The sequence below is a fragment of the Quercus robur genome, chromosome 4 (assembly GCF_932294415.1).
Source record: "Quercus robur chromosome 4, dhQueRobu3.1, whole genome shotgun sequence".
NCBI classification, from domain to species: domain Eukaryota; kingdom Viridiplantae; phylum Streptophyta; class Magnoliopsida; order Fagales; family Fagaceae; genus Quercus; species Quercus robur.
Window position 1 is genome coordinate 52,400,510 of NC_065537.1, and position 55,618 is coordinate 52,456,127.

Below are 55,618 nucleotides of genomic sequence, written 5' to 3' on the forward strand. Positions count from 1 at the left end.
GAATCCTAGTTCCTGGAAATTTTTGGAACCAAGAATTTGTAGCCATGCAACGATCCAATCTTATTCTTATGGAATGCCCATCAACAAAATGTTTTGCCCACGTGAACTTCGGACCCACATAACCCAAATCCATAAAACTACATTCATCGATCACATCTCGAAATAATTGCATTTGATTATGGTCTCTAGGAGCTCCACCCCACTTTTCCTCTTGTCGAACAATTTCATTAAAATCTCCACCACAAATCCATGGAATGCTTAATCTAGAATTTAAGCTACTCAATTTACTCCACGCTTCACTCCTCCGGTGTGTTTTGGGCTCTCCATAAAAACCAGTAAAACGCCATGCATCCTCAGTGTTCCCATTGATGATCGTATCAATAAAATACCTATGTGAATCAACAACCTCAATATTAATAGAATTTTTCCAAAATAATACTAACCCACCGCCACGATTCAATCTTGGAACCACCCACTTCTGATCAAAATTAATCTTGCTCAAAATTCGATCTAGCCTTGCTTCGTCTGTCCATGTTTCGACTATAAACACGACAGAGGGATCTTTTGCCTGTATCAATCTAACAAGCTCATTCTCTGTACGTGGGTTCCCAAGCCCACGACAGTTCCATAATAAGAGACTCATTGCTTCTGGCAGGGCTGATAACCAGCCTCTACCAATATCTTATTTTTTGTTGCACCTCCATGAGAAACCCTTCTCTTTTTTGGTAACTCAGATAGGTTTGTTGTGTTTTCTGCACTTCTCTTTCCACCCACTATTTCGGCCATACTCACATCAGTTGCTGCACCTATTCTATAGAACCTTTTCCAAGTACCTTCAGCATGCATGTGACTTACAAGGGAGCTTGGAATCTCAGCAAGTGGCATGCCTGTTGATGGAGACATTTGAGCCGCCTGGACTGCTGGGTCTAGCACATTAGCTGGATGGGTTATTGGGCACGGCACCTGTTGCTCATAAATGCAAGGTTGACCAAAAGCATTTTCCTTTTCTATGCTAACTTCAGGTCCGGGTGGCACTATAAAGTTTCTATCATATTTCTTTATTCCTCTATCAATCTCCCTTATTTCCTCCTCAAAACCTTCATCTGACACCTTTTGCTTTATTGGTTCAAGTTGGTGAAGCATCACATCTTCCTTTGACTCCTTTTGCTTTATTGTTTCACGTTGGTGTAACATCCCATCTTCCTTGATTCCCTCATCCAAAGTCATCCTTGTCTTTTGTGAATTAACATCAATAAGGACCGGTTCCATGCTGCCTTCTACGTGAGTTTCTAAATTTTCCTTTTCAGTCCTAACAAGTGTGGTGTCATTTTCTATTGGACGAAATTTAGTTATTAACTTGGTTATAGCCTGATAAAGAATATTTTTAACTCTTAGAAATTTTCACCAACACCCTTAATTGTTTGGCCTAGTATTAGCCTTCGGCCTTTAAAGCACCATCGGTCACTAAGATCTCTTTGGGATTGTGTCGTGTTGACACAGTCAGGCTCTGCTTGTGTCATTTGGGTTATCAGCATCATCGAATACCCATGGGGTCTTTAGAGCATCCACAGCATTGGAGCTAAAAATATAGTAATTTAACTTCACCAAAAGTTACTTTATCTATTTTACCTACACACATACTACAGCAGTGGATCTATTTTAGCTTTCTATACAATAAAATAATATAAACATCACAATAAAATAATATAGCCACTACAATAAAATAATATATTCTATTACCCAAAAAATTTTCACAACACCAACCACAACCACTTCTACCATCAGCCACAGCCACAACCACTGCCGCCACCACCACCACCACTAGTCCACAGCAGAAAGAAAAAAAAAATCGATATCTCCAATCTTTTTCCTCTACCAGACCAAACAAATTCACCGATCACAAATAAAATAAAAAATCACAAATCACAAACAAGCAGCACGTCGGCGAGCTCCATGGGTTTCAGACCGGCGGCTTGATGAGCAAACGATCGGCGGCGTGAGATGAGGCGATCGGCGACACAACGTCGGCGACCTTCGATGAGCTTCAGACCGGCGACTTGATGAGCGAGCGTTCGGCGACGATCAGCGGCGTGAGGCGTGAGGCGGCGTGAGGAGATCGGCGGTGGAAGAGAAGTTTACTTGAGAGAGAGAGAGATGAGAGAGTGACTGGGGAGATATTCAGCAAAAAAAAAAAAAAAAAAACTAGGGAGATGAGAGATTGACTGAGAGAGAGACAGAGAAACATGAGTGAATTTTTTATTAACCGGCCGAATAAAAAATTCTTTTTTTTTTTTTTTGCTATCTGCTACAGTGCACATCTATATATAGATGTGCACTGTAGCGGAACATCTAAATTTTTGGCTTATACCTCCACTGCTGCAACGTGTCTTTTGAGTATGTGGAGCTAAATTTTAGCAATATAGCAATATGCTTCCACTGCTGTGAATGCTCTTATGTCCCCATACCATGAGATCCGCATTAAATAGGACTCACGGTGACACCCCATGTCATGACGAACATCTCTATATCGACTACGAATTGTACCTGGTCCTACGCCACTTATGTGTACTCTACACTTGCATCCCCATATGGAAAGAACTTTTGCACCACACCCAAAAATTCTTCTACACATTTGTATTTTCAAAATATGGGAAATTAAGTCCGAAGATCTTGAAACATTAACTCTGTGTCTTCCCCACAAGGGAAGATCCTACATTTATGAGATCTTGGTTAACTCTATGCCACTATATAAGCATCAAGCCTCCTCTTCTCCAAAGCATGTGCAATTTCCTAACTCTCACACTTTTAGAGTTATTGGAGATTCTTCTTTCACTAACTTAACCTTCGAAGGATCTTTGGTTGGCACCCCATCAGTGCTCTCTTCAGGTACCTTTAAGTGTCACGCGTGTGGATAATCAACTCACTGATGATTTTGTGCATCATTAGTTGGAGCCGTTTGTGGGAACATGACTAGCCATATCACCGCTCCTAAGACAAAGATTTGCATGGTCCAAACATGATCAATGACTACCACCAAACTTGAAACTGGGAATCCCTCCAACACTTTGGAGAGGCAAGTGCAAACCCTTGTTGTTGTTGTCGACTCACCCAACAAAACTAGGAGCTCAAGCGACAGGTGAACCTAATGCATGAGCACCATGCTCAAACCGATGACCAGCACGACGACAGCCACCTCCCGACAGGTGACCGAAACAAGAAGGAAGACTAAGAAGACAACAATGTTGCTAGTAGGTGCAATATAAGGGAAGATGTTGATTGTCAATCAAAGTTAGAGAGTAGTGCACTTCGCATGGCGCAAGACAAGCAGACGATGAAGGACAAGATGGACATGATGATGAACGCCATGAGATGGAGAGTGGCTACCAATTTGGACAGTCTAGTCCATCACACTGACTCTCCCTTTACGACTTAGGTTACATCTTGTCCCCTTCCACCCAAATTTCGGATGCCACAAGTAGAGACTTATGATGGGTTGAAGGATTCGCTTGACCACCTAGAGTCCTTCACAACTCTTTTGCACCTTTAGGGTGTGCCAAATGAGATAATGTGCATAACTTTTCCAACCACACTCAAGGGACCAGCTAGGGCATGGTTCAACAAGTTCGCTCCAAACTTTGTCTCAACCTTCAAGGAATTGAGTGGTCATTTCATCACACACTTCATTGGTGGGCAGAGATACAAGCGATCCTCAGCAAGTTTGAAAGTTTGGAGTGTATAGTAATTAAAATTTTTTTTTTCTAAGTGAAATTATGGTTTTCTAGATTAATTACTACATTTTAAAATAAATAGATTAATAACCAACATATTGCTATACACTTTCCAATAGATAGTTAGACACTGTGTTATAGCATATTTAAAAATTATTTACTAAATATGGTTGTATTTTTCTCTTTCATCTTTCTCTCCTGTAATTTAAAAAAACTTTCTTACCCTGTCATTTTTTTGAAATTTAGATTTGCAGTTCACTGTCAAGTACGAAACTTGGGTAATTTGCAAGAAAGAGTTGCTAGAACAAATTGATAGGTTAGGAAAGCCTAATTTTTCCTTTGTTTATCTCTTACTTTGTAATAGATTCTATCCATTATGTATTTGTGTTTGAATTGCCTCCGTTTTTGTATATTTTAGATAGCTTTTTCTACAAAGAAAAAAAAAATGCATTCAATGAATTATTTTTCAACTAACTTGTAAAACCGTTATGTTTTTTTTTTTTTTTTTTTTTTTTTCCCTTTGGTGTTATGCTTTGTGATCAACTTCCTTACAATGATTACTTCAGCTTCTTTTTGTAATCTCTCTTTCACATTTTTCCATATATATTATTTTTTAAATATATTTGTCTGTCATTTTGTTTAGACAGATTTATAACATTCACCAGGTGTTTTGCAAGAAATGTTGCTAGATAAAATTGGCAGGTTAGGATGGCCTCACTAACCCTCTATTTATCTCATATTTTGGATTACATTTTTTCAATTGATGTATTTGGGTTAGTTCTTAGCAAAATTAGATTTTTAGAGTTCTCTTTGGTTTAATTTTTTTAAAATAAAACTACCTTTTTAGGCTTTACATGTTAGTCTACCTCAAAGATTACATTTTCTTGATTCTAAGGGATTTCAGTTGCAATTTGTGATGATTCTATTAATGAAACTTTCAATTTCAAATAGAGCTCCTATATATGGTTTGTGATCTCTAGCATTTTTTCCCCACCTGTGTTTGTAAGATTTGAGTTGCGATAGTAGTAGATTATTAATTACAAGTTTGGGTATCTTATATTAGAATCTATTATTTTGTTAGTCTCTATCTTTCATACCGTACTTTGTTTTGTTGAATTGTTTTGGAACTTTATGCATCCATCTTGATCTATCTTTCATACCGTACTTTGTTTTTCCTATTAAATAAGTAGTGTTGTACTCAAAGTTGTTGGTTTGTAAGTGAACGGTTTGATTCAGGTGCTAATTTGAAAATTTTGTTGATTAAGATAAATCAAGATGTTTTTTCATATTTAGGTGTGGGTAGACTCATTACATGAATTTGAGTGTCCATGTGCTGAATTAGCAACATGTGTGCACCTTGAGGCAATATCTTTACACGAGATAATATTGGAGAAGAAGACTAGGACTTGGTGACATTTTCTGGTTGAATTAATAGTGAGGATTTTATATATTTATATTTTAAATGTGTTTGAACAATGGTAATTTGCACCAACTGTTTAGTGCACTTTTTTTTTTTTTTTTTTTTTTTTTTTTTTTTTTTTTTATAACTTTTGATTTTTATTTTATTTTATTTCTTACATGCTTGCTTTTCATTTCCTTTAAAAGGTAGGGTGGAATGCCATGTTGTCTTTGGCAAGATGCCGTATGGGATAGATGTTGTCTACACGAGTGAAGCAAAAGGATATGTTCCATTATTGTTTTTGAATGTTATTCTATTTGGTCAAATATTTATAAATTTTACCATTTATCTAGAGATGCTGTATTTTGGAAAAGTCTTCAAAAATATCATCCAAAGTCCATCTGTTTCTAAGTAATTTTTTTAGAACAATGCTTACTCCTAAATCCATGTATATTTATTCTTTATTCTTGATATGAAAAGTATTAACAAATTTAATATTTTTTAAATGGATAACATTAGAAATACATTTTGAACTAGTTTAGTCTTGGTGTCCTATGAGCATTCAATGGTTCTATGGGATCAATCTTGCACATTTTTTCAATTTAAATCAGATTAAAACTTCTTTTTATTTTCTGTAATTTTTGAAACTTTCTTCTCTCATCCTTTAGTTGAAGCACAAATTTACAAAGTTCTCTTTCAGATAAGACATTTGGGTGTTTTCCAAGAAGAGTTAATGATACTTCTACTTTTGATTTCAAAATTGATTTCAAAAGTTTGTTCCTAGGACATTTGTCAAATTGATTTTTGGGTGAAAACCTAGTATGTGATACTTCTACTTTTGGAGATGTCCAACACTTGTGCTAGAAAGGAAGTCTGACAAATTGAAATCAAAAGACAGAAAAATGTGTGTTTATGTTGGGTATCCAAAAGGAATTGCAGAAGATTACTTTGGTAGTCATAAAGAAGACAAGATGTTTGTAAAGTACAAATACAAAATTTCTTGATAATGATTATGTGAATAATCTTAAAGCTTCTCGTAGAATTGTTCTAGAAGAAAAATGTCAGAATTTGTAGGACAACTATAAAATACATTAAGAAATGAGATGATAGTATTAGATACATCACAAGGCGTTTTTTTTAGTGGTGTTTGTCAAAAACACCACTATAAGTACCCTATAGTGGCGTTTGTCAAATGCCACTATAGACACTTTTTATTTTAGTTTTTTTTTTTCCCTTTTTTCGGTTGGGTTTTTTTTATTAAAAAAAAAAAAAAAAAAAACTATAGTGGTGTTTGACAAATGCCACTGTAGGTCCTTGACTTATAGTGGCATTTGATCGATTGGGTTTTTTTTTTATAAAAAAAAAAGAGCTGGAGGAGAAAAAAAGAACTATAGTGGTGTTTGACAAACGCCACTGTAGGCCCTTGACTTATAGTGGCGTTTGACCGATTGGGTTTTTTTTTTTTTTTTTAAAAAGCTGGAGGAGAAAAAAAGAACTATAGTGGTGTTTGACAAATGCCACTGTAGGCCCTTGACTTATAGTGACGTTTGTCAAACGCCATTGATGGGAGTGACGAGATTACGTCCCCTTGACGAAGTCAACACTCACGACGAGGTCATCCCTAATGACGAGGAAACCAGTCATCACTGACGAGGATAAAAAAATCATTCAATATAGCTAGCCAATGGCTTGGGTAGTTAACGAAACCAACTAAGCAAATCGTTGGGAGCCTATTAAAAGCCCCATTATTGGGCAGGAGGTGTTACTAAGAAAGACATTAACACCACAACAGCTAGCAACCAAAACCACATATATAAAACCCTCACATTGTTAACAAAAGGTACACATATGCACACTCTAAGAAACACCTATTGTTATCTTATTCATCCATTTTCATTTTGCAAAGTGCTTTTCTGTTCTAACTTTGGCATCGGAAGCGTTGTGGCAGACACCACACTAGTAACCATTATAGAGGATACATTCACACTGACAGGAGGCCAATTCCATCTACCCATCTCGACTGACGAATTCACATTTCATCAGCCACTATAGGCACTTTTTATTTTAGTTTTTATTTTTTATTTTTATTTTTTAAGAGTTAGAGAAGAAGAAAGACTTATAGTGGCGTTTTCGAAACACCACTATAGCCCACCACCCCAAAAAACAAAAAAAACCAGATGTGTTCAAGCCTACGGGATTGAGATACCGTGCAATACCTAGGGTATTGCACGGTGTGCAATTGCACAAATCCCAGCCATCCATTTAATCCAATGGCTCCTTATTTTGACACCTCACCAGGACACGCTGGCAATCCGTGTGCTCACTCAACTTTTCATTTTAGCTTCACTTCTCAGTAAAAACACACACTCTCTCTCTCTCTCTCTCTCTCTTTCCCACTTCAACCGGTTTCTCTCTCGCCTCCACCACTCTCACAGCCTCCACGCTTCCCTCAACCTCATCGTCACTGCTACCAGCATACCCAACTCAGACCCATCAGCAAAATCGAAGCCAAAACATCAACTCACCATTTGAAGCCACCTCTTCTCGAATATTCTTCTCTTTCCTAGAAATTTCAGCAACTCTCTCTCTCTCTAAGCTTTGCTCTTAAAAACCCCTCCTTTTCACTTCAACTTTCTCAGCCTCTAGTAGACGAACCTAAAAGAGAGGGAGAGAAAAATGGCGTCGTTTTCTGAATCTCCACCTGGCGATCCAAAGGTCGGAGAGAAGATCTTCAAAACCAAGTGCGCTCAGTGCCACACCGTTGACAAAGGCGCTGGTCACAGGCAAGGTATTCACTTTTTTCTGATTTTTTATTTATTTTTATTGATTTTTATATGTATTCGATTTGGTTGCGGCGTGTTTGGATCTGAGTGATAATTCAAAGTTTGTGACTTTAGCTCATGTGTATTGGATTTTTGTTCTGTGATTTTGATCTGTTGAGATCTATTTGGGTTGAATGAACTGTTTTTTGTTAATTATGAGGATGTAGTTGAAATGAAATTTGCTTAAGATCTGACTGGTTTTGATTCGAGTGATCTGTTTGGCTACTTAGAAAGTTGAAGAAAAATAAATAAAAAAGAAGAAATTTTTATTTCTGTAATTGTCAAGCAATCTTAAAAATATAATTTTGAAAGAGTTGGAGAAATAAAAATATAATTTTGAAAAAAAAAAAAAAGTAAGATTGATTTTTTGTAACATGAGAAAGGATTATTGTGTATATTATGAAGACCCAACAAAAATAGGTAGCCTTGGTCTGACATGGAAGAATATATTGTGTATATTTTTTCGTGGTGAATTTCTTTTTGTTTTTCTGGTTTTTTTTTTTTTAATCTGAAAAGTTGTTTAACTTTTATTTTGCACATTGTTGCAGGAAGATGTACCTGAAGAATTTGCTACTCTGGTACTGAATTTTATCTCTCGCAACCATATAGGACCTCATGGAGTTGAGGTTGGTATCCCATATTCTATTCCTTAATATGATATCTAGGAAAGGGATTCTGGACCTCTGGTATTATGTAGGAATTAGTTTTTTGTTTAATTTCTTCAAAACCTGAGTTGTGCATTCCACCTTAGAGATCATTGACTTCAAGGTTTCATGTGTAGAAGTGCCAATGAGCCTACCTCCTCCACCTAAAAGTTCTAGGTGAAGTTCTAGTTGAAGTGTGAGGTTGTGGGTTCAAGACGCATTGGGTGTGTGCGCAACTTACCAATAAAAAATTAATTTTTGGTAATCAAATATTTTTTTTGGTGGTTTTTTTGGCTATAGTGCCGTTTGTAGAGTCTATAGTGGCGTTAGTCTCTAGGTGTCAGTCTCTCTCTCATTCGTCTCTGGTTGTGGGTTTTTGGTTGTGGTGTCTGGTTTTGAGTTTCAGCAGAAGGGGTGGGGAGATTGGCGTTGGGGTGGGTCACCTGGTTTTGAGTTTCAGCAGAAGGGGTGGGGAGATTGGCGTTGGGGTGGGTCACTTGGCTAGCAGTTGGGCAGCGAGTCGGCGGGGTGGGTCTATGGCGGTTGGGCAGCGAATCAGCTTGGTGGAGAAGAGAAAAAATGAGGAAGAGTGAGTCTGAGGAGAGAGTGGCGAAAATAATGGGAAGGAAGAGAAAATAAAATAAAATAAATTATTTAAATATTACTACATAAATAAATATAAATATATATATATGTATTTTACATTTGAGCGCTGAGAAGGTTTTTTTTCTATTTTTTTGGGCTTTGACTTTGGCTCCACATTGCCGTCCTAGTTTTATGCGTTTTAATATCATTTTATTCATAAAGTTATTTTTTATGCATAATTTTAAAATTTTGCAAATTTAAAATTTTGCAAGTATAAAGGATAACAAGAAAAAAAAAATGTAATCTTACGGTAAATTTTTTATAAGTCATATTTAACAAAAAATATATTAAGTGATATAATATTATTTAAATTTATATCAGGTATAAATTGAACCGATCACAACCATAAATCTTCTTTTACATCACTTTACACTTTCTTTAGTACAATATCTATAATTATACTTGCAATCTGGACGTGATCATGTGATTGGTGTGAATTTAAGCAAATAACCTCTTCCTTTTTATATATTTTTATTTTTATGAATGTAGGAATAGACTTCTCCTGGATTTGGTTGGGTTCTTAAATGCTGTAACATACCAATGGAACTAAGATCCTCTCTGGACGATATGAGCTACCTCATAGAAAAAAAAAACAAAGGAAATCCAACGGAAGTCACTTTTCCAAAAGTCCCATGATGGTTGTGAAAATCCAAGGGAAGCGAGGACTACTTTGATCCTGCAGTTATTTCTTTTGGTCCTTATCATCAAGGCAAAAGAGAACTCCGGGAAATAGACACGATCAAAAATGAGGTCATGCTCAAGTTTATTAAAGAATTTGGCAAATCATTTTCAGAATTTTACCATAAGGTACGTAACATGAATCACCTCATTAGAGTTTGTTACGTTGATTGTTTGGAAGAATAGTATTGTGATGATATGTTTGCATTGATTATGTTCCGAGACGGTTGTTTCATTTCATATTTATTGGACATCGTGGTAGATCAAAAGTGGGACAAGCTATCAGAGTTATTTGATAATCGTGGAATATAATTGGGATTTGGTTTTGTAGTTAGGGACATGGTTTTGTTGGAGAAACAAATTTCATTGGCAGTTTTGGAACTTTCGGGGAGCCTTAGGTATAATAATAAAAAAGTAGTACCAAAAACGATCAAGCAATTTATTTATTTTGTATATTTGGGCATACTACTTTGAGCATAGCTCTTTTGCATCGTGAGGATTGGCAATGAGTGTATTTAAAAAACAGAAGTAAGATGAAAGAACAGCTTTTGTAACAAAATTGATAGCCTTTGAATGGAGTCCTGCATGTAATACAAAAGCTGTTTTTTCATCTTAATTCTGTTTCCTAAATGCACTCATTGCCAATCTTGACGATGTGAAAAAGCTGCTCTCAAAGCGGTATGCCCAAATATACAAAATAAAAATAAATGAATTGCTTGATCATTTTTTGTACTACTTTTTTATTATTGTATCTAAGGCTCCCCAAAAGTTTCAAAATTGCAAATGGAATTTGGTTCTCCAACAAAACCATGTACCTAATTACAAAACCAAATCCCAATAATCTTTCACTATTATCAAATACCTCTCTGATAGATTGTCCCATTTCTGATCTATCATGATGTCCAATAAATATGAAATGAAACAACCGTCTCGGAGCATAATCAATGCAAACGTATCATCATAATACTTTTCTTTTGAAAAATCAACGTAACAAGCTCTAGTGAGGTGATTCATGTTACATACCTTATGGTAAAATTTCGGAAACGATTTGCCAGATTTTTTAATAAACTTGAGCATGGTCTCATCTTTGATCGTGTCTATTTCCTGGAGTTCTCTTTTCCCATAATGAGAAGGACCAAAAGAAATAACCACGGGATCAAAGTAGTCCTCACTTCCCTTGGATTTTCACAGCCATAATGGGACTTTTGGAAAAGTGACTTTCGTTGGATTTCCGTCGTTTTTTTCTATGGGGTAGCCCATATCATCTAGAGAGGATCTTAGTTCCATTGGTATGTTACAGTGTTTGAGAACCTAATCAGATCCGAGAGAAGTCCATTCCTACATTCATATAAATAAAAAGGAGGAGGTTATTTGCATAAATTCACCCAAATCACATGATCACATTCAGATTTCGAGTATAATTGTGGATATTGTACTAAAGAGTGTGTAAAGTGATGTAAAAGAAAAATTATGGCTGAGATCTGTTCAATTTATACCCAATATAAATTTAAATAATATTATATTACTTAATATATTATTCATTAGATATGAATTTTAAAAAATTTACTGTAAGGTTACATTTTTTTTTCTGTTATCATTTATGCCTACAAAATTTTAAATTTTTATAGTTTAAAATTTTGCATAAAAAAATAACTTTATGAATCAAATTATATTAAAATGCACAAAACTAGGACTGCAATGTGGATCCAAAGCCAAAGCCCCCAAAAAAGAAAAAACTTCTCAGCTTATGTAGTAATATTTAAATAATTTTTTTTCTTTTTTTTTTCTCTTCCTTATCATTATTTCCGTTGTCCACTCTCTCCTCAGACTCACTCGGTCTCTCTTCCTCATTTTTTCTCTTCTCCACCAAGCTGATTCGTTGCCCAGTTGCCATAGACCCACCTTGCTGCCCAACTGCTGGCCAAGCTCGGACCCACTCCAATGCCAATCTCCCCACCCCGTCTGTCGAAACTCAAAACTAGACACCACAACCAAAGACGAATGAGAGAGAGAGACTGACACCCAGAATCAACAGAAAATCAAGATTAGCACCGCCACCAAAACTCAAGATCGACCGCAAACTCAACACCCAAAACCAACCAAAACTCAAGATTGGCACCGTCACCAAAAACCCATGGTCACCGAAACTCAAGATAGGAACCGCCACCAAAAACCCGATGCCAGAGAGGGCAGAGAGAGGAGTCTAAGTGGGACAAAGGAGAGAAAGACCGGATGTAGAAAAGAGGGAGTGAGCTGAGAGAGAACGAAAGAAATTGTTGAGAAATGGACTCCTTGTCTTTATTGTTGCATGTGTAAACCGAAAGAAATGAAAAAAAAATGGTGCAAACTGCAAACTTGGAAGTTGCAATGAGAAAACAAATGAAAGGAAAATGAGTTGAAGAAGAAGAAAAAGACGGGAAGAAGTACATGTATAGATTTTTTAAGAATATGTGTAGATTTAACTTGGGAAAGGAGAGTCTTGGGGAAATAAATTTTTTTTTTTTAATCTTATATAATAAAATGTAGATGTTTGGTTCAAATCTATTGTTATTTTATTTAATATTTTCTATCTTTTAATCAATGTGATTGCTTTTTTTTTTTTTTTGGCAAAAAAAAAATGATTTCTTTTTTCTTTTTTATAGACTTTTTATCTTTTAAGTTAAGTTAAAATATTAATTTGACTTAAATGTAAAACTAATTACGTTTAATATTGAAAAATAAAAAAAATAAAAAAAGAAGACATGACCATCTCCACAACCATTCAATTAAAAATTGTAATTACCATCCAAGTGGTGGTGGCAGTGGTGGTTGCGGTGACAGTTGCAGTGGTAGTGATTGTGATGTTTGTTTATTGTAATTAATATGTTATTTTATAGTGTTGTATATATTATTTTATTATATTAAAAGCTAAAATAAAGCTACTAATGTTGGGTGTTTTGTAAAGTAAGAAAATAAAATAGATAAAATAGCTTTTTATGATGCCAAATAGCTAAATTTATGACTCTACCAATATGGACGCTCTTAGCACAAAATTTGACATAAATGTTAAAAACATATAGTATATGTAATCTAACAATAAGATTTTCAAAACAAAAAATTAGTATAAGGTTATTTAGTTGTGTAACATTGCTTAAATTTATACCTGCTGATGCCCCTTTTTTGACAAAAATGCCTAACCGCAGAAGAAGCCCAACAATAAGAAAATGTGAAAAAAAAAAGGGAGTGAAAGAGGTAAAAGTAAAACAAATAAGCCAAGGAAACCCAAGAAAAGAAAAGAGGTAATAAACCTAATGGGCCAGTGTGGCAAGAATGGCAGCCAGCAGGCCCACGGGCTCATTAAGAGGAAAAAGTAAAACAAATGGACCGAAAAAACTCAAGAAAAGAGGTAAAGCAAAACAAACAGGGGAAGCACGAGGAAAGAGGTAACAAACCCAGTGGGTCCACATGGTTGGAATGGCAACCAGTAGACCTATGGACACAGTAAGAGGTAAAGGCAAAGCAAAATGGCTTGGAGAAGCGGAAGGAAAGAGATAACTAGCCTAGTGGGCCTACATGGCAAGAATGGTAGTTAGCAAGCCCATGGGCACATTAAGAGGTAAAAGCAAAGCAAAATGGGCAGGGAAGCCCAAGGAAAAATGTAACAAACCTAGTGGGCCCACATGACAGGAATGGCTACCAGTAGGCCCATAGGCATATTAAGAGGTAAAAGTAAAGCCAAATGGGCTGAGAATGTCCAAAGAAAGGGGTTATAAACCCAATAGGCTAGCATGGTAGGAGTGGCAACCAACAGGCCCACAGACATGGCTAAGAAAAGAAACAACAGGGGCAGAAGCCTAGCGAATTGCATGGACAGGGACTTCTACCAACACATTGTCCGAGCCCATGAAGGAATAAAGGGAAATGATGAAGCCCAAGAGCCTACATCCTTCATGCTATGGGTCAAAATGTCAATTGTAGAGTAGGGTGTAATCTGATAATTTTGTCCAATTTAGGTTGTAAATTACAAGTTCTTAAATTTTTTAGTGAAAAGTGAAAACCCTTCCTATAATTTAAAGTGGATTTTGCAATTACCCCCCAAGAACCTACCTAAAAATGATACTTCCCGTTAAGGTTTGTATATATATGTGTAAGGGTCATATTTCTTATGTATTGACATATCTGAGCACTCTACATGTATATATTTGAGTCTTAGATTGTGTTTGTTTAGAGCGTGAAAAGAATATGAAAAATATTTTACACCATGAGAAGTGTTTGGGTTGGCTAGAAAACTCAGTCAAATAGAAAAACAATTTCCGTTGACTGTAAAATTTCAAGGCTTGAAGTGTAAAATAGTTTACACTTCTATTTCTCCTTCAAACCACTTACACCTATTTTCAGCTTCTACCCAAACACAGAGAGAGAGAGAGAGAGAGAGAGAGAGGAAAAAAAGAAAGAAAGAAAAGATGTCAGTGCTGAACTCAAATTATATAACTAATAATAACCTGCTACATAAAATTTGTGATAATATAGTGAAAATGTTGTGATATATTATTACTCTTAAATACAAAATATATTTAAAATAAAAATAGTGAGAAACAATTTAAGAGCCGATTTTTATAGTTTAATTAGTATAATACACTTCTACGAAAAAATTTAGTATATTACATTGGCAATATATATGACATTTTTTTTTTTTTTGATACAGCAATATACATGACATTAAAATGCACATGTTAATTAAATTAAAGAAAATTTAATCAATATAATGAAAATTGAACCATAAAAATGACAAGAAAAGACAAAATTTACTCAATTTACTACTATGTCACAACTTTTACTTACATCCTTTGTTGTTTTTGCTTTCATCCTTTGTCGGAAGAGACTGCTTCATTGAAATAATGTGCGCCATTACGACAATGACACAGACTTTGTGCCCGTCTGGTTCGACCTTAAGGGGCCAAAAGTGCGTTTTCCAGCTCAAGGGAATCCTGAGAGAGAGAGAGAGAGACACACACCTATTTGTGTGGAGGAAAGTAAAATTGTTCATTCCCATCATTCACAGCAACAAAGTAACTGCTGCACCAATGAGAGAGGCCGAATGGGGAAGAAATCAAGAGGAACAAAGTCATTTTCTCTTTATTTTGCAAAACCGGTTCAACCATACCGTTTTCAGGTTTTATAGTTGAACCGGTCGGTTTTTTATTATTTCTGGTTTTTTGTTATAACCGGACCGGATTGTAGGCTAGTTCCCGGTTGAACCAGTCGGACCGGCCGATCTAATCAGGTTTTTAAAACCATGGTAATAGTTGGAAGAAGTAACCAAAGTGGGGTGGGTTTTATTTATTTATTTATTTATTCATTATCTCTTTTCCTTTTTCGGTGGAGCTTAGAAAGTCTTGTAGCTATATGTGCATCTTTTAAAGTTTAAACCATATTTGTGAACAAATATAGTAAGTTACCTTTAATATTTAATGATATTTATTATATAAGTTGTGAAAAATTATTAACATTATAAAAATAAAATATATTCATCATTATTTATTTATATAATTTAAAAAATTATTAATTAAATTATTTATGATGTCACTTGTTTGACCATCGATCGAACCTCGGTCGGACCAAAAAATTGATAATCAGTCTCTTTTCCGGCTCTTTTACCGTATTGGTTTTTAAAACCATGGTTACAAGTGATAAATAAACTAAAAACAACTGAATAGGAGGGCCAAAACTAAATGCTCAAGATCTCCCCCTTAGTTAGGATTTGGCTCTTTCACACCAATTGTGATGCCCCAGATTGATTAAATATGGATTGAATGTGAGTGTGTTTCAAGTCCCACATTGGGTATATAGTGGATAGATTTGGCTTTTATTAACAACTCTAATGAGCCTCAATTGCGACTAGACCATTGCCTTTGAGTTATTGCGCAGATGTGGCTAGCGATTTTTCTTGAGTCATTACAAAATTGTATCAAATACAACTGGTAACTTCATGTGTGCCCAACAACACTGCCCCACAATATGGGACCTAACGTTGATGTTAGGGATTTAATTACGGTAGATTGTGACGCCCCAAAAATTTGATTGGATTGAATATTGATTAAGTGTGTGTGTGTGTGTTGAGTCTCACCATGTTGGTTATGTTCAAATCGGTTTTGTTCATGTATTCTTCTCAACCATTGCAAGCTTAGCTCATAAAATTAAAGGTTGAAAGCTGTAAAAATTTCAAGGTGGAAAAGCCAGTTGCACTTTAGATAAGAGAAGGGAAGAAAGTAGTAACATTGAGTTAAATTGGAAAGTTGAATAGATGGGAAATCGTTAAATGTTGCTAAGAAAAAGAAATGTGAGAATGATTCTTGGTTGAATTCAATCAGCAAATTTTAATTTCCGAGAGAGGAAAAGACCAAAAAAATTAAAGAAATAGACTAGGAAAATGGCCAAATTACTAGTGATTTGAATTTAATGTGGAAACGTTAGGCAATTGTGTTGTTGAGCAGCTTTCATTGAAGGGGATAAAAGAGAACGGAATGGACTAAATTGAACCGAACTGGATCAAAGTGACTCAACAAGAGCGTAATAACAAAAAATGTTATGCTACAACTTTTAGATATTATATGGGTCCAATTAACCATCCATTTTTAAAACTGTTTATAGAAATTCGAAAAAGCTCAAAAAAATTTATAACTTTTTGATTTTTTCCATAAAAAATTTCCTTAAATAGTTTTTCTAAACAGTTTTCTAATGTATGCCCTAAGGGACATACATTAGTAAAATTCTTATTTTATATATATATAAAATTAGAACTCATGATCATTTTTTTTACTTCAATTTTTTAATATATAATATAATTAGCTCTTTGAAAATGGACAGTTAGAAAAAAGTTTATACCTAAAAAAAATAAAAAATAAAAAAAGAGTTTTGAAAAAGCGTACTTTGAAAAATTGCGATTTCAAAATGGGCATGGGAAACGGCGAAGTTTTACAGTTCCACCTGATATCTACAAGCTTAAAATGTTCAAGAAAACCCAAAAAAAAAAAAACTAAATGAAGCCTACGAAATGAAATGGACCACTCCAATATCCACATTCATTACAACTACATGCACAAAATTAGTTTGCAATTGCAACACTGTATCTGGGTTCTTCCCTTTGCCATCCACATTCCTCTTGCTTGTTTCCAACCCGGTCATAGTGCCTCAGGAAAACGCAAATCCGCAGGGCCTGGACCCAGAATCCCTTTCTGGTCGTTAATCTTGGGGAGTACAAGAGGTGGCTCTGTATGTCCATCTTTTTCATCATCTCTCCAGCCAGGCGCTGGCCAATCTCTCTATAACATCAAGAGATAAATAAATGAACTACTAAAGAAAATAGAGAATATTATGTGCGTCAAGCAGAGAAAATGATCATTTCTTCTTGAGAAAAGAAAAAACTATATAGAGGGACCATCATGGAAAGAAGCATTACCAGTCCATCACCACAATCAGATTGAAGTAACCTCAACATTTACTTCTTATTTTTAAAAAAAGTTATTATCGCCTTATAATTGATTATGCCTTATAAATGATGCTCTTATTATCGTTTTTGCTAATGTTAGAAATACTTGCCTCATCATGAGTGTAACTTGTGTCCTGCAATATAGGGGTCATTATTGGGGGAGCAATATCTGGGTCTGGTTTTTGAAATATAAATGTGGTGTAAAGACCTGTGAAAGGAAAATGCTAAAGAACCTATTAGTAAACTGCTGAACTGGGCAAGTTGCAACTGATAAATGGTAGAAAGAATAGGTTTCAAAGCAGGCAATGAAATGTAAATGAATCACCTAACACATCATACGATCGAGGAAGAAGTCTCCCTCTGGGATCAACAAGGTTTGGAACAGAATTCGTTATCATGCCTGCAAATTGGGCTCTTTTGGCAACACCAAATATGGAGAATGAATTATCAGCCTCACTAAATCAAACAATGTTAATCACAAGCAAATACATCACATAAAATCAAAACTTTGTTAAGGCATTAATAATTAATTCATTTCAGAACTTTGTTAAGGCATTAAAGAAGAAAGCATAAATTCACAAACCTGTTATCATCATAAAATTCAGTTAAGTTTTGAATCTCGACATACTCAAGACCAGCTTCCCTTGCCAACCTGAGTCACATCAGAGAAGTTAATTGTTACAACATTCCAAAGCCAATGTCTAAGCTAGAGAGCACTTTAAAACTATAAAACCATTCCATTACTACCAACCCAAAAAAATATGAGAATGCCAAACAAAAGAACTAAACTTGAGGTCATTGAACCAAAAACATAGTGTGATACATTGGCAATCCAGTGTGGGCCATAATTAGCACTCTGTGCAATTTTAAACATTATCATTTCTATTCCAACCGCAGTTAAAAACTTTAATTCTCGCTAATCTGCCATCACTTTGGAGGCAGAATGGATTTATGGCAGTTTATAGGATTGAACAAAGTCTAGAACCAAAATATAAGATAGAATATAAATGAACCTGATGAAACTTGGGAAATGAACCAGGCAATGGGTTTCAGCAGATGGATCACTAGCAAATTTCAGCTGATATTTCTTTCCAAATAATGGGAACCTGGAAATATACACTTTATTCAATTGAATTAGAATGAAAATATAGAACAAGGAAACACGCTTCTTATTGAAAATTCATACATACTTTTCTTCCTCAACTTCAAACGTGATCATGTAGCTTTCTGATCGAATGCAATTGGGAACAATGTTTGGCTTCATGCTGCTGCCTTTGTTGTGGTATGCTTCAACATTCTTTTGGTACTTTGCCCTGTATGGCCAAAATGTTAATATCTATAGTATGGCACTCCCTTTCTGAGAAGAAAGATCTCATGCAGCATTGATCACAAAGATCAAAGATCAAGCAACGTCATGAATAGAAGAAAATATCATTGAAACCTGGGCTGAAAGCTAGAAGAGAGCTGGAGAAAACAAACAATGTAAATGATGGAATTAACACCCAGACAGAGATGCTATTAACAACTGCAAAGAAAGCTTTGTTTTCATTCAAAGAAGTATATGGTTGACATTCTTAGACTTGAGTTGCTTGACCTTAACACTGCCTCTATACCTGATATGTTAAATAATATGGAAGCACAACCATTGGTAATCTAAAATGACTTTTTAATTCAAATTTAACATGACTGTCACTCAAGGGAAACTGAAATCAACTTAAGTTCTCCATGTTTTTGTTAAAGCATCAACCTTGGCCCTATGGAAACTAGCAGGGACAAAGAATCACTAAGAAATATTAATACTTGATGGTGGAAGGTGGGAGGTGAATTATAACCCAGAGTAATCTAAAGAATTTAGAACCTGATCACAATTCAAGATCTTTCTATTATATCAAGCAGGGCAAAAGGATAAAAGTCTACCAAATCAACTGAGAGAGATGGGGAGCAGCATATGGATGAGGGCCCTGTTATCTTAGTTTTAGTACCCAAAAAAACCACCAATATGGATCAACAATTAATTAAATCACCAAATTGCAATCAAATACTGAAAGCACTAATTAGCTCAAAATTTTGAACTGATTTCTTTAAATACATACAAACAAAACAAGTATACAAAGTAAATCCAATGCAATCAACTAAGCAACTCCATAAACAACAGGTCTTAACAATCACTATTTCATACCATATTGTAGATGAGTCAGGAGTAATACCGAAAAAATAACCCCCCGGTTTCAGCAAACATGACACATTTTGTAGAAGTTTCCTTGCTCTCTCCTCGGTTTCAAAGCACAACTGCAAGTAGAAATGCTTTTCAGATTTGGAACCTGATACTCTGAAGGGAGACACAGGACTGTTTGTGTGTGTGTGTGTGTGTGTGTGCAAGCATGCATGTGTGCAGATGAGAGAGAGGGGAAAACATATATGAAACCTGTAAATGCTGCAAGCAGCATACTATATCAGCCTGATTGGTCTTCTCCTTTAAATGCGTCTCCATATTTTCCTATCAAGGCATACACTGTCAGATAAGGAGGAGAATGTAAAACAAAGACTATCTGGAACCAACTTTTGTTCCAATATATATATATATATATATAATGACATTTTATACAAATGATTGATGGATCCAATGCGACAAAGAAAACTTTAAGTTCTGTTTTCTTTGTTGTTGTTAGTTGTTTTTTCTTGTGTTCACCATCATGAACACCTTGTATTTTCATTCTATATTTTTCTTCATCTTGATTAATATTATTCTTATTACCTATCAAAAAAAATGACCACATAAGAAGAAACTATAAAAAATTCTTAGAAAAAAGGATCTTTTATCCCCATATGAGGTTGAATTAAGTAAAAACATAAGTCACTAAATAATACAGAAACTTGTCACAAACTGCAAGATCCCAATTAAGGCCAAAGTCAGAGGGTATTTTTAAATCAAATGTGACGAGTTTTCAGGACAGGTAGAAAAGGAGGCAAAAAAAGAAATGATTCTGAACCCCTTTAAAAGCAATGTATAAAGTCTTCTGGAACAGATGGAAAGTCCTTTAAAAAATAAGGTTCAACACTGTCAAAATGACTTCAACCTATACAATGGGTTAAGCTCATTAGTTAATCTCCTAGGCAATTGCAAGGCCAACTTAACTGCATTTATACTTCTGAAATCATCACATGGTACACCTATTTAAAATCTTTGCATAGTGACAATTAAGGTACCAGAAGATGTCTCACTCACTACCATTATTCTAGAGGCAAACTCAAAAGTAACCCCCCCCCCCCCCTTTCCCATTTATTTATTTAAAAAAAATTACACTCTCAAGAGTAGCAAAAAGAACAATTTGTATTAATATCATCTCAATTATATTAGTAGATTAAGTGAATAATATTTCTTTTCTTTTTTTTTTGGGTGGGGGGGGGGGGGGGGGGGGGGGGTGTTTAAAGCAACTCATGCACCCAAGCAAAATTGAACCTGAGACCACTCAGAACCACTAGAGTGGTATAGCCCAACTGGTGGATTAAGCGTATAATCATTACTATAATTTTAGCTAGCAAATGGCACAGCATAAATTGCACATAGGCAGACAGCTGAAATCCATAAGGTAACGATTTTCAAGGTATGAGGATCATTATCCCAAGTCTTGTGACAGAACTCTGTCACTGAAATAATTGTCTTAGCCTTTTACGTATGTACAAAAGCACTCAAAAGCTGGAGTGAGTAGGTTTTAAGGTCAACCCTTTTTCCTTAAAGATCTACTTTGCATTGCTAACTAAAAACATAGACTATATGTAAATGTTCTTCAATGGCCCCAAAACACTTCAACAATCCCCCAACCAGGAAGTAACACAGAAATTGGCAAGGTACAAACTAAAATATTGGCAGGTTCTACCGATTAGGTACAAAATTCCTAATGCATAACAACACCTATCAAGATAACTAGACACCCACCTGGATCAAAATTTGAGAAGTATAGTCAAGGCACCTGCATTGAGGGACTAGAATCACATACAACATTTAATTTTAAATCTGGTGATCGATAATTTGACATTGAAAAATCAGCTTTTAAGCCATGTGAATCATAGGCATAGAAATGTGCTTTGGTGTTCAACATGAATGCGAGTTACTGTATACACGAAACCAGAAAACTAAATTGCACTGAAGCACAGATGGCAGACTGAAGACAACAAGGTTTATGAATCATACATTAGTATCTATATCAAAACTGGTCAGTTTTCAACCAAAAAAAAAAACCTGTGACCCTTGTTAGCCTATGTTGTTCCATTTCATGAAATACAATAAAGTACAAAACTTGTCACAACAAGATATCTGACCATCTTAGTCAATAGTCATATTATCCTCCAAAACCCACAAGCCAAAATCCAAACTTGAACAGACCCAGAAATTGTATACTCAATAAACAAAGCTCCCACTATGCAAAACACTGACTTTATGAAAAATAAATAAGCTTTGCAAAGCCAACACAAACACTAAAACCCAATAACCAAAACTAATAGCAAAAGAGAAAGAGAAAGAGAGAGAGAAGAAGAAGAAGACAGACCAAGCAAGGGTCAAAGTGAAAGAAGTCAGAAGGGTAAGGCTTCTTCTGACTCAGGCTCTCCCAGGCTTCTCGTAATTGGGCTATTCCAGTCGAAGATACATCGATTCCGATGTAGTGACCAATTTGGGCATCGTTGTCGAAGCCAAGTCCTCCTCCTCCACAGCAATACAAGTCACACACAGTCGCATATGGGTGCGCGAATATCTTCATCAGCGCCATTTTTGCGAACTCGTACAGCTTTTGGTGACTCGACTCGCTCCGATTTGGGAGCCCCACTACTTGGGAACTCATCTCTGATTCTGAGTTTGTTAGCTCACTGGCGGTGAAACTGGAATAAGTATAGTTTGCAATTGCATTGCATTAGAATGAACTGGTGTTGGGCCTAGGCCTAGGCCTCTAAATGGGTTAAACACTTAAACTAGTGTCCCATTACTTGTAAATTTTCCCCCCAAAAAAATGTATGGGCAAAGGTTGTATCAGGAAAAATTCTAAGAGCATATAAAATAATATAACTTATATCACAATTATTTACATGTTAAATTATAAATAATAGAGAAAAAGTGGTGGATTTATATGAAAGCAACAGAAAATTGTTGCAGTAGAACTACTCTCGATACTAAATCCAATGCTCCAATACACTAAATCTGTTAGATCATGATATGCGTCACCATTTCAATAAGCCAAATTCAAGATGATCAAGAGACTTGGTGGTACACTCATGGTCGCTCCAGAAGCTTATAAACCATGAGTGGGAGGGTTACTTAGGCAATGTGGGACCCGGGTGAGCCTAGGTGTCAATCACCTCAGGGCAAAAATCCTTAGCTCCCACCCCTTCATGACAAAACCGTGAGGGACTGGCTCCTCAAAGCGGACAAACACCGATTGATGGGGGCAGGTACCCACACAAGATCTATACAAAATTTATATGGGCTCATTGCCTTTTGTTTTTAAGATGGATTATATATTTTTAAGTTGAGTTTTTTAATACACTGAAACCAAACGCTGAAATAAATAGTAAGGGTGGTTATGTTTGACACATCCATTGATCACCACCCTTTTTTGGGGATTAGTAGGGGTGTCCAACAAGCCATGAAACTTGACCAAACTAATCAACCCAAAACCCTCAACCTCATGATTGATTTTCTCAATTCCTTCGATTGACAACGAGTTTCATGTCTTAAAACCCAACCTTTTTCAATTGAATAGCAAGTGGAGTTGGTGGGTAATCGAATATCAACTGATCGCTTAAACGTATTGATTCTTTGTTGGAGATCTATTATCACCAACTACCTCCTTAGCAAGAAGTACCAGATCTGGCCATGAGAGGCTGTACTCTTAAAGAAAAAACCATATTTAGTTGTGAAATGTTGAGATCATCCTCGAAAAATAGTCTAGATATGGCCTTCAGAGGCTAAGATCTTCACCTCTCTCCCTGACCCTTGCCATCAAGTTCTTGTCTTTGTCTTCAACAAACCACACAGATGAAATCGACCATATCCGACTGATTATTAAAGGAGTACTAGCAGTCAAATAACCCTTTTTTTTTTGGGTGAATAGCAGTCAAATAACTTAGACTTAGATCATTTCCATCAACACTTTTAAAAAATTTAGCATTTATAATCTCAAAAACTAATTATAATATATAACACATCATTTTACAATATTCCTTCTATCAAAATTTTTATTTTTTTAACACTCCATTTAAATATTCTTTCTTTATTATTTTTTATTCATTTTTTATTTTTCCTCTCTCTCTCTCTCTCCTTTGTCTCTCTCTTTCTCTTCTCCATCTCTATCTTTATTAAACAAATAATTTTTTTTACAATCTTGCTACAGTGGGTTGTTATCTCTAGGAGGGCTGTTATCTCTAGCAGCCCACTGTAGCTAGATTGCAAAATGAATAGGATTTAAGAGCTTTGATGGAGTATGCTTTTTGATCTTTTGATGCTAAAATTTAGCATTTATAACATTTGAGAGTGTTGATGAGAATGCTCTTAGTGCTCAATGGTGGTTTCTAGATTATCCCACCTAAACAAGGTAGGTCGAGTGACGAGTGGAGTATAAACCCAACCAATGGGCACCACTAAGAATTAGTGTTTAGTGTAAATAATTTGGTGTTAAAACAAGTTGACCTAATTTGACACAATTAATAGTTGGATCAATTCAATGCTAATCTACTTAACCCATAATAAACTCGAAATGGCCCTATGCATATAAATAGAGATTATTTTTTATGTAACATAAATTTTGAATGTCATATATATAGAACTAAGAAATGGAAAGAATTTTTTGTTATACTACAAAATCTTCAATTTGGAGCATTTTTTTTTTTTGTTTGTTTATAATTCGATAATTACAACAAGCAAATGGAAACTTAAATCATATATGTCTTTATTAGATACACCTTGAGGTGCTAACTACCAACCAATTTGGAACACTTTCAAATTAATCATCTCCCCTCAAAAGCCTTATAACTCAATTTACGTCCAAAGTTTAAATCCTCAAAAAGAAAAAGAAAAAGGAGTAATAGGACATCTTAACACAAATTATCAATCTGTTACTGCTAAATTATTAGAAAATGGCATTTCGTTTTTAAAAGTTGTAAGGCTGAAAGCTCATCATTTTGGAGGTGTTTGGTGATTGCACTAAAAAATATGTGTTTTATTGTTTGAAAATATGTGTGAGTAAAAAAATAAGTAAAAATATGTGTAATATTAAAATAAATAAAAAATAAAAAGTAAAAATTGTTGTTTGAAACGGTCCCCCTTGTTTTTGGAATCTATTACTAGAGAAGGAAAAAAGAGAGCAAACAGAAAAGCAAAACATGAGCCCACAGCAGCAAGATGGTGAGGAGACCTTAGTGGAAGCAGCATTACGAGTGCTGAAAACAGGCGACCCATACGAGAAGGCTCGACTCGGTGACTCTGTGGCATCCCAATGGCTACAAGGGACAATCACTCAGCCCTACGACTCTTCCCTGGACCTGCCCGTGCCAGACCGCCCCGCCAGGCTCGCCAACGTACATTTTCTTAAAATTCAGTGCCCATTTGCTACTTTGCATTCCAACCGTTCGATGAAATGCCTCAATGAAAATTTTTTGTGTTTGTATTTTTTGGGTGCAGGTTAAGCTGGTGTCGCCGAGTCTAATGCCGAAACTGGGAAAAGCAGGTAGCTTGCAGAGTAGACAGGCAATTGTGCATAGCCTGGTGCACACTGAGAGCTGGGCTATTGACTTGTCTTGGGTACTATTTTGATGCAGAAAATAGGAACAAATTCCAAAAACCAATGTGGGACTGAACAGTAACTGAATGAATGAATGAATAGGGAAACACAGAGAATGGGTTCCACTTTAAAGGGTCACTTAAAAAAAAAAGACTAGTTTATGAAACTTCTTGTACTTTTCAGTTGGTTGAATGATAAATTTTCTTATTAAATTAATGAATAAACTAATGATGAGAAGGACAAGGGTGATATCTATATTGTTTTTCAACCCCCCCCCCCCCCCATTTTGTTTTGTTTTTTATTTAAATAATGTTTGTTTTTAGTCACACAATATTGATTGGCTCTATTTTACCATTTTTGTGGTACTAATTTAGACCATCTAATATGAAATAAAGCATATAGACATTGATAACCTTTTACCAGTTTTTCCATTCATTAATTTTAGAATTTTGAGGGACTATCGCATGATATATGTTGTGTAAATCATTCATTAGAAGAACCATTTCCATACTTGTACTTAATTATAGTGGATATGGAGCTAAGCTCTAGCTCAACTAGCATCTGACTTTATAAGTTCTAAGAGGAGGGTGGAGTCACGAGTTGAAGACTTATTGATACACGTGTAACTTACCAATCATATATATATATATATATATATATGTGGTGTGTGTGTGCATGCATGTATGTATGTATGTGTTGTAGTAGATAAGGATGCTTGTATTCATTCTTTGTTGGGTGCCTCATGGACCATCAGATTTGTTTATGATTTCAATGATTGGAAACTAGAGTTAGTTGACTGTATGTTGGACATCTTGTATTCCAACATCCTGATGACAGAGGGTTTAGATTGCTTGAAGTGGAGATTGAAGAGTAATGGCAAGTTTGATTTGTTCTTATTAAAAGACTCTAGGAGGATACAGTGATGCCGGTTTCCCAAAGGAAGAGTATCTGGTGTAATAAGGTATTGGAAAAGGCTGGATTTTTTTGTGTGCGCACAGCAGCATGGGGAAAAACTTATTGGTAGACTAGTGTTGTATGTGCAGAGTTAGTGAGAAAAATGTGATTCATTTCTTACTGATCCACTATGTGGTTGCCTATGAATTGTGGTTTCTTTTTTTCTTTTTCTTTTTTTGTCTTTTCTTTGTCTGGGATTCATTAGGCAATGCCAAAGAGTGTAGTGGATCTGGTTTTTGAATGGAGAAATTGGTTTGAGAAACAAATATCTTCAGTGTAAAATATTGTTCCCCTATGCACAATGTGGGTCATATGGATGGAGTGGAACAATTGTTATGATGTGGAGGGATCAGTTTTGGAGCTGAAAAATAAGTTTGTGAGATTGTTGTTTCGATGGTCTAGAATCCTTGGAGATATTGATATGCATTTTATTATAGACTTAGACTTCTTGTAATTCTTTGTTGGGACATTGTTTTGTACTCATCCTATGTACATGATATATCTCCTCATCTCAATAAAATTTTATTGAAAAAAAATTTCTAGAAGTTTAGGTTATGTTTGGTAACAGTTTTTGTTTTCTATTTTTAAAAACTTGTTTATGGGAATATAAAGAAAAAACAATTTTCTTGCATTTTTGAAATCAAAAACATGTTTGTTTAGTTAAAATTTAAAAAAAAAAAGTTTTTTTGAAAAAAATAAAAAATAAAAAATACTAAAATATGTTGTTATTAAGATTTGAACTCTAATGCTAACTCATTAAATGAGACAGATTCATTAAATCAAATGCGTGTTTTCTTTGACTTTTGAAAACTAGAAACTTAAATCAATCATTTGCATGTTTTCAATTTCCTTCACAAACTGAGTTTTGAGAACAGTTTTTGTTTTTTTTTTTTTTTGTCCATTTTGAGTTGCCAAGTAAGTTTTTTAGTTTCAAAAATAAAAATAAAAAATGTTTTTGAAAACAGAAAATAAGGGAAAAAAGTAGTTACCAAACATACCCTTAAAGATCTTATGTATGTATTTTATTAGGAATTCGTTTTTGATAGGTATATTTTATTAGGGATTCTTTCATGTAACACTTCTTGTATTAATTGTTTTTGTAATAATCCAGAAGATCATTACTGCAGAATATTATATTTAGAAGAAGCGTTCTGAACTTAGTTTCTTAAAATAGATTATAATAGCTTCTTCTTTTCTTTTCTCTTTTCTTTTTTCTCTTTTGCATTGTTTTTTATTTCGTACTTTCAAAAAAGAACTGATTCCAAATGTGAAGCAAGCATGTCTTAGTTATTCATTTACTTGTTCACGAGCTTGATCTATTCTTTTTTGGATGTATTAATTTCTTGTTCTATGCATCTCATGTATGGCCTTACATCTATCTATCATGTACTTTTGGATTATTGTAGGATATAATTGCACGTTTTGGTAAGCAAGAGGCAATGCCAAGGGAGTTCTTCACTGATTTTGTCAAGGTGGCTCAAGATGAGTGCCGGCACTTCACTCTCCTTGCAGCACGGCTAGAGGAGATAGGTTCTTCTTATGGAGCATTACCAGCTCATGATGGCCTTTGGGACTCCGCCATTGCTACTTCAAATGATCTCCTTGCACGTCTTGCAGTTGAGCATTGTGTCCATGAGGTGCTTTTTCAGTTTTTCCTTAAAAACTTTCTTGTTTTGAATGGATTCATTTGGACCAACACGAACCATGGAGTCATTAAATAATTGATTATGAATTTCAAATGGACACTTTTCAATAAATTAATTAAAATATAGTATGTATATTTCTGCGATTGTGACCTGGTGGGGTCTAGCAGTGTCTTTCATTGGAATAATCTAGTGTTCTCAGGTTTGATCAAAAACAAAAATCTAGTTTTCTCAGGTTGGTAGGTTTGGGGGCAGGAATTGATTTTATATATATAGGTAAGTAGATCATCACAAATTTAGGGCATGTTTGATAAACTGTAATGGTGATTACTTGGGAAGATGAGGAGGAATCAAAACTTACTAGGAATACAAGAAGTTGGGATGCAATATTTATTCTGTTCAACTGTTTGGTAATGACACTGGAATATATCAAGAATTATTATTGTTTTAGCAAACTTATAGGTTCTCTTTCAGAGTTTCCATCTACCATATTTAATGAAGATGCAAAGACCTGGACTTAAGAGTTATGTTATTCTTTCGCAAAAAAAAAAAAAAAAAAAAGGCTTTGTCACTGACCATATATAAAGGGTTATATAATTATTTTACTGGGAAAAGAAAAAGAAAAGAAGCTATGAGTCTATGACTTCATCACTGATCAGGGATCACATATAATTAATAAAAGACAATATATACCACTAACATACTGAAAAGAAAAGAAAAACTAAAAAACAACCATTATTTTAATTTTTGGCATCTTGCTAGGGAAGAAATATGGATACTACATCACATAGGTGTAAAAGATCATAAAAAGACCTACAATGAGTATTCATATGTGCTTTTAAACCCATAGAAAACCTAAACTGGTCAGTATAGAACTTTCCTCCTACTTTGATTTTAATTTGACTAAAGAGTGTTCACAATCCAATGTGTTACATTCTCCTCTAATGATGGATATCTTGGGACCTAAATTTCCACGGAGCAGAAATGGAGCCAGGAGGATACGATACTGATTAACTATCAAGATGAGATTCCTCTATGCTGCCAAATTATTAGTGACAGATTTTAGATGGTGCCACTTTGTTGCCTAAATGTCAATTCTAACACACACCCACACAAATGAAGCCATGAGGATATGATACTAATTAACTATCAAGGTTGGATTCCATTATGCTGCCAAATTATTAGAGTAATATATTTTAGATAGTGCCACCTTCTAGATAGCAATAGATCTGAGGAGAGTGGCAGCTAATAGTGGTTTTTTGGGATCTTTATTTTTTAGAACTATTATGTAAGTTAAGAAATAGCAGTTAACCTTTTGGGAAACAATAGTTATTCTAATAGCTGTTCCTTAGTTTGAGTGAAATATAGCTATTCTATTACAAGATCTATTCTTTTATACCAAACTTGCCCTTAATTTCTAATGAAGCCAGCTATTAGACTTGCTATTTGAAATAAATGGAAATTGATTTTCTTCATACATATTGTAATAGCATCTGCTGGTAAAAATCCATCTAGATTGCAGGAATTGAAGAGAATGGAACCATAGTTCAAATCATGCAAATGATGGGCATCCTTCTTTTGAGATGAATTGAGTCCTATCATTTGTGAAGATGGCTCCATTTTCTTGAATTTCTGCAAATGATATGTATTCTTTTATACAGTTTGCATGTAGAGAGGGCTCATTTTTTTGATACACCCTTTCAGTATGGTGTCCAAACATTCCATCAGTGAATGATGTTTCCATAATCATAACCCTTTTGAGTTTGAACACAGGCCAGAGGACTTGATGTGCTGCCCACAACCATTTCTCGTTTTCGCAATGGAGGTGATAATGAGACAGCAGAATTACTGGAGAGAGTGGTTTACCCAGAGGAGATTACGCATTGTGCTGCAGGGGTTAAATGGTTTAAATATATTTGCCTGAGGTCTAGTAATCCTGCTCAGGATCAGGACAGCTTGACACCTCAAGGTGGGGCAGGAGAAAATGGAACAATGGAGGTTGAAAATGAAGTAATTCAGAAGTTTCACTCAATAGTGAGAACACACTTCAGGGGACCATTGAAACCACCTTTTAATGAGGAGGCAAGGAAAGCGGCTGGGTTTGGTCCTAGGTGGTATGAACCACTTGCTGTCAAAGAGGCCACTCCTTAATGATGACAGTTTTTTATATAGCAAGAATACTCTGATAATTTTTGGTTGGGAATTGATAATTTTCCCCCCTTATTTAAAATGAGCCAGCTTACACTTTGGATCATAGAAATCTTAAGAACTAGTATTTCAAGTGGCATATCTCTTCATCTGTTTTTGTATCATGGAACTTCTAAGTCTGGTCTTTTTGTTTTACTTGTTTCTTATTTGGTGAGCTTCTGTTGTTTATGATACTTGTTGCAGTTTGGACTCTCTTTGGTTCTTTCTTGGTTGGCTGATATCTGACAGGCTTAAACTACCTGGCAGAAAGTTGTCATGAAAACTCCAGTATATCACATTCTCCAAGTTTTAGAACTTTCAAGCAATGAATTTTTCGAAGACCAAGAGAACAATTAGCAAATTAACTGAGGTGTTACCTAGTGTTATCAGAACCGGACCGAACCATCCCTTCAATTAGAAAATTCATGACCCCCACCCCCCCCGCCCCCAATAAAGTTGTCCGTACCTTTGTAATGCAAATAGGCCACTCGCCGCTCGTTCTTGATGCCCCTGAACTGAAAGCAGACAATTAATGGCATTGAAAGAATACAAGGGCACTTTTTTCTAATAAGTTTAGGAACATACCTAATTTCACCATCAACTAATGTGTTGTTATTGGTGTATAATAAAAATAATTTCGTGATGAATCTATGTGAAAATAATGTTGCTCCTATCGTAAATTGATAACTCAGCAAGGTATGACAAGTTTGTTCATAGGATTGTTGTTTATCTCTAACATAATTATAATTCTTGATGTTTTAGTCCCCCTAATGTGGGTTTCTAGAACTCTTTGAACATTTGAGTATTCTCCCAAATGTGTATAAGCCACTATCCCACACATACTAGGAAATTATGAGAGGGATGCCTACCCCTTCCCCCCTTAACGTGGGTATCCAAAACTCTTTAAACACTTGATTATTCTCTCATATTTGTAGGCCCCCCATCCGACTCACACACAAGAATTACATGAAGTAATCCCTTGAGGGTAAGGCTATAAATGGACCGAGTTCTTTATGAACAGATCAAGCTAGACTCAAGAAAAGACTTGTTTATGTTTATTTATCTAGTAAATAAGTAAAACTCAAAACCAAGTTTAGGCTCAATTATTAAATGGACAAAACTCAAACATAACAATCTATTTGCAAACAAGCTCGTGAACATGAAGCTCAATTTAAGTATTATAATAATATATATTTGTCTAAAAATATACTTATATGTAGACTTGAGATTGAATTGTGTAAGTTTGTAAATAAGTTTAAAAGATATAAAATTATAATTTGTAGTTTATTGATTATTTATATAGTCCATTTTGTATTATATTTATACATAATTTTTAACAATAAAAGGTAGGTGAATATAATTTTATAAGTTCATAAACGGAAACTATTATTTCTAATTAACTAAAACAATATAATTTTAACTATAATCTCGTTATTAGCTATTAGCATAGATTTGAGAATGGGGAAATTTTAGTCTTGGTATTATTATATACAAGAAGAGAATAAATTAATCAAGTGACTTGTTTACAAGTTGGAATAAGAAAATGACCCAAGCTTGAACATTTAATCTAGTTTAATGATGAACTCAAGTTCGTCTCATGTTTGAAATAAAATTAAAAAACAATCCTAAACTTTAAAACTCGACTCAACTTGACTCGTTTATTATAATATTGGGTGGCCCTAAGATGCTAGATAGGAAGTTTTAACCCTAGACCTCATGGATCTCAGCTCATGAGGCCTTAATAATCAACAGCTGGAGTTAGTGTTTAAGTCATTTAAATCTCAAAAGCACTCCCACTTACTAACTTCACGTATAAATATCATTTTGTCAACAAGTTAAAAGAGGCTTTGGTATCTTGTCATTTAGTACAGGGTAATTTGTCTAGTACACAAAATTTAACATTTTGGTCATTTTATTATTTATGATTTGGTTTCATTTAATTTTTTAGTTTTCTTTTGGTTATAAAACAAAAATCTATTAATTTTTTCGTTAAACTTTCCGTAAATTAGAAATAGTAATAGCATACCATACATTCAATTTGCATCTTTTTTTCTTTCTTTTTTTAACGTTATTACTTAATGATATTGAGACAACATACATATTTACATAATTTAAAAGAATGATTATCCTTGGTCTTGATTAGAAGTTCATATCTTCTTCTTTTCTTTTTTTCTTTTTTTCTTCTTGTGTTGATATTTTCTATTTTTTCTTTGTTTGTAAAAATTTTGGTATTTTAACCATTTTTAAATTAAGAAATATACTCATTACTTAAAATATTAAACTTATGGGCAACCAATGAACCGTTGATAAAACCAATAAATCATTCATTTAGTTCATTCGATCCTCGTCTTGTTTCTGAACCTTTGTCACAAACGACTAATCAAACCTGTGTGTCCCTATGCATTGCTCATAAATTGCGATCTTTCTTTCCAGGTGCAGGTTGTTTGTATTTTCAGACATGTTTTATCTACGTGACAGTGCCTAGTTCATTACACCTTCTCTCTGAGTTAAAAACTTCAAAATCACCAAAGAATTCCACAATCTTTGAGCCATTCTATTTACGACTTCAAGGCTTCGGTCATCGAATTCCCTATCATCAAGTCACTAACGTCTTGACCTTCCCGCACTGGGAAAGTAGCAGCCCGTCAATGGTCTTTCTCAAAATTGTAGCCGTAGAATGCTTTGGTTAATATTATCTACATATACAACAAAAACACTTAACACAGTATCGAGAACAAAGATTCGGATCAAGCTTTGGTCTCATTTAGGTACTACTGGCACAAGCAACACAGTTAAGATTTCACCAAATCACTATCAATAATGATAAATAAATAAATTGGGGGGGGGGGGGGGGGGGGGAGATTGAATACTGCACAAATAAGAATTAACTCATTGATATAGAAGTTTATTTTCTGTAGCTCTTTATACATAATTAATTATTCCAAAAAATGGAACGTAAAGCTACAGAATTATGTTTGATGACGAAAAGCATCAAAACAAACCTTGGAACATTTCTGTTGTTTTCTTGTTCAGAAAAACCTAGATATTTGAAACCTAAAATCATGCCAAACCTCATGGTTTATGCTCCTCAACAATTCAGTTCTCTATGGGGAAGTTGGATTCAAGGAACCAGCAAAAATCCTCTGACTGAGATGGTACAACAAAAGCAGAATGTTTCGGGCTGGGGTATTCCAGGAAGAAAAATAACATGTTAATCTGAAGAAAAAAAAAAATTTGACTAAATTACATCCGCCACTGTAGTTGATCTCTTGGAAGCCCCCATTAATTAATTTCATGGCTTTTCTCATGTTATTACAAAAGAAGTCGTCGGACATCACTAAAGTTTGAACCCAAAGCTGAGAGGAATGCTCCTGCAAGATAGAATAGCATTAACCTGATAAGTAAGTAGTCAAAAAATATGAATAGGGACGAAACTTTGTTATCATGACCTTCAATAGGTCCTTCTCAACTGCTTATATATCAAATCATCCCAAGGATAGCTAATGATCAAGACAATATAAGAGTAAACATTTAAACAAGAAGATAAATCAGAACCCTTTATCAGGTCTGAATTTGTCTGATAACAGCAATGAGAAATTGGTGCATATTTCGAGACTGGTTGTACCCAACAAAAAAAGTTACGTCTTCAGGTTCACTGGTTATCAATCTCAATAAGGTTTTAGTTACTATCTATAATGAGCCTCCCCAATTTGTCATTCACCCATAGCACCATGCCACATTCACGGATATACATGATCTGTCACCCAATACAGGGGCAACATAGTAGCTAACTTCTCCGATAAGTCAACTGTGGCCCCATGTCATGATTGGCGTGTCACTTTGACTACAAAACCAGAAGGCTCAAGAAGAAGCCAAATAGTTCACTGTTGTCAATTGTGCTAAACAGAGTTTGTGCAAGATTAATCATTTATGAGGCAGCCTCCTAAATTAGAAGCAATGGATTGGTGATTGATGAAAAGATTCATGTCAAACATTAGCACACAACCTCACAAATAGGATAGCAAAGATTGTACCTCCAACTTTGCCATCAAAAACACGATGATCAGCAGATAACGTTAAGTTCATTTTTGTGACAACTGCAGGCCTTTCGACTCCTGGGTAAAAAATAATTCACGTCATCTAACCTGTCACTAAAAGCATATAACATTCAGTGTAGAAAACAACAAATTTCTTACCATCACTTCCAATTACTACTTCAACAACTTTGTTGCCTCTACCAACAGCAAGGATACCAGCCTGCAGGAAGTAAACAAATTTATACAAGAGACATTTACAGCATGCAATGCCAACTAAATGTAGAACAGAGTACTCTAAGGGTCAATTTGGTTTCTTTTTGAAAGGCATTTTCTATTTTCTGAAAATGGAAAAGAAGAAGAAGATTATAAAAATAAACAAATATAAAAAAAACCACAAGATTTGGCAGCACAAATTCTTGTCAATTGTTTCATGTATACAGGCTGCATTCAGCAAAAGGTGAAGAATTGTTTGCTGTGTATGAACATGAAGATTATTGAACTGACAGGAACCCAAAAACAATGTGCATTTAATCATTTGATATCTCAAAATGCCTCTTAGATCTTCCTCTGTTATTAAAAAAAAAAAAAAAAAAAAACCAGCTTTTCATTTTCCGAAACAAAAATAGCACTATCATTTTTAACACAGATAAAATTAATTTTACCAATCGCTTGTTCTAGAGCTGATATCATCACTTGTAAAGTTAATAACCAAACAGAGAAATAAGTAAATTTAGGCTCACTCAGAGAGAGAGAGAGAACCTGTGGAGGATTTATAATTGCACAAAATTGATCCACTGGAAACATTCCCAAGTTTGAAATGCTGCATAAAGAATAGAACAATTTAAATTTTAACTATTTTAGAAAACGAAAGAGTAATTAGGTCCCTAGCATGATATATTCACCTAAAAGTTCCTCCTTGGAATTCATTTGGTGAAAGCTTCCCTGCCCTTGCCTTCTCAGCTAATTCCTTGATCTGAAGCCAAATATCAGCAGAGAAATTGACAATGATCCATATTAAATTTGAATGGATGATTAACAAGAAAAGGTGGATCTAGAACAACTTTTTTCCTGTTGAGCAGTGGATTTAAATAACTTCAAATTCTATGTTTTTGTATCAATCATTTTCCTGCAGCAGATTCCACACTAACTTCTTTGGACATCATAGCAATAAAGAGGAAATAATAAATTGATGCATGCTTCCAAAGTGCAACTGCATTCAAGCAGATTTTTCCCCCATTGGAGGAAAAAGAAAAACACAAGGAAAGACTGGAATTGTAAAAGGAACCCAAATTGAAGTGATCAAACTAAAAACTACTCAAATTACAATAGAGTACCTCCAAGGATATTGAAGATAGGGTCTTCTGATCTGCATTCCTCACTATTGGAGTCATCAATCCCTAGGCAATACAACAGGATGACATTAGGCACTGTTAAAAACTTCAAAGCCACAATTGTTGATATAGTATTCATACCTTCTCTGTTGCCACTGCAATCGAAATGTCAACAGAATCGCATAAAATGACTTCTCCTTTCTCAGCATTCCAGTAAGCTGACATGCATCAAGAGAACAAAATTTCAGAATCAGAATATTACTGACTAAATTGCTGTTTTAGAGTCTAGAGTCAAAATGAACATAGATAAAACACACGCATATTTGTATGTATGCATGCTTACTCAGTAGATCCTGCCAGCAGTAGAAAGAAATGAAGTTCCAAGTATTATACAACAATATAACATTGGGGAAATTTTTTCTACCTCAAATTCATCAACCTGACCAATAATAATACACAAGAAACATTGGGAAACAGATACTGGTGTGGAATTTAATGCAAGAAAATTGAAATACTCCTAAACTTCAGATGTATATCTATAACACATATTTCTTTTTTTTTTTATAGGTTTTAGAAAAGTAGACTAAATGATTTTTTTTTTTTTTTTTTAATTTTTATACAAGATAGAAATTCTACTCTAGAGTAATCTAAGTATATATATGTGTGAAACTCCCTCCTGAAAATTTGAACCACGGCCCTTACCTCTCACACCCTACAAGCACTTATACTTGTAGAGTGACCATTGCACCAAGGGTGTGCGATTGTGTACAGTGGTTACATATTTCAGAGAAGCTTGTTGCTAATACAAGCCAGTGTGGTGGAAAAGAGCATCCGTATTAATTAGTGGGCTAATGACAAGTGAGAGGTTGCAGGAATGATAGAGAAAAATAGTTACAAACTCAATGAAAATGACAATCAGCAAACAAGCACACGAAGAGAAAGTGTATTAGTTTTATACATTCAGATATAACTAAAATCTAATCATTTTATTGTTTATTCATTGACAGCCTTCAGATCAACAAATACTGAGTATTCAATTAAAACATTTCAGATGCAACTAAAGATAATCTTTTCCTTGTTCATTGACCACCCTCAGATCAAGCTGACATCCCCTATCCAAAAAAAAAAAAAAATTCTTTTTTTTCCCTCAAACCTACAATAGTTGGAATTAAAAAAAAAATACACAAGCAGAGCAAAAAAAAAACAACAATTATAAGTAATAGCAGGGCATGAAAATATAGGAGAATCAGCTTTTCTCTATTTCTTGGTCAAGATATTGGGTTTTCTACAACCTTTTGGGATTAAATAATCAAGAAAAATACGGGTTTATATATGTTTTGGCACAGCCTGTTTCCCTAAAGACTGACATCAAATATTTTCTCAATGCTCCATTTTTCTTTATATAAAAGAAGTCCAATTTGATTTAATTATCAAAAAATAAGTACAATTTGATTTTCTAGATGACTCTACCGTCTTTTTTGATAAGAATTACAATTTCCAGGATTGACTCTACTATCTGGCAACAAAAAACGTCTGCCACCAATTATATGTGCATCAACGAATTTACTTGACCATTATATAACTGGTATGTCTTTACCATTTGCTTCCGGTACATTTCTCAGTGCCACAGCTACAGCTTTGATGACGATGTCATTCACTGAAACTTTAACATCATGCTTCTCTGTAATTGAGGAAGTAAAATGAATGATCACAGAGAGTACATATATGCCCAAGAAACTGAATTAATAGATTTGAAACTTATTCCGTACCTTTAAGTTCCTTTCTAAGAGAAAGAAGAGGATCCAGTATAACATCTGACAAACATCATTTTAATATTTTAGATATATCATTTTATATTAACAACCATAGAGTATTCACATTATCAACTGTAGAGCTTCAGAACCTGATGATAAATATAAATGTGGTGTATTTTGTTTCGATTCCAATAACCTTCTGGCTATTACCTGAAAAACAACAATGATATTACAGCACAATCACTATAAACTACTATTTAATCACCCCCCCCCCCCCCCCCCAAAAAAAAAAACAAAAAAAAACAAAAACAAAAACAAAAGAGACATTCAAAATAGTCTAAATATCAGAGATTTTGAAGCTCAAATGTTATGCTTTTGGTGGCATTTAATTAGGCTGACATTCAATTTAAACATTAAGTCTAAAATCATGCCCTAGACTAGTTGCTTTAGGTAATTGATTGTAGAACTAAACCTCTTCCTATTTTGCTGCCCTAGACTAGTTGCTTTAGGTAACTGATTGTAGAACTAAACCTCTTCCTATATTGCTAATAGAGTCATTTAAGGCCTGTTTGGTGAGTGAGTTCAAACTCACATTTTCACATTTTAAACAACATTACACACATTTCCATACACTTTTTCACCCACACGTATTTCAAAAAACTCCAAACAACAATTCTCAAACTACTCTATCAAACACCCCCTTAATCATTATTCTAACACCTCCCCCTCACACGTAGGCCCAAACTCCCATTAATAAGTGGGGCCCAAGAAATGGGATTTTTAATCTTTTAAAAGTTGAGGAAGAGTGGAGATCTAGTTCGAACTCGAGACCACCTACTCTAATACCAAGATAAACTCCACTTTTCCCAAAAAATTAAACTATTAGGAAACGGTAAATTGAATCATTTAACCATTATTCTAACAAAACGTATCTCTTTATACAAATTCCCTAGCATATATACCAAGTTCCATGTAAAGACAAGTCAATGAATTCTCATTCCAACCACTAATAATCATTCGTAGAATCCTTTTTTATTGTTCTATGCTACCTAAGGCAAGAACATAAGGCCACAATCTTTTTCTAATTGCCTTGACCGTGGTTCTTCTCGGCCCTTACCCTTGCCTTTGAGTTGCATGCACTTGAACCAAATTATTCCTGCTTCTAGTGCATAATCTTCTCTAGACCATCTTATCCAACTTTTTCCCACAATGTCCTCTATTAGTTGCTGCCATGTACTTCTCATGAAAGCATTTTTTTTTACTCAACTTATATTAAATATATATATTATTCCCTTCTCACAATTCTAATTTACATTATAATCATGTAATTCTTAAATACCCCATACTCTAGGCCACCAGCAAGGCTAGCCTTGGAGCCATTTATGGATTTTCTTTTAATTTAACAAGTACTCATCAACTATATGAAAAATATTTTAAACACTTGGATTATCAAATATATGAGACAGCAACAATGCACCTGGGATGCTGTATTGTTGTCTCTTAAACTTCTCCAATCTTGGAATCCACAAAACACATATAAAAGGACATTCTAAACAGAAAATATTGCTCAAATCTAATTACTAGTTCAACAAAACCAACCTTGCGTATTTGACTATTAGGCAGATCTTCAAAAGAATCTGACTGCTTTATGTGAGACCTTGAATCTGTTGACACAGTGGGAGAAGCTTTTTGAGGTGATGGGAGTGTCTTCTCTTTAGATGAAGATCCTTTTCCTGACTTAATTGCGGCTAAAACATCCCCCTTGAGCAGCGTACCATGAGAACCTGATGCCTTTAATGATGATGAATCCAATCCATATTCTATAATTAGCAACTTTGCAGATGGACTGATCCTCGCAACACTTGTTTTATGAGCTTTAGCTTCATTTCCATCATCACGATGCGTTGGCTTTGCCTCTTTGATTTCAGAACCACTGCTAACACTATTGTTTACTGTCTCAATATCAGCTGGATCCTCAACCTTGCAAAACAATAGGCAATGGTGATTGCATAAAGTATAAGTGGCTAGTTTAAAGGATGACACATCCATAAAGTAACAGTGCAGAAAGAAACTGTAGCTATTAATCAATTTAACTGGCAATTAATAGCACCCTCTACATTTCTTTTTGGGGGGCAATAAAACATATTAAAATTTAGACTAGAATAATGTCAACCCTTTACATGTGCAGGCTGGAACCATTAGCAAGCTTACAGATGCCTTACAGCTCAGCTATAAAAGCATTGGCTGAAAGTTGCTAAGGTCAAAAGTATGTTATACATTTGTACAAGCATTATCACACTTACTGTTATTGCAATAGGTTGACCCACAGCCACATCCTTTGAACCTTCAGGTGCTAGTATCTTAGCCAAGTACCTAAACACAATATTCCATTTAAAAATGTAAGCAAACATGTTAAAAGTAACAAATAAAGGGCTTCATTATTAATGATTCAAATGCCTACATACCAATAAGAAGAAACATCCCAAAAAACTGGCATTAGCATTAAATTCAAAAGTTCTAAACTCAAAGATGGAACCAAAGCAAGCTATTTTAAGGGAAAGAGAGAGGGTGATAAAATAATATACATAAAGGCTTTGGTTCCCTAGCCTTTTCCCATTCTTTAAACTTTACAACTACCAGTTAAAAACAACTAGGACTACTTAACAAAGACACCCAACAAAGCCCTTTTATTCTGTGAAACGCATTCACACGTATGCCTACATGACCATGGTTATATTGCATTTCTACTTTATTAAAGTCACAATTTGGACACAATGAATCAGTTTTTAACAACAATATCAGTCACTTCCTCACACTGATCAGACATGCAAAATAAATGGTGATCTATTCTACAAGTAACCAAATACCATGTTAAGACACAAATATTTAACATCAAACAAACTGCAACACAATAATCCTAACATAAGGAAAGAACATTACCCCTCTTCAAGACATTCGAATTCAAGGGTAGCTTTGTCTGTCTCTATCTCACATATAACATCACCCACATTGATCTGTTAGTTTGAGTAAACAATCAAGAGGCATTTTAATGCAATTATTCTGTATCCCCTAAATGAGAAACAAGAAGTAGTTCAACAACAGATTTAAAATATATTAAACACAACAAACCTTGTCTCCTTCTTTCTTTAGCCACTTCGCAATGTTTCCCTGATTCTGTGCATACATACAAAAGCAAACTTAAGCTTCACCCAGAAGAAATAAAATTTAGCATGATAATCTGAGCAGAAACTAACATCCAATTTTTCTTACCATAGTTGGGGATAATGCAGGCATTTCAACAAGAATATGAGGAGGAAGCGCAGATGCACTTGTCTTAATTGAACTTTTCTCTTGTACTTTGTTCTCATTTTTCACATTCTGATTTGTTGTTTCCTCTTTAATCTCAGATCCACCTGCCACAGTAGCAGGGACATTTTGGATATCATCTAGATCCTCAACCTAGTAAATGCACAAATGTTAGTTTTTTTCTTCTTTTACTAGCAAACTACACACACACCCAATAGATTCAAGACCTCACCCTCCAACCCATTATAAAGAAAGGAAGTGCCAGTTGAGCTATTGCTCATTGGCACGTGCCTAATTTAGTTTTTACAATAATTAAATACTTGAATGGTTAATACAGAAACTATTAAAACAGCAGTGTCACATTAAAATGATATTAACTTTCCCAAAAATATTTAATATCTTTACAAAGTAAATAAAATTACTGCAATAGGATTTTCATGAAAAAGAAATGGCAATCTTTCATAAAGGATTATCATAAATTACCGTTATTGCAATAGGTTGTCCAACAGGCACATCTTTTGAACCATCAGGTACCAATATCTTAGCCAGAAACCTGCAGAATTTAACCCATTACCCATCCAAGAACAGATGTGGTAAGCATTTTAGGATGGATCAGAATTTGCACCTTTATGTAGTTCTGATCAACATAGAATACAAAAGAACTGAAGACCCAGGAAACAGATATGAAGCAAACTATTTACAAAGTAAACAGGAAGGGAACAGATGACCAATCTAGAAAGAAAACATTCTTATTGCCAATGCCAAATGAAACATCTAACGTGAAGAGTGGTTACTAAACAATTCCTTTCTTTAGTAGCTGATGTGCAACACGCATTCAAGTATTATACATTTTCCAACGTAGCAAATAAACATTACCCCTCCTCAAGACTTTCTAGCTCAAGAGTGGCTTTGTCAGTCTCAATTTCGCATAGTACATCACCCACTTCTATCTGTTAAATTAAATCAACAGTCAGGACAACACAAATTTAATAATGAAATAACTAAATTGATCCCCACTTCATTAAGAGGAAGGATTTATTTTTCAACAATTATCTTTAAGTATATTGAATTGAAAATAACTAAGCTTTAATCTTTCAAAACTATATGAAACTTTTGGTATAACTGACCCTATCTCCTTCTTTCTTTCGCCATTTTGCAATGTTACCTTGGCTCTGCACAAAAGAGTAACAATTAAGATTGCAAAACTTCTTGGAAGCAACAAAAAGAACAACACACGCATGTGGATAACATCTAAAATCAACTCCTTGCATATTTTACCATTGTAGGAGACATAGCTGGCATTTGGAGTACTGTATGTGAAGAATCTGCAATAACAATCCACTTGATTAGGGGTGTGCATGGGTCGGGTTGGGTCAGGTTGAGGGAATTTTTTGACCCAACCCACCATGGTTGGTCAAAAAAAATTCAACCCAACCCAACCCAACCCACGTGGGTCGGGTTGGGTCGGGTTGAACCCATGGGTTTGACAATTTTTTATTTATTATTAAATTGAGTAGAAAAAAAATATAAATATTAATATATTAAAAAAACCTAAAGATTAGTATCAATGTAACTCCTTGAAGGCTCAACACTAATGACTAAACAACAATAGTAATTTATTAGAATTTGTGTGAACTAATTGGCTTTTATATAGGATAGGAAAAATTGGTTATTTAAAAAAATTTATTAATTATATAATATTATATATATATATATATATTAAATTATTATTAGTAGAAGGAATTGAGGAAATGCAAATTATTAAATATATAATATATATATTTAAATATATATGTATACATATATATATATATATAAGTGCCCTACAATTGATTTTTTTAAAAAAAATTATAAAATATAAAATATATTTTAAATATATATTAAATATAGGTGGGTCGGGTCGGGTCGGGTTTGGCGGGTTTGTAATTTTATGATCCAAACCCAACCCGACCCACTATAATAATTTTTTTGGTAACCCAACCCAACCCACCAAGCCTTAAAAACCGACCCAACCTGGTGGGTCGGGTCGGGTTGGGTCGGGTTTGGTGGATCGGTGGGTTTTCTGCACACCCCTACACTTGATGATGAAAGTCAGAATATAATTCACTTACACACATGATTAAGCATGCACAGTAGAGTATTTTCATCATTAGATAATATTAATCGTTGTAAAATCATACTGCAAGGAAACCAAAAAAATAAAAACAAACAAACAAAAAACTAACACTAATCTGGTATATATCAGAACTAGAATAAAGTTAAACAAAATCAAAACAAGAAGAAGACACCATTTGATGAACATTCATACTAATAAATAAGAGAGAAGGTGATATGTGACATTGCACCAACAATCATGTCACGGAACTTATAAGCCTCTAAAATGATAAACAAAATATTAAAAAAATTATTTTAAAGAATTAATTTGGGTTCTATACGAGGGGGATTATAATGAAAAATTATGATACTTAGAAATTTATGGAAGTTTAAAGAGAAGAGAAGTAATCCTTGAGAGATATGAAGGATTTCTTTTCTTTTCCAATTTTTTGTTTTTGGATAATTTCCGTAATGGAAGAACATCAATTGAAAACATTGAGGACATATGAATAATTGGAAGAATGAAAAGCAAAATTCTTATCAGAAGTATGCTTTTGCCAAGAATCGATAAGCCCTTTTTTTATGAATAATAAATTTAATTGAGTAAAGAAAATGGAGTGCACTACATAGGACGTGTACCAAAGGTATATCATAATTAAACTCCAAAGTTACAATGATCAATGAAATCTAATAAGTTTGAAAAAGAGAAACATTTCAGAACTTTGTATGAAAAGAATTGATAAGTCCTTAATTTATTTTACATTGCTTACAGAGACATGTGCAAGACTTTTCCATGACAGACCGAGAGTAAGGTTAATTCTAAGTAAAAGCAACAGAGATATACTTTCAAATTTGAACAGTCTAAGGTTATGCACAAGACAAAATATAATTCAAACCATACTGCTCTCTGTCACAGTCAGTCATTCTTGGCCATTATATCGATTTAATATAAAAAATGCCTTCCTTCATGGAGAACTTCAAGACGAAATATACATGGATCAACCCCCTGGATATGTTGTTACTAGTAGTGAACACATGTTTGTTGAATGCACAAGGCTTTCTTTGGTTTGAAGTAGTCTACTCACCCATAATTAGATCTATTTAAAGTCATTGCACTTGGGGGTATGATTTCCAGTGTTCTATTTATGATTATTTTAAATCTTTTTATTAACAAACTGTTTTATGATGTTGGTCAATACCGCTAATTGTTTGGGAAGTTATTTCCAAATATCACTCATTCTATTGCCAAAGCTAAATGCCAAGTCATGGCTCATACTGCTTCCAAGATGTTATGGGTTTGCTCTCTCCTTCATGACATGGATATTGATGCTCCTACTCCTATGCAAATAGTCAGTGACAACCACGCTACTATCGTATTTTACATGAGCGTCCCAAACATATCAAGGTTGACTATCACTTTATTTTAGATTTATTAATGTGGCAACAGATTGCCACTCCCTATGTTCTCTTAGATAATTCTATGGGTGGAATTCTCACGAAGTCGTTAGCTTGTGCCTCATTGCAAACACTGTCTTTCAAACTAAGCACGTTTGATGTGTATGCTCCAGCTTGAGGGGGAACATTAGAATTGCCCTTGTTATTTTTAATATTAGCATAAAGGTGTTCTTTTGGTTATATATATAGGTAAGAATAATTTTATTGAAAAGAAACTACTATATGTATAAAAGACACAGAGAATTCTAAAGAATTACAATAAAAAGAATTATCTACAAAAAGGTAATTACTCTATGAATGATGCAATGGAATCACTATTTCTAAGCCCCTTGAACGCAACCACTCATATAATGAACTAGTAAAAGTTGCCTCCCTATGCCTTCCAAATCTTCAAAAGTGCACTGCTTTCTAAATATGTGCTAAGGCAAGGGACTAATTAACAAAGCACTAAAACTTTTATCAAATGTCTCTCCCCCTTCCCCCCCCCCCCCCCCTCTCAAACCTAATGCCTCATATTTTACAATTTAATTACCATGATAAGCTACCACTCGTCCCAAAAGTTTAAGCTAATAAGATATGCTGATTTTAATCACTAAAGCATTATTCTGTCAAAGACAAGCAGAGAGTTGTAACTGAATGGAGAAGACATATACCTGCGGAAGAGAAGTGCTTGATACCACCAACCCACAGCTGAAAAAAATGTAATGGTATCAGAAGACATCCTTGGTATGAAGAGCTATTTACCAATACATTTCAAACACTAACCTTTAGTTTTAAAGAATTATTTTGAACTCCAGTGAGCATAAATAAAGATGCGGGCCTGATTAATTTCATTGTCAGTAAATAAGAAATTAAAATAAAATAAAATAAATATCTAGGAGTGACAGCTGAGTGAGTCCGACAAGACAAAGCCAAATAGCCCCTGAATAAAATTTTGGGTTTTCCCTACAACTTTTTTTTTTTTTTTTTTTGGTAAGTAACATTGTTTTGGTTCTATGCTGAATGCCTTCAAGATATGCATACAGGCATACAAATGAAAGATGGATAAAAAATTCATAGAGGGTCACAAGACTAACAAAACATCCATCATACTACGTGGACAATCTCTAACTACATCTGGAAAGGTAAGAGCTTGTTCAAGCTTATGCAATTGAGGTCACAAATGCAAAAACACATATAAAAAGAAAGATAAATTATTATAAATTATTGAGGATAACAAATTTAACATAATCTTCTTTATACTGTAATTTACCACCTCAAGCTGTAATAGGAAACTTGGGTAAGGACCAGACAAGTTTATAGCTAGTCCTTTTGCCATCTTAGGTCTGTCCTAAATTTATCTGCGAGGTTGGATTAAACTGGTTCCTAAGCTGATGATCCTAGCTTGGCTTAGTTTCAACTTTCAAGTATCAATGCAACTAAGTTTTGATGGCAATATGCCCAAGCCAAAACAACTTTACCCTTTTGAGTTGTAAAGACTAAATGCCCAATAAATTCAAAGTACATTCATTGAAAAAGGGGTAACATCTTTACTCCTCAAGTTAAATAACAAGTGCTTCAAGACAGTCACGATTTCCAAGAGAAAGTGAATACGGATTTTATGAATCATAAAACCATGTAAAGAAATAGTAATTGAATTTGCAAACAAATGATAAACAAAAAGCTGATGAATGCAAACCTTAATAGAGAGTCATGACCACCCACAAGAGAATTTTGAACACAGGGAGGGCTGCACCAGCAGGATAAAACAGCACATTATAAGATCAATTATGCAGCTCTATAGAGAAAAATACCAGGCAATATGCATTCAAAACAATAAGAGTGATACATATATATTCCCTGATAAGTGAAAATATAAAGAATTCTTCTAGATTAGTTGAGAAGCAATCATTTAAATTGTTAGAAGAACATTGACGTGTAAAGGAAACACAATCGCCATTGACATCTTATTTTTATGTATATTCAAGTCAAAGTCATCGAGCGTTGTAACATTAACCCATCGTCCACTCTTAAAATTTTCAAAAGCACACTTTTTTACTGAGTTTTCGTACTACACATAATGATTTATTGGCAGCTTTGTTCGATTGACCAGCATTGTCCCAGTTCTGTTTAGTGTCAAACGAAAAATTTGTCCTAATTCAATATAAATCCACTACAGTGCACTCATTAATTAGTTCTTTGATCATACTAGCAGCTCATTTCAAATATTCTCTCCTCCAAATCTAGTCATAAACCCTCTATGATACCAAAACTTTTACAATAACAACAACCAAGCCTTAGTCCCAAAATTTTGGAGTCGCCTATAAATCCTCAATAAATGAGTCAAAATCACCAGACCACAGTTTATTCTTTTCCGCCATTCTATTCTATACGAAATCACACTCTCTGTTACCTCCTTAATTGATACCGAAACTCGCCGCAGCACAAAATTCACCAAATAAAATTTGCAGAACATTAAAATAAAAACAGAGTAGTTATCAATATCATCAGTACACACCACTTTCTACAAACCAATAACAGATTCACAAAATTCTCATCGTCTCAATAACAAGTTCGATCATATGCAATAATCCAAAACCAAAAAAGAAAGAAAATAAATTTCAAGAGAGAGAGAGAGAGAGAGAGTACCGAGAGAGGGATCTAGAGGAAGAAGAAGAGAGAAAGCGAGCTCTTAAGAAAGAAGGAGCGTGAGACTTAGAGATCTCTTTCACTGGACCTCGAAGCCGTGAAAGCGCCATTTCCAATTTTTACTTCACTGTCTCTCTCTCTCTTCTTTTTCTGTTCAGAAAAACGAGAATTTTGAATCGCTCGAACAGAGGAAGTTGAAATCGATCGTTCGTTCGTTAATGGCGAGCGATGAGTGCGAGTGCAGAACGGTCCTCGTTGTCGTTCTACGACTCTTCAACAATTTTTCTCTCTTATTTAAATTAATTTTTATATATTTATTTATTTATTTGAAGCCGATTTTTAATAAATAAAACACAGTAGTAGCGGCCTGGGCAGCTTGCGAAGGGAAAAAAGTAGCACTAGTAGTATAGCACTCCATTTTGGTAGCTTGCGCCAGCCATCTACTACTCTTCTCTTCTCTTCTCTTCTATTCACTATTTACTACCCTACCAACCCTGGACTGGAGTAGGGGAATCTCTTTCATTATTTTTATTTTTATTGATTGATTAATAATTCTCTCCTAATTTTTTTTTTTTTTAAATTACCAATTTTTATAAATAAGTTACGGTTAATGGAGGTAAAATGCTATATTCATACTTAAACCACTTATAACACTCCCTCTCAAAAAAAAAAAAAAAAAACCACTTATAACACATCACGTGAGATATGGCAAAAATTGTGGAAATTTTTGTTCTCTTTAGTATTTGCTTTTTGATTTTTGGGACAACCCTCCCCCCAAGTAGTTATGATCCTGACTCCCTACAAATTACTTGCACTCTCAACAGGAAGTACGTGTGTAAAAGGACATTTTGGAAAGAAATTGGCTTTTAAGTATTTTTACTACTTTTTTTTTGGTCTGGAAAAAGTAGTATTTTACCTTTTGAGTTATTCCCCAAATAATGAGTTTTAAATAAATCATGAATAATTGTGGGTTACTTTTTTTAGTTTTTCACTGCATGGGCCGAGTTGGGCTATGTATGGGGAAGTGGAGCCCAAAACTCTCGCAAAAAATAAAAGGGTCATTCGCCATGCTATAGGTACCAGCAGATTTCTAAACTCGCAAGCTTAGGCCTTGTTTGGTTTAAAAAAATGGTCACTCATCACTCAGTTTTCATCACCCATCACTCATCACTCAGTTTTCATCACTCATCACTTATTACTTATCACTCATCACTTAAAACACCCCATCTTGTTTGGCACCATCACTCACTTATCATCACTCAATATTTTTCAATTATTTGTGGGCCCCATACTTGTACCTTGTGTAGCTTTTACATTTTTTTTTTTTTCCTTCAACCCCCAGTAGCTAAATTCACTGAACCTAATGAGAAAAAAAAATAATTAAAAAAAAAAACCAAACTCATTGAACCCAGAAAAAAAAAAAAAAAAAAAAAAAAAAAAAAAAAAAAAAAAAGAAGAGAGAGACGAAGAACTGAAGAAAGAATCAGTGAAGAAAAAAAAAAAAAAAAAAAGGAGTCAAGAACGAACAGTGAAAAAAAAAAAAAAAGAGAAAGAGACGAATCAGTGAAGAAAGAATCAGCGAAGAAAAAAAAAAAAAAGGAAAAGAACGGAAGACCAACCAATGAAAAAAAAAAAAAAAGATTCAAGACCGAACAGTGAAAAAAAAAGAAGAGAAAGAGACGAAGAAGAACTGAAGAAAGGATCAGTGAAAAAAAAAAAAAAAAAAAAGATTCAAGACCGAACAGTGAAAAAAAAAAAAGAGAAAGAGACGAAGAAGAACTGAAGAAAGAATCAGTGAAAAAAAAAAAAAAAAAAAAAAAAAAAGACGAAGAACTTAAGAAAGAATCAGTGAAGAAAAAAAAAAAAAAAAAAAAAGTCAAAGGTCAAAAGTTGCGGTTGTGGATCCCTCCATGTGTGTATAATTACAAAAATGTTATTGAGTGATGAGTTATGAAAATTGAAAACAGCTAAAATGTGTTTTCAGTTTCCATAACTCATAACTCAAAAATCAGAGAATTGAGTGATGGAAACTGAGTCATGGATCATGAGTGATGGTGTCCAAACAAAAAAAATTTCCGTGGGTCCCACAAATTTTGGATGATGAGTGATGAAAACACAATCATATCACTCAAAACTCTCTCATCCAAACAACCCCTTAAAGCCCACGTCAACCATTTTAAGAAAAACAATAGAAAATAACAAACTTCAAGTGAAGTGAGTACATTGGTATAAGAAGAAACCCAAAATGTTTTATCTATTCATAATAGTTGCTTAAAAAAAAAAAAAAAAAGAGGAGGTTATTTTCTCTTTGTTGGAATTACTGGGACTGAGAGTCCGGGCCTTGCAGACCCCAGGCTTATATTGCGCAGTCCAAGTCTGATGGGCTTGGAGACTTTTTTGTCAAGACCGAGTGAGAGTGAAGCTCCCATGAGTTTAAGCCCGAGGAAAGATTGATCCAATGGAAGGGGAATGAATTTGAGCGTGCACATTATGGATTAATGGGATTTTGAAGGGCTTTCTTTCAGGACCAGTGAGTGATTGCTCTTTTTGTCATCAATTTGATCATCTCTAATGGGCTTCCTTGTTATTAGTGTGAGTTATGTTATTAGTTCATAGTTTTGGGCTTGTTATGGCCTAAGTCATGAACATTAGCTCTCCAAGCACATGTGTTACATGTGCAGGCACTATGGGAGAGTCTTTAGTCTTTTGTCTTTTTTTCACTTAGGCCTGTCCACGAGTTAAGTCGGTTCAATTTTAGACCTAACCCAGACTCGACTCATCGACGTCAGGTGGAAGGCGGAGGGACCCAAAACCAACCACCAACATCAATTGGTTGAGTCGGTTTCAAGTTTGGGTGGTGGTCGATTAGTTCGGTCAGTGGTGAAGTTTGCGCGAAATCTATAAAATGTTGCCAAAATCTTCAAATTTTTGTTGAAATTTGCTAAGATTTGGCTAATCCCACCAAATCTAGTCGAGATCTCGCCAGATTTAGCTTGATCTTACCGGATTTCTTATATAGCATCGGTCAGGTCGGGTGGCTCGGGTTTTGGAGAAGGAAACTTGCCACTTGACCCATCAGCTTCGATTCTTGGAATCGGATACTCACTGCCAACTGATTGGAGCTTCGGATCGGGCTTAAATCAAGTCAATGTCAGGTGGTTTGGTCGGGTTTTTGGGCTCCGGTTTGGTCTAAACACCCCTATGGTGGTGGTGTAGGTTGTAGCATGGAGGGTGTGATCAAGAGCAAGGTCTCCATCCTCCACTATGTATATCACCCTAATATTGTGTAGCTAGGTCCGAACCTCGACCAATGTACTTTTTGCCACTCATGTATCAAGTTATCTACTACCATGACCTTAACCCCAAACCTCTTGCTTGATGAGAACAATGATTTTAGGGACTCAAATTTTGGTGATTGCCTCGTGCCCTTTCAAACTAGGTATGCTCTTTGTTTTATGATATGGGTGGCAATTATGGATTGCAATGACAAAAGAGAGCGAAATAAAAATGGTAAGAAAATAATATTTTAACAATTTAAAAAAATAAAAATAAAAATAATTATATATGTGGTGTAATGTATTTGATGGTGAGAATAGCTAAAATATGAAATATAACTTTTTTGCTTTATTTTGATTTTTTTTATATAAAAAAATTAGGATAAATTGCAAATTACCCCCTAAAGTTTGGGGGTGTTTGGATTTTACACCCCCAATTATGAAATTTTAGGGTTTAAAATCCAAATACTTCCAAAATTTAAAGAGTAAAATCCAAACACCCCTAAAATTTAGGGGATAAAATCCATATTTTGAATCTCTAGGGTGTAAAATCCAAACATTCCCAAACTTCAGGGCGTAAAATCCAAATTTTGAAATTTCAAAGTGTAAAATTCAAACACCCCCAAACTTTAAGGGTATACTTTTTTAGGGATGTAATTTGCAATTTACTAGAAAAAAAAAAAAAAAAAATAGTATGCTAGTGCTAAATTGCTAATACTCTTAGAGCATTGGTATTGGTGAAGGTAAATTGCTAAAATGCTAAATTTATCGACCAAATATAACAAAATGGGCTACATTAATGGAGGAAAAACCAACATTTTTGGCTGTTAAGCTATAGTGCATAACCATCTTTGCATGTGTAGCTTGTGCACTGTAGCTTAAATGTTAAACAAAAATATATATATTTAATTAGGTCCTCCATTGTAGCTCGAATTATTAAATGATTGTTGTAGTGGATATATTATTTTATTATATTGTTTATAATATTTTATAGTGTTGAATGCTAAAATAAAACTAATGATGTTGGGTGTTTTGTAAAGTGAGATGGTAAAATAAATAAAGTAGTTTTTTGTGGTGCCAAATTGTTAAATTTTTGCCACCACCAATGCTGATGCTCTAAGGAACAAGTATAGCAAGTTAATCTATATATAAAATAATAGGTGAAGCAGAGAGAAACTCAAATTGCAATTTCAAATTAGAACTCTAATTTTGTGCCACGTGTCCAGATTGCAATTCCAAATTAGAACTCTAATTGTGTGACATGTGTCTAGATTCATGTGAGGATCACACCAATTTTAATATGATATTAGAGTCTAATTTTGAGCCATGTGTCCCAATATATTTTTCTAAATTTAGGTGTCAAGTGAAGACCACACCATACATACATATACAAATTTCCTTAAATCACGTAGAAGTCTTTAATGACTCTCTCGTCTCTTGGCTTTTCACGTTTGTTTTTTGTTTTTTTTTCACATCAATCCCAATCACTCTAAAATTCTTTCTTAATTTTTGTGCCAAAGGAATTATATATATATATATATATATTTATAAAATCAAAGCTGAGAGAAAATATAATTTAAATTCTAAATTGGATAATTAATTTTGCATCATGTATCTTATCTAAAATTTTAAATTTTTGTGCATGCATTAACACCTAACACGGAAGTTAGAAAACCACAATAATCAAGTTCATTCACCTAAGCAAAAACATTTAACTTGCACACTATAAAAATCCCTACCATCCCATTGATTGTTCATATAAGCATAAACATGCAACCTTCTAGAAACATTCAGCCACATGAATGAGGAGAATTAAGTTTTCGTTAGATTCCATTTTTTCAGAAAATTGCATCCAGTCATGCCTTTATTGTTTCATCCCCATCAGTGTATATTCTGTAACATTTATCTTATATATATGCTTTCGAGTTCAAAAATTGTATTGAGTTACTTTTTATTTGTGGCATGAAAGACTCAGGATCATTTCTTGAGAGAAGAGTTACTGGATTATGTAGAGTAAGGATACTAAACAAAAATGATGCCGAAGATTTCACAGACTATACATAGGGATACCAAGTTCTTTTCTTATATCTATATTTGTATTTTCAATCTGTAATGCTTTATTTATCCACAAATTATATTTTCATATTATTCTTTCATATCAAGTGCTCACTCAAAGATTGTCATAACCCATTTTTCATCTACAAAGTTTATAACTAATGAGATTATGATCTCGAACTAGCTAATTCCATGCAATAATTTCATGGAGGTTGGGCTGTCAGGAGAGAAATTAAATATTCACACAGAACAAGGGTCAAGTAATATTCAATGGAGAAGGTTTGGAAACTCTAATCATCAAAGACTCACATGGTACAAGGTATAAATTCTGCTAATGCTTTGTCATGCTAATTATTCTTCCTGAACTATTTCTGTATACTTAATCAACACTAACCTTATCTTCATGGTTTGTCTTTATAGACTCAATTTGATGCACCCAAAGGAAATGACCCTGTTGCATTAAACCTTGGTTCTATGGGAAAAGGGGAAGCTTGGGTTAATGGACAAAGTATTGGACAATATTGGGTCTCAAGAAGGGAGTCCTTCACAAACATGGTATGCCTTAGAACTTATGTTTGGTACTTTTGTTTGAATACTTAAAATAACAATACAAGCGATTAATTAGTAACAATACACATACAACTATTGTCACTGAGCAATAAAATGCAATTTTTCGTTTGTACTTAATAGTAAAAAGGAAGCCATTAGTTCTATGCTAAAAAATTAAAGATTTGGTCTTCCGCCTTTACTCTTATTTCAAACCCATTCTTATACAGTAAAATATTTCTTCATACTTTTAGTCGTCAAAGTGACCTTGGCTTTGTGAATTTCATTTACTATATATTTCAACATTTTTCATCAATTAGATGATGGTAAGGATTTTTTAAAATATTTTTAAATTGGGTAAAATTTATGTACAATATCTTACGTACATTACATTAGATTTTTCAATTAAATTCAAATATAGAATTCCAAATTAGAGTTCTAATTTTAAGCCATGTGTCCCAATATATTTTTCTAAATTTAGGTGTCAAGTGAAGACCACACCATACATAAATATACAAATTTCCTCAAATCACGTAGGAGTCTTTAATGACTCTCTCTGTCTCTTGGCTCTTCACGTTGTTTTTTTTTATTTTTTTATTTATTTTTTTATTTTATCAATCCCAATCACTCTAAAATCCTTTCTAATTTTTTGTGCCAAAGGAATATATATATATATATATATATTTATCAAATCAAAACTGAGAGAAAATATAATTTAAATTCTAAATTGGATAGTTAATTTTGCATCATGTATCTTATCTAAAATTTTAAATTTTTGTGCATGCATTAACACCTAACACGGAAGTTAGAAAACCACAATAATCAAGTTCATTCACCTAAGCAAAAACATTTAACGCACACTATAAAAATCCCTACCATCCCATTCATTGTTCATATAAGCATAAACATACAACCTTCCAGAAACATTCAGCCACATTTTCCACAAAAAAGAAAAAAACATTCCTATGCCTTCATCACTTAAAAGTTAAAACTAACACAAACTTTCACTCTCGCATAGATCTTCACATTTAACTTTCGTCTATTTCTCAAATGCATAATCTTTTCTCTGAGTTTTTAAAGGCATTGAAGGTAGTTTCTCTCTATCTCCCTTGCTTTCATATTCTTATGTTTTCCCCAATTTGGGCTGCAATTTGTGCAATCATTTTTTTTTTAGTGGTATGATGAAGATCAAAAAAGCAGAGTCTCCGTTAACAAAACAAATCACACACTCCTAAGAAAAGGTGAGTAAACGTTTTCCTTTCTTTTTGTAAAATTTTGTTTTTGAATTATATATAAATAATAATTAAAAAAACATTATGAAGCAGGAAATTATCACTTAGAAAATAAGCAAGCAAAAAAAGAAAAAAAAAGTGCTTCACAATATCAAAAATTAAGAATTAATAATTTAAAAAAAAAAACAATATGGACAATTTACATTTTCTACCTAATAATATTCTTACAAGATTTTTTAAAGAGTTAACAAAAAATAAGAATAACTATATATCAATAGTATTTAAATTATATATATATATATATATAGGAATTATACTATGCACCTCAATGTGTATTTTTTAAGTATATCCATGCATATACATGGGGTTACAAGCTAGAACCATAAAATTTGAATCATCTGCATTTTCTAATAAAGTTTGCTAAATCATAAATTAGAACCATCATTTGTAACTTCAAATCTCCGAATTTATACATCTAATCTACCAAACAATACCTACTAAATAATAAAGCACAATCTTTCTTGTCCAAAGCATATTTTATGTCACTGTGATGACACTGAACCATACTCATGTGGAACCACACAATAATAATAAAAAAATAAAAGGAAACCATCCACTGATCACACATCACATACCTCCCAGAAATCAATTATACGAATTCTATCAAACTATACTCATCTAAGCTAGAAGATAGACAATACAAATAGCATTTCATATACACCCAACGTACAATCCACCTATACACACAAACCACTCTTATGCCAATTATTTATAAGCAATTACAAGTAAAGCCCCAGTTGATAAGCCATATCATATAAGGTTTGCTGGTTTGCTCGATTGAAATTGTAAAAAAATTACATAATGCTAAGTTTTGTTAATAAAATTTTATGGTTAATAATATGAATTTAGACTTAACTAAGCCTTCTAAACATGAATAAACTCATGATTAATAATAAAAAATAAAAAAAACCAATAGTAACACTTAACTAATAAAATGCAATTTTTTTTTTCATTGTTTATTTAATTATATCCATTCCGCACGGGTTACATACTAGTTTATATTAAAAAGGCGAAACTATAATGTTAGTCCCTCAAGTTTACTCTGTGTACGCAATTGGTCCCTCAAGTTTCAAGTGAGCACAATTAGTTTCTCAAGTTTTAAAAACTGAGTTGTATTAGGCTTTTTACTAACTATCGTTAGTGGTGTTACTTATGTAACTAACAGAACAATGACTTGACATTTTTTTTTAATGATGTGGCTTTTTTATTAAAATTTATAAAATAAATTTACACATAAGAAATTCACAAACCAATATCAAATTAAAACCAGAATTTGCAATTGATTCATGAACCCATTGCTTCCAAAAAAAAAAAAAAAAAATCACAAACACACCCACGAGAGAGAGAGAGAGAGAGAGAGAAGGGGAGAGAGTAAAGAAATCCAAGCACGGACCCGCCGCTAATGGAGACCCAAGCCTTAGTCGCTGTCGGCGATAGCCCAAGCCCTAACCGCCACTGACATCCCTACTTCTCTCGCACACTGCCTGAACATTGTGATGTGAAGGAGTACATTGAAGTGTTTTTATTCATGGATTAACGTTTTTTTTTTTTTTTTTTTTTTTTTTTGGTAAATGTACTATCTTGTGTTAGGACCAGCATCACAATCTAATGCTTTATATGATATGACACTTGGCTCAAAGGTCACCTAGGCTATTTACTTATGGTTGATGCTAAATAGTTGAGGTACCAAAGACAATTTGATGCCACAGGAAGTTCATGCAATAATAACAACAACATTTGTCTGACATTTTTGTTGATGTGAGATGCTGTCATCTTAATACAGCTATTAAAAAATGACTACTACTGTCTAGCTCAAATAAAATAGTCCAATCATGAGCAAGGGGTGGCGGTTAGGGTAGAAAATACTTTTATTTATTTATTTATTATAATTTGGTTATTACCAGGTTG

At 34.2% G+C, this 55,618-nt stretch overlaps 3 protein-coding genes and 1 long non-coding RNA gene across 13 annotated transcripts; 2 read left to right on the top strand and 2 right to left on the bottom strand.

The window, feature by feature from the left end:
- The first annotated feature begins 7,326 nt into the window (after nucleotides 1-7,326).
- On the top strand, nucleotides 7,327-15,250 carry LOC126722938 (uncharacterized). Of its 6 annotated transcripts, none has more exons than XR_007654072.1 (3): nucleotides 7,488-7,915; nucleotides 8,498-8,575; nucleotides 14,775-15,250. It is a non-coding gene; the product is annotated as an uncharacterized LOC126722938 (long non-coding RNA). The 6 variants fall into 6 exon arrangements; XR_007654074.1 differs by having other exon boundaries at nucleotides 14,821-15,250; XR_007654075.1 differs by lacking the exon at nucleotides 14,775-15,250 and adding an exon at nucleotides 13,099-14,330.
- A 1,574-nt stretch (nucleotides 15,251-16,824) lies between these two features.
- LOC126722939 (mRNA cap guanine-N7 methyltransferase 2) lies at nucleotides 16,825-22,322 on the bottom strand. 4 transcript variants are annotated; one of them, XM_050426103.1, is made up of 9 exons: nucleotides 21,932-22,322; nucleotides 19,810-19,881; nucleotides 19,564-19,673; nucleotides 18,575-18,697; nucleotides 18,398-18,490; nucleotides 17,968-18,036; nucleotides 17,710-17,840; nucleotides 17,495-17,608; nucleotides 16,825-17,217 (listed from the first exon to the last, which is right to left on the bottom strand). In XM_050426103.1, the coding sequence occupies exons 1-8, from the start codon at nucleotides 22,220-22,222 to the stop codon at nucleotides 17,499-17,501; spliced, it is 999 nt and encodes a 332-aa protein (XP_050282060.1). In that variant the 5' UTR covers nucleotides 22,223-22,322; the 3' UTR covers nucleotides 16,825-17,217; nucleotides 17,495-17,498. The 4 variants fall into 4 exon arrangements, with proteins under 4 accessions (XP_050282060.1, XP_050282061.1, XP_050282058.1 ...); XM_050426104.1 differs by having other exon boundaries at nucleotides 17,710-17,798; nucleotides 21,932-22,319; XM_050426101.1 differs by having other exon boundaries at nucleotides 17,495-17,592; nucleotides 21,932-22,317.
- A 2,377-nt stretch (nucleotides 22,323-24,699) lies between these two features.
- Nucleotides 24,700-30,150, top strand: LOC126722940 (uncharacterized). The gene is made up of 4 exons (XM_050426105.1): nucleotides 24,700-24,950; nucleotides 25,054-25,173; nucleotides 27,514-27,744; nucleotides 29,524-30,150. The coding sequence occupies exons 1-4, from the start codon at nucleotides 24,756-24,758 to the stop codon at nucleotides 29,899-29,901; spliced, it is 924 nt and encodes a 307-aa protein (XP_050282062.1). The 5' UTR covers nucleotides 24,700-24,755; the 3' UTR covers nucleotides 29,902-30,150.
- A 2,657-nt stretch (nucleotides 30,151-32,807) lies between these two features.
- LOC126722941 (dihydrolipoyllysine-residue acetyltransferase component 1 of pyruvate dehydrogenase complex, mitochondrial) lies at nucleotides 32,808-46,957 on the bottom strand. Of its 2 annotated transcripts, XR_007654077.1 has the most exons (24): nucleotides 46,543-46,957; nucleotides 45,593-45,643; nucleotides 44,680-44,734; nucleotides 44,568-44,604; nucleotides 41,644-41,690; nucleotides 41,493-41,537; nucleotides 41,242-41,315; nucleotides 40,849-40,918; nucleotides 40,330-40,518; nucleotides 40,189-40,233; nucleotides 40,000-40,073; nucleotides 39,363-39,432; nucleotides 38,659-39,039; nucleotides 37,209-37,269; nucleotides 37,075-37,119; nucleotides 36,903-36,986; nucleotides 35,447-35,523; nucleotides 35,309-35,371; nucleotides 34,877-34,947; nucleotides 34,734-34,794; nucleotides 34,134-34,194; nucleotides 33,972-34,052; nucleotides 33,185-33,308; nucleotides 32,808-33,084 (listed from the first exon to the last, which is right to left on the bottom strand). XR_007654077.1 is itself a non-coding variant. In XM_050426106.1 (23 exons), the coding sequence occupies exons 1-23, from the start codon at nucleotides 46,650-46,652 to the stop codon at nucleotides 33,250-33,252; spliced, it is 1,911 nt and encodes a 636-aa protein (XP_050282063.1). In that variant the 5' UTR covers nucleotides 46,653-46,956; the 3' UTR covers nucleotides 32,808-33,249. The 2 variants fall into 2 exon arrangements, 1 of the variants encoding a protein (XP_050282063.1); XM_050426106.1 differs by having other exon boundaries at nucleotides 32,808-33,308; nucleotides 46,543-46,956.
- Between the last annotated feature and the right edge of the window lie 8,661 nt (nucleotides 46,958-55,618).

Bases quoted from the DNA above. Each gene is read 5' to 3' on its own strand.
- LOC126722941 (XM_050426106.1), bottom strand. From the start codon at position 46,652: ATGGCGCTTTCACGGCTTCGAGGTCCAGTGAAAGAGATCTCTAAGTCT. The intron at 44,735-45,592 runs GTTTGCATTCAT...GAAATTAATCAG, and splicing joins GGTCATGACTCTCTATTAAG to GCCCGCATCTTTATTTATGC. The intron at 40,234-40,329 runs GTAAGAAAAATT...ATGTATGCACAG, and splicing joins CTGCATTATCCCCAACTATG to AATCAGGGAAACATTGCGAA.
- LOC126722939 (XM_050426101.1), bottom strand. From the start codon at position 22,222: ATGAGTTCCCAAGTAGTGGGGCTCCCAAATCGGAGCGAGTCGAGTCAC. The intron at 17,593-17,709 runs GTGATTCATTTA...TTCCTTTCACAG, and splicing joins TCGATCGTATGATGTGTTAG to GTCTTTACACCACATTTATA. The intron at 17,218-17,494 runs GCAAGTATTTCT...TTGATGTTATAG, and splicing joins CAAGTTACACTCATGATGAG to AGAGATTGGCCAGCGCCTGG.
- LOC126722940 (XM_050426105.1), top strand. From the start codon at position 24,756: ATGAGCCCACAGCAGCAAGATGGTGAGGAGACCTTAGTGGAAGCAGCA. The intron at 24,951-25,053 runs GTACATTTTCTT...TTTTGGGTGCAG, and splicing joins GCCCCGCCAGGCTCGCCAAC to GTTAAGCTGGTGTCGCCGAG. The intron at 27,745-29,523 runs GTGCTTTTTCAG...GTTTGAACACAG, and splicing joins TTGAGCATTGTGTCCATGAG to GCCAGAGGACTTGATGTGCT.